Consider the following 72089-nt stretch of genomic DNA (forward strand, 5'->3'; position numbering starts at 1 on the left):
GAGAAAGAGCGAACCACGTCAGCCAGACCTTTGCAGTAGTCTAACACCATATCATCTGTAATATTCAAAAGCGCGTTTGCGGGAACTGCAGGAAGTCTCATGGCCCTGCCCATGAGAATTTTGTGCGGGGACAATCCAGTCTTTCTGTCAGGGGTGTTTCTCATTGACATTAACACCAAAGGCAATGCGTCAGGCCATTTCAAATTTGTCGATGCACATATTTTCGCCATTCTTGATTTCAGTGTACCATTCATCTGTTCCACCAGTCCTGAGGCTTCAGGGCGATAGCTACAATGCAGTTTTTGCTCAATGTTCAGCGCTGCGCAAAGTAACTTTATCACCTCGTTATTGAAATGACTTCCTCTATCTGATTCTAAAGAGATCGGGAATCCAAAACGTGGTATCAACTCCCTCAACAATAGTTTTGCAACTGTAAGGCTGTAATTTCTACGTGTGGGGTATGCTTCAATCCAGTGACTAAAAATGCACACAATCACCAACACATACTTCAGACCTCCATGCACAGGCATCTCAATAAAGTCCATCTGCATTCTGCTGAACGGGCCACCCGCCCTGCCAATGTGGCTCACGTTCACAACCGTTCCCTTTCCTGGGTTCATCTGCTGACAAATGACACAACAATGGCAAATTGCTTCTGCAACTTGACGGAATCTGGGGTTAAACCAATCAGTTTTGAACAATCTTATCATGGCATCTCTCCCTAGGTGAGCCTGCCCATGATAGAACCGCGCTAGCTGCGATAAGAGACTATTTGGTAAAACAAATTTTCCCTCATTTGAAACCCATAACTCATCTGATCTCCTTGTACATTGTGACTTAATCCAGGAAACTCTTTCATCCTCCCTGACGCTATTCTGTAATGCTTTTAGTTCATCCATTGTATCCACGACCTTCAAGGGAAATGCTTCAGCTGGTTCGAGTTCTGGTTCACTTATCAAATTCCATTCATCCCTGAGCAATATACAGTTCAAGGCACAAAATCTTGCGACTTGATCCGCATATGCATTTCCCAGGGAAACATAGTCCTGTCCTTTTGTATGAGCACTACACTTTACCACTGCAATTTCGGCTGGCATCTGAATGGCGTGTAACAATTCCCTTATTCTCTCCCCGTTTTTCACTGGGGACCCTGAAGAGGTCAGGAAACCTCTCTGTGACCATAGTTGCCCAAAGTCGTGCACAATTCCAAACCCGTACTGACTGTCAGTGTAAATGGTAACCTTCATCAATGTAGACAGTTGGCATGCTCTTGTAAGCTACAAGCTCTGCTACTTGTGCGGAATAGACTCCTTGAAGCCAGGATGCTTCCAATACACCTGTTACAGTACATACAGCATATCCTGCTTTCAAAATTCCCAACCCATCTCTTAGACATGAACCATCAACAAAAATAATATGGTCATTTTCATCAAGCTTAGTATCCCTAATATCAGGTCGGGGTTTTGTGCAAAATTCAGTCACCTGAAGGCAGTCGTGCTCGACGTCTTCAGCGTTCTCAATTTCAGCATTTTCACCGGGAAGCAAGGTTGCTGGATTCAACGTAGTGCACCTTTTCAGCTGCACATTCGGTGAGCCCAGAATTATTGTTTCATACGTTGTGAGTCTTGCTCCAGTCATGTGTTGCGTTCGGGAGCGGGTCAAAAGTATCTCAACTGAGTGAGGGACCATGACTGTTAATGGGTGTCCCATCACTATTCCTTCACTCTGAGTGAGGCTGATACCAACTGCTGCTACGGCGCGCAAACACCCTGGCAGTGCTGCTGCGACCGGATCCAAAGTAGCTGAAAAATACGCTACTGGTCTGTTTATGCCACCATGGGCTTGGGTCAAGACAGACAAAGAACATGCATCACGTTCATGACAAAACAATGTGAAAGGCTTTGTGTAATCAGGCATACCTAAAGCTGGAGCCCTGCACATGCATTCTTTCAATTCAATAAAAGCATCCATCTCATCTCCTTTCAGCTCAATTTCATCCAAGGCATCCTTCTGGGTCAGTTTCAGTAAAGGCTTTGCTAGAGTTGAAAAGTTGGGAATCCACTGGCGACAGTAGCTCACCATCCCCAAAAATTTCCTCACCTCCCTCCTCGTCTTTGGTGGACTCATTTGAAGTACACTTGTTATTCTTTCCTTCATTATTCTCCGTGACCCTTTCTCTATTTGATGACCCAAGTATTTTACTTTCTTCTGACAGAACTGCAACTTTGAAGGAGACACCTTGTGTCCATTCCTTCCCAAATGGTTCAGTAGAGCAATGGTGTCGGCTGTGCAGCCACTTTCTGTCTTAGATGCAATCAGTAAGTCATCGATGTACTGTACTAGGGTTGACTCGGATGGCAATTCTAACGCTTCCAAGTCTTTCTTTAGAATCTGATTGAAAATTGACGGTGACTCCGAAAACCCTTGAGGAATTCGACACCAACTGTAAACTCTGTCTAAGAATTTGAAACAAAAGAGAAATTGGCTGTCCTCATGAAGAGGCACCGAAAAGAATGCTTGTGACAAGTCAATGACTGAGAACCACTCGGCATCGCAAGGGACTTGAAACATTATCACAGCTGGATTCGGTACTACAGGGCAGCATTTAATTATGATGTCATTTATTTTCCTCAAGTCCTGCACTATTCGGACCTTTCCACTCGGCTTTATTAGTCCCATGATTGGTGAATTACATGGACTGCTTAACACTTCTTTCAGTACTCCCTGTTTTACAAACTCGTCAATGAGTTGGGCGACTTTCATGAGGGTGTCTTGTGCCATGTGGTATTGTGGGGTCTGGGGAAAGGTTACATTGGGTTTTACGGTCACTTTCACTGGTTCCACTCCTTTCACCAATCCCACCTCTTTTCCTGTCATATCCCACACTTCCTTTCCGACTGTTTCCCGTAATTCAGCTGGAATATCTTCTTCAGTTATCATCGGAAAAAGGTTAATCAGAGGATATTCTTCATCGACAGTTTCCATCTCATCCCCTTCTACACTGTCCTCTTCTTCCCCATCACTGCTCGTCTGAATTCTAATTCCATCGTTCGAACACATAATCGAATATCCCAATTTGCACAATAGGTCTCTCCCTAACAGTGCTATCGGGCTTGAGTCACATACCACAAATTTATGTGACCCTTGATAGTTACCAATTCTGACTTGTACTGGATCTGTGATTGGGTTCGTCAGGTGCCTGTTTGCTACTCCCACTACTTGAACTGTTCTCCCTGAGAGTGGCAAATTTGGTACTTCAATGCTCCTAACAGTTGAACATGTGGCTCCTGTGTCAACCAAGAATGAAACACAATGACCCATAACTCTTCCCTCCACATATGGACCCTTTTGATCAACTTCCAAGGATGCTGCAAGCACACAATTTCCCTCCTCATCTGAACTTTCACTCTCCCATACATTGTTTATTCCATTCTCACTGTGTAATGGGAACTGTTGTACGGTGCCATTTGTATTCATCACCTGACCCGAGACCTGTGGAGGAACCATCACTTGCTGCTGACTCACTGGTGCCAAAGGTATTTGCATTTGCTGATTAGGTACCATGGGAAACTGCTGTTGCATTGGCTGCATTTGCGTCATCTGCATACGGGGCATCTGCATCTGCTGCGGCTGCATGGGCTGTAATCCCTGCAGCTGATTTATGGTCTGAAAATTTGGGTTTGGACCTCTCATTTTCGGTCCCCTCATTGTCTGGAATGCATTGACATCATTGTTTTGCTGACCAACACCTGCACCTTCCTGCATCACCATCGGGCACTCGCGTTTCCAATGCCCGACGATTCCGCACACGTGACACGGCATCACCCTTTTCATTGCCTGCACACCATTCGGAATTGCAACAGTGTTCAAATCCGGACCATTACTCCCAAAGCCTCCTCTGCCTCTGCCTCTCGCCTGTGGCTGAAACACCATATTTCCCTGCGGCTGCGGCTGCGGTATCTGCTGTTGGAACCCTTGCAACCCTTGCAGACCTGTCTGAGCTGCTTTAAGTTGCATCATCATCACTTTCTCTTTCAACCTTTTCTGTTTCACTTCAATTTCGTCGCTACAGTATTTCGCATAATTCAACACCTCATCAATAGGTTTCGACTGCCAACAAATCAAATGCGTCTTTATCATCTGACTTATCTCTGGTCTCAGCCCTTCCACAAATCTAAACACAAAATGAAGCATGTCCTTCGCCTCTATTGTTTCCGTGCCACTGTAGTTCTTGAACGCCTTCAACAACCTCTCATAGTAACCATGAATCGACTCTTTAGCCTCTTGGGCAGTTCGATCAATCTTCTGCCAATCCACATTTTTCGCGGCAACCTTCGTCTTCAAATGCTCAATCACCTTATAGTACAAGCTCATTACCATAGGTGATGGTGCACCCGTATCCCTGTCTCTCTCTGGTTCACTTGTCGGCCAACCTACAGCCCTTTTGCAGTCTTCCCACAAATCTGCCGGAACCACAATCTCAAAGAGGGTGTTCAGGTCTTCCCAAAGACATTTTGCAAGCTTCACAAACCTATCAGTCTGTTGATACCATTCAATCGGTTTCTCTCTCAGTTTGGGAAAATCATCCGTAAAAGACTGAATGTCGCTTCTGTGCCACGGTACATGTATTAATTTTCCCCCTGCTGTCTCCCTCATTGGTAACATGGTTATTGCATCACTACTCTGTGGTCTTTTCTCCTTATGCTCTGGGACACTATTTTTCTTCTTTTCCTTTTTCTTTGCCCATCTACTTTCCCATTTGTCTAAGCACCTCCACACTTGTGCACTCTGCAGCAATTCTCTAAGGTGCGTTTTCATGCCTGCTGACCTCATGTGTTCAAAGTCTGTGGTCCCGAAATCCAATCTATAGCTCCTGCTCAAATGTTTTGTCTTGTCTATCTCAACCCCGTTTTTGTCAGCTATTTCTTGCAACCTTCTATGTACCTTGTTCACTTCCCTCGTAATCCTAGGACATAGATACCTCAGCTCTTCTTCCGAGTAGGACTCTAACCTATTCAAACCCATAGTCCCTTCCACCAATTCTTCTGCTTCCATGTTCAACCTGACCTTATTCAGATAGTCTTCTCCCTTCCCACTGGCTGAGCTTTGTGTGGAATTCAGACTGTTGAACCACTGTGTCAGCTGTTGCGCATTCAACCCCATCAGTGTAGCATTCACATCGACTGCCATTGATGGTTGCGGCAACTTTTCAGTGTTCGATGATAGCGGTATCATCAGTGGGGAACTCGACCTCACCACTGTTGGCTGAGCACATATGGGACTAAACTCCATCAAGGACCCAGATCCAGTTGGCAGAGCCGCTATCGGAGTTGTCTCTGGAGTGTTTTCTATGCACCTCCTTTCCGTCCCACTCTGCACCATTGATCCTTGACCGCTCATACCTGAGTTAGGCTGAATGTACAAAGGTACCGGTGGACCTACAGTAATGGGTAGGGATATCGCATCTGGGTTCTGTCCATTCCCCAGGTTCTGAGGCCTGTTCATTCCCACACTATGGGTCATCATTGCCGGCATGCCCGTCTGACTCCCCGTCATCTGAGCATGTGCGGTTCCCCCCTGCATCTGCTTTTGAGGCATCAAAAACTGGGTTGATTCAGCTTGTGCCAATGTTGGGTTGCGACCATTCTGTACTCCCATTACGGTTGGATCTAGAATCATTCCCGTACTGTTGTCACTGCTGTAGTACCTTGGGACCTGCGGCTGATAATTTTCTGCTGTTTTCAATATAGGCACATCTGGATATATTCTCCTAACCTGCGGTATCTGCGGGGTGAACAGTAAACTCGGGTCCTTAGATCCCGATGGCGTTTCTGAACTCGGAGTTTCATTATTCTGTACCGGTGCCGGAGGGGCAGAACTGGTACTTGGACCTTGTCCACTCTCTGCATAAGGTGGTGGACGGTCGTTCAGCAATTGCATGATGAACTCCTCATCCTCTAACTCCTCTTCTCTCCTTAACTTTTCCTCGTCCTCTCTATCTTTGGAACACCTCCTGTTTGTCTTACAGGTAGCTTTCTTGCCTGTCACCTCTTCTTCCTTAGCAATTGCGGGAAACAATTTTATCCCCTGCAATATATCTGACCTCCACACCTTCTGTGCATTATCCCACCTAGCGTCCGATAGTGTCTTTTGCTGTTGCTGTCTAGCCATTAGTTCCCAAATCGCTAGAGCCTCAAACTGTGCTGGCCTTGGAGGTACCTTCATGTCGTACATCGCGAATCTCAAATTCTCTAGGATCCTTATATTGAATGTCCCATGAATCGGGAACGCTACGCTCCCATGTCTCTCTGTCAGCTTGTGCCATTGCTTTAGCCAAAACCACGGAGCTACCCCCCTTTCCTCCATTACAATGTAAGCTGGTGTACCTTCGGGTGGCGTCTCCTCTCCTACGCTCGCTTTAATGTAAGACTCCCCCTTCATCGCACTCTTTAATGCTTGAAAAAATTTCATTTTCTCGTCTTTTATTTCACAAAGTTTGTAATCAATAAGTGACTTTAATTCCCGAAATACTCTTCGCTTGCCTTTCCCCTTCCAATCGAGCCCCACGGACTGCGTCCAATCCGTGCGCGGCCCTTCTTTGCAACCAACCTATCCCAGCGCGGCTCCTAGTGACGTCACACTCACACACACTGCGGCTGACAAAGCCTTGCGGCTTGTCCTCCTTCACTCCGCTCCTCTCGTAACAACTTCTGGCATGTATCGCGAGCAACCAAATAATAATAAAACAGATCTGTCGGTTTACTACAGGAAGGGTAACACAATCGCTTCAGGACCTTAGGGATTTTTCACTAGCCTCGGCAGTTATTCCATCTTTCTCGGTCCCCACTTTCGCAAGCAAATCCTGACCCGCAGACTCTGCTCTCAACTTGTCAATGATCTATTCTAGTGCACTTAGAATTTGTCAAAGCCCGAAGTCGAAGTTTCTTTCACTCCCTTAACACACGTACCGACTCGTTGACCACGCCCGGTCAACCTATTAAACCGACCAGACCACAACATAAAACAAGTGTCTCATACACTTTTCAACATACTCCGGAGTCTCTTGACCTCGCAGGGCCCGTCTCAACAACAACAACCACGTGGACCTTTTTCTGCACAAAGCGCCACATGCACATGAAGTTCGACGACTTCCCTACTCTCACACTCGGAGTCGCACCTCCGCTATTCTCTAAAATCCTCGCAACCTTTTCAAACAATCTGCGGCAATAAGCTGTGCAAGCGCAAAACCCTGACTTCACTCATACCGTCACTAGTACCGCCAACGCCGATTTCACACCTCCATTCTCTCCATTCGCAAGCTCCGAGATCCCGGGAAAGTCGCGGGGGACTTAGGGCATCATCATTCTCTCAATCTGTTTTACCCAAGAAAAATCTAATTCAACACCATATACCTCTCGAGTGGGGTCTCAAACAGCGCAACCGTTACCTCTCGAGCGGGGTCCCAAAGGGCGAAACCGTTACCTCTCGAGTGGGGTCCCAAAGGGCGAAACCATTACCTCTCGAGTGGGGTCCCAAAGGGCGAAACCGTTCTCCCGAGTGGGGTCCCAAAGGGCGAAACCATTACCTCTCGAGTGGGGTCCCAAAAGTCGAAACCATCCTCTGCTACCATCTACTGATAGAGCGTTCCGTACTAATAAATTACCTGTATTTGGACGCTCTTGGGTCGATGAATCTTTTGACCAAGTGGGGCTCTCTTCACCCGAGATTAGTCAATTTAATCAAATCAATAATCAATAACGAACATAAGCAATGCCCTGATCAACATAACACTTCACAATTAATCCAGAAAACATTTCGGCGAACCATGACCTTTTGGCCATGAATAACCACACCAGTTCATTCAAAGTTAATGAATTTATTTCCCTATATTAACAAAGCTAGCACGATATAAATGTGTCTCAACACCAAATGATATATGTAAATGAACATTAATAGCTGTCCATAACGGCGAAAAAGATGCAATCTATGCAGCATTTGAATAACAATGCATTCGATAATAGCAACGCAAACCACTAAAACTATAATCTGTAATGGGCTAATTGCATACATTAGTCAGCATAACAAGGTCTCAAATTGCATCGTGCAACAAATGAATCCTCATCTAACCTCAAATTAGCATCTGCATGTGGGACTTCATGCAAAAACAATTTAGCAACATTGATTTGGAAAACTCCTAACTAGGGCTCTTATCAAAAATCAGCAGTTGGTTACCTAAAAAGAAACACAATGCAATTGTACATTTTCCTTTCATATTTACCAAATTCAATCAGCATTCAAGGAAGTCTTCGTCTCACAGGTACCGGTTTCGATCAGCTTGGGACGGGGCAAAGGGGGCAGGGTGGACGGGGCAATTGCCTCACAGCGGCAAGATAAAAGGACAAAACTACTACTTTATGCAAAGGGGCAGATCAAAGTTAAAGTCTCTAGGGCGAGAATTACTTAAAGTCTCTTTCTCTCGATTAGAGAAAGCATCAAAGTCTCATTCAAAATGGCGTTGAACATCAATTGGCATCGTAGAAGATGGCAAAATGACGAGGTCGGCAAGATGGGCCATAATGGCTGCAATGTCCTGCAAATGGCGGGTAATGGCCAATGGCTAATGGCTAATGGCTAATCGCTGCTTTCTTCTTGTGCACCAGGTTTAAATAAACAACAGTTCAAATCCAGTAGGGTCTTCCATTGGAGGGTTCATAGGTTGGCTTCAAATTGTCCAATCAAAAACAACAATTTACAAGCTTCTACCTAGGCATACATTATCCTTGGAGTCGGGAACGTAAGTTGCAACATATTTTACCAATTAACTCACTTTCAGAGCTTCCATTGTCTGCACCTGCAGATTGACCTTGGAGCAAAGAAGAAGATGCCAGGCTGGCACAAAACCTTAAAGATAAGCATGTGAACCGATCTCACTGGAAAAGTACAGCTTCAAGCAGGAATACACGTTTTATTAGCACATTAGAAAAACACGAGCATCTAAACCGTGAGACAAGGCAACTAGGCCGAAGCCTCCACTAAAGTTATGCTAAGTTAAAACATTTCAAACAAGCAAATCATGGCACACGTTTACGGTTATGTCAGATTAGTACAATTCTAATACATCACGTTATATAAAGCACGCTTATAAATGTTGGCGAACTACTCTAAGGGCACATTTGTCCCCGTACAATCTTTATTAGTTCGGTTAAAGTCACACTTGATTATTGCGGCACTACGTTTATGCGCTAATAAATGTAAAACCTTTGTTTCTGCGTCATCACCTCCACTCAGCCCATACTCACCAGCCACTTTTACAATGCGTCCATGTTTTCATTTCGTAATTGGTGATCCGGAGCTCGGGGTCTCGCATTAGCTCGAGTTAGAGCTATTAACGTTGTAAAGAAAAAAAACACAGCGCGATCGCGCTATGTAAAATGCAGCGCAATCGCCCTGCGTGGAAAATAAACAGATAAAATAGTCCGGACCCCAGGCTGAAAACATCGAGCCTCGTGGGTGACGTATGCATGCCTTTCACAAATGAAAGCAAGCAGATTTTAAAAGGCAAGCCCATGAACCAATGTAAGTGACTGACGTGACATGGGTGTGGTTTGAAGCCCAAAGAGAGATTACAGGATGGAGGGGCGCTTTGCGCTCGCCCATAACTAATAGAAACAAGGCACTGAGAGCCAAAGTCAAGGCATACATATCAGGATTCTCATTTCCATAGCCTAGTTTTTGCCAGTGGTTGCAGGTGGTGGCTCACTTTTGGGACTGGGGCAGAACGAGAGCAAAATGCATAAAATGAGTAAAAGAGGAGGAAGAGAAATACTGGGAAACAAGGTCAAAGGGAGAAAGGTGGGATGAGAAAGAATCTGCAAAAGTAAGATTCAGGGGCAGGGGGTGACTGATGGTAACAGAATCAAAGGCCACCCCCGCATTCGGCAGAATGGGTAGCAAGCTTCTGAGAACAAATGTGAGCCCTGGCACTTGTGTTTTTTTACGAATTAAGCACGGCCTGGCAGGTATGGTTGCTGTTTAAAGAAATGTCTCAGTCTATTCTAACCCATTAAACATTGGTAGGTTAATGGCATCCCATAGCTCAGACATGGAGCAATCATTGAAGTCTATGTCACTTTTGCAAGGCATATCAATTAAATTAAGCTTAACAGCTTTTGGGGAAGGGTGAGACTTTAAAACATGAAACAAAACTGCTTACTTCTCAATCTGCTGCTGAGACTTGACAGAGTGGGTTTAAAAGCCTGTAGTCAAAAGTCATTGAAAGCTGCCATCTCCTCTCACATCTCTCTGTGGAATTCCGGCTCGTTTCATCCCCTGCTGACATTTTATTAAACTCCAACCCTGGGTTGGCAGGGCTCGGGGTCATTACGCAAATGTCTCATTTCCACACTGCCCAGGCCGGGTAGAGTAACAGTCCTAATGAAATAACACCGACCTGAGAATCCTGTAGGCATATTTCATTGGTGATGATTTACATCAGGAATATACGCCCCGATGCATCACAACAGGTGTTAGCTCTGAAAATGTATTCCCTCCTTATTTCTTTTCAAGAAGCTTAAGATAATTAATTTGCTGTTGAACGTTTGTAGATAATCACAATCTTATGTATTTTAAAGGCAAACTCAGTAGTCGCAACTCTTTGTCTTCAGCACTGAGGCAGCAACTCAATTGACCAGCGAGAGTATTTGCAAATAGACATTCATCTGTTTGTTTACCCGTCTGCAGTAAAACTGTGATCGGGGTAGGACAGAAAAATAGGTCTAGGCAACAAAATAAACACGTCCCTCATTGGAGAATCAACTAGCGGAGAAAGTGGCCGAGATTTGCACATCTAAGCAGTTTGGGACTTGTATATATGTTTCACAAGGTATGGGATACTGTATGCATTTGTGTTTGCTGTAGGTAAGGTTTGTAGTAATATAAGGGAAATCAACAGTAAAAACCGGTCCATCAGACCATAAAACAGTCCCACAGACAACCAAAAAACTGCCATACGCACGGACCTATCCGACCAGCCCCTCTGACAATGTCAGCTGGCCCTACAGGCCAGGATCCTGTTTAATACTACAGGCTGTACTGCCATCAGGTTTCACCACCTTCATCCCAACATTAATCCAAAATCAGTTCCCCGGCAGACGAAATTGACGAGAGCCTCGGTAGTCTCAAACCTAGCAAATGGTAAAATAGTCTAGACACCCCAGGGACTGCAAATTAAGCGGGCAGGTGATGGTTTAATTCAATAACTCTTCTGACTTCACAGTGGCTGTTAGTTTAGAATGACTAAAGATTTTCTGCATCCTCTTTAATGATGGGGGAGGGAAATCGTCCCAAAATATCTCCACGTCCTGTTTATGACCTATATCCTGAAGAGAAACTTGCAATCTAGCAACGCAAACCTGCTTGTTCAGGCCAAATTCACCTTGAAGACACATGGAGAAAGTCACTCATTATGGGAGATCAACTCTGGAATGTTCTGAGACAAACCTGAAAAACAACAGAACTTATAACTTTCAAAAAGAAACTGAAAGCAAAACTTTTCAAAGAAGACTTCCCAACCATCTGTGAAAACTTTGAGTCTACCTTCTCCTCCTTCTAGAAGAGACATGACTCCTCCGAAGACAACGATCTGATCCACTGGCCTCCTCAATCGTGTGCACTACAACCCCTTTTGATTGCTTTCAGCAGTATGAAGACAGAGTTCAGAGTGGGGACTTGCGGGGAATGACATGCCCTTACTGTTTTAATTTTACAAAACTGTTACCCTACTTTTTGGTAAAAGGCAATCACATCAGAACAGTTCATTATGACAGTTGAGCTTCCTCAGCTGAAAGGGAATACGAGGGGGTCTCCTGTGCTGTGGAGCCAAAGTAGCAGCAGAGAGCTAAAGAAGAAGAAGCCTTTTCACTAGGATGCCTGCTCCCTAACAGAAATGTAAATGTGTGCAATTGATTAATTTGCAAATATAAGGGCTGATTGGAAGCCAGAATTAGCTTTAACTAATGGAAACACATGAAGCTTCATCATGACAAAGATTTAGGCCCGTATTTATACTTTTTGACGCTAAACTGCGCTAACGCAGTTTAGCGTCAAAAAATTTTGCGCCGGCTAACGCCATTCTGAAGCACCATGCGGGCGCCGTATTTATTGAATGGCGTTAGCCGGCGCAAGCAGACCGGCGCTGCCTGGTGTGCGTGGAAAAAAAACACGTACACCAGGCAGCGCCGGCGTTGGGAAAAATGGCGTTAGGGCGTCTTAAAATGGCGCAAGTCAGGTTGACGCTAAAAAATCGTCTTAACCCGATTTGTGCCATTTTAAACGACGCCCAGACGCCATTTACATGACTCCTGTCTTAGTAAAGACAGGAGTCATGCCCCCTTGCCCAATGGCCATGCCCAGGGGACTTCTGTCCCCTGGGCATGGTCATTGGGCATTGTGGCATGTAGGGGGGCACAAATCAGGCCCCCCTATGCCAAAAAAAAAAAAAAAAAATTTTTTTTTTATACTTACCTGAACTTACCTGAATGTCCCTGGGGTGGGTCCCTCCATCCTTGGGTGTCCTCCTGGGGTGGGCAAGGGTGGCAGGGAGGGTCCCTGGGGGCATGGCAGGGCACCTGTGGGCTCATTTTGAGCCCACAGGCCCCTTAACGCATACCCTGACCCAGGCGTTAAAAAGTGGCGCAAATGCGGGGTTTTTTGACCCGACCACTCCCGGGCGTGATTTTTGCCCGGGAGTATAAATACGACGCATTTGCGTCGCCGTCATTTTTTTAGACGGGAACGCCTTCCTTGCATCTCATTAACGCAAGGAAGGCGTTCACGCAAAAAAATGACGCTATTTGCCCATACTTTGGCGCTAGACGCGTCTAACGCCAAAGTATAAATATGGCGTTAGTTTTGCGCCGAATTTGCGTCGAAAAAACCGACGCTAATTCGGCGCAAACGGAGTATAAATATGCCCCTTATTCTTTTTCAGAAATAATGTAGTGATGTGACCAACCACGTTCTAGGGTACCTGCTTTTCATGGGCACATAGAAAATGTATGCACTAGATACAGTCTGATTGTGTTGAAGCAGATATACTAATTAAGAAAATTATTAATGATGTTTATGTGCTTGAATAACCAAAAGTGTGTAGAGAAATTAATCGTAGAGAAAATAATGTGCATGTTTGAAAATGTGCCCTCGAGCATGTCAGCCATGTGTACGAGATTGTACTAATATAATTGAAACTGTATGAAATAATGAAAATTTATGTGAAAAAAGTAGTAATATGTCATATTGAAATGTATAACCTATGTTTTACTTTAATTTGTAGTGATAACTTAGCTGAGTTTAAGGCCTAGTCTTCCTAGCCCTCGCACATTGAGAGCAGAAATAATAACTGCGTTTGCAGAAGCTACGACCCGTCCTTGACACACCTAATGTTAAAGTTGTTTAGCTGGAATTTTCTGCAATGTACCGGCGGACGGGAGATGATGAAGGCAATTTGCTACAATTATGTGTAGAGTAGGCTAAATGTACTTTCCCAGGATTTGAACAATGAAGGCACTGACTGATTGAAGAACATGCAACAATTTTGATACCTGAAGAGCCGGATGATGAGGACATCATATAGCAGACCAATCCGCATCTTGTGAACGGACTGATATTGAAATTGGTAGATCTGGTAAACAAATACTATAGGTTAAAGTCATGTCTGCTGATTAACTGACCAATTAGGAATTAGGGGGATGGACTTGGAGACCCTAATAAAAAGTCATGACAAGGGGCTAAAACGTCCGATGCGAGGGGTGAATTGATGATGTCAGGAGACGATGTCCGAGGTACTATCGTTGGGCTCATACTCTGTGAGCCTGATGCATGGCTGACTAATTGATGACCTGAAGACGAAGACTGACTTGTTGCTGATCCATCTCGGATAGGTAGCTATGAAAATGTGACTGACAAAATGTGCCTTTTCTTCTAGTTACCAACTGCGCTGATTATAAAATTCTCACTTAGATAGATTTTTTTTCTCCCAAATTAATGGTTTTCTCTAAATTGTTTTTGCATGAAGGCCAACATGCTGATGCTAATCTTGATTGGGTAGGCTGTTCAGGGTGACTTTGACAGTGACAAATGACTGACGAGCTATCTGCTGAACTCTGATATTAATGCTGGTATTCTTTTGACGTATGAAGCTGCATTTATGCATGTTTTCTCCAAGTTATAAGATGATGTTTTCATTTACGAATTAATAATTGAATTAATTGAATAAAGATTGGTCTAACAGATGACTTAGAATTGTAATCGATAGGGAAATAAATTTTGTTTAACTTTTTACCGAGTTGTGGTTATTCATAAGAAAGATGCTTTGTTAATGGTAGTTTATGCTGATTATTGTTGTCATCAGTGGTCACTGCATGACTAGGATACTCAATGCGATTCAAAAGGTTCATCGACCTATACGCGTCCCCTTGTAAGTTTACCTACTATGGACCAGGCACGCTTGCAATTGCGTACTACTAAAATCTATATTTTGAAAGCACTTTCTTAATTTTAAACCTAAATATTTTTTCTTATTTTGCGACAGGCTGTCTTATACTGTGTAATAGTGAATTTCTCAATTATTAGTTCACCATGTATTTATTTTTCATTTAAGGTGCGTGTGTTATTCTATTTGCAATTACTGGAAAGTGAAAGACCAACAATAAAGTTCCAGAATAATTTGTTCCTGTTAGATATGCCTTTGACCCCACCGCCACACTCACTGACCCCACCCCATGCACTTAAGCGCACAGCCAGATTTATCATTATTTGACACAACACAACACAGCAAGACAGCTTTCTGCATCATATGGAGATAGCTGGAATCAGTGGCATAAAGAAACTTGAGGGGGCCCCCTGCACCGTACATAGAGCTCCCCCCACCCCCTAGATGCACGCAGGAGCTTTGAGGTCAGAGTACTGTGCTGAAGAGACGCCCTGGAGCTCGAGGCCCCCCAGCACTGCAGGGGCTGCGGGGGTCACTGGCATGAATGCCACATATTTACTGAGATATGGCCTATTCCTGCTCTCTCTCTGCACTGGCACACCAGGTCAATCCAGGCACCCTTGAGATATGGTGTCAGGGTGCCTTGTTTTTGTGCGGGAAGAGACAACTTCCTACACAAAAACAATCCTCAGAGGTGTTTTCCAAAATATTTCTCCTTGTGCCTCTATCGGGAAGGTGTACAATTTGGACTCATTCCCACTGGTCTAAGCAATTCTGGGAATGTACCAAAAAGCATGGGTGAATGTGTGGGACCACCTATGCTGCACCCAGGTAACACCTTCCCGGCGGAGAGTAACCCAAGTCAGCTTGGCTTTGTAAATCTGATTTAAGGATTGCGTTACCTTAACACAAGGGCAACACATTCCCCACTCTTCCCATTTATTTTTCATTTACTTAAACCACGAGACAATCCAACACGTCAGTTACACAAAAAAGGGGCATATTTATACTCTGTGCCGTATTTGCGTCATTTTTTTACACAAATTCGGTGCAAACTTAACTCCATATTTATATTGTGACGCTAGACTCGTCTAGTGTCAAAATATTGGCGTTTGCACCATTTTTAGGATGGTTGAACCTACCTTGCGTCAATGAGATGCAAGGTAGGCATTCCCATCCAAAAAATGGTGCTATCCCCATAGCGCCATATTCATCAGCCCGTGCTAACATGAGGCACTTGTGGGAGGCGGACCCAAATAATGGCGCTAAGCTTACTTAGTACCATTATTTAACACCTGTGTCAGACCAGGCATTAGGGGACCAGTGGACCAATTTCCATGGCTAGACGCCATGTAATGGGCCTACAAGTGCCCACCACAAGCCCCAGGAACACCCTCAACCACACCAGAGGGACACTGGAGCATGGGGGACCCCATCCCTGGTAAGTATAGATAAGGATTTGTAATAAATGTTTTAAGTGCCATTGGGTGCCCTGTCATGGGGCCCCCTGCATGGCACTGGGTGCAATGCCCATGCCCAGGGGACACTGGTCCCCTGTGCTAGCCACTGGGGTGGAGGGCATGACTCCTGTCTTTTATAAGACTAGATAGCAGCCTTTTTTTGCCTCTAACCAGCCTAGTGTCATTTGTTTACACAAACCCTCCTCCACCGCTACCGCCACCCTCACCCCCACCCGACTAACAACTTTTTTTCTGATGGTAGACCAAGCTTAGCGCCGGCTTGCAGCATTCCCTAAATTTGCCACCTGGTGCTTTGGAATGACACAAGCTGGTGGTAAACTTTTTGACACAAAATTGAGATAGCGCAGTTTTGCACTAAAAAGTTTAAATTTGGGCCAAAATGCATAAATTATTCACTGAGAGCAAGCATAGTCCTGTAGTTACAGTCATTTGTGTTTTGGAAAAGGGGGGTCATCTGAGCTGTTCTTTGTTGGACATCCATTACAATTGGAGTGCATGACAGCATTAGATAACATGTGGGTCGGTCCTCTCTGTGTAAGTTTAGGGATCCTGGTGGCAGCAAGGATTATTTAAATAATTAGAGGATCCTGAGAACCTGTGTGTAGTATTTTTGATTGTATGATGGAACAATGCAGGGAAATACATTGCATGCCTTTACATTGTATTTTTTTACCCTGCATTTTAAGGCTTTTATATATATATATATATATATATATATATATATATATATATATATATATATATATATATATACATATATATATATACATATACATATATATTTTTTTGGGGGGGACCTCTCAAACCCCACATTTTAACTACGCTTAAAACCCAATACCCCTACCTACCCCTAAACCCTAAAAATGCCCCTACCACCCAATACCCTTACCCACCCCTGGACCCTAAAAAATCATTTTCCAACCAATACCCTTACCAACGCCTAAATCCTAAAAGGACCCTTACCACCCTATACCCCAACCCACCCCTAAACCCTAAAGTACCTTTACCACCCTATACCCCTGCCCATTCCTAAAACTAAAAACTTAAATATATGTGTGTGTGTATATCTATATATATAGATATAAACACACACGTTTATATACATACATATATATATATATATATATATACATATATATATATATACACAAATACACAAAGAATTATACTTACCTTAAATGCGTGGTAAATTCATGTGTGTCAAAGACATATATGTGCTAAAATCTTGTGTTGGATTCACTGATAACATCGATATTATTTATGAAACACACAACTCATATGCAATATCTAAAAACAACAGGACAGTCTCTTAAGGCCTACCACTTTACCAGGAAGGCTAGGCCTATGGAAACTACAAAGAAAAGATGAAAAGCCTAAAGCATTGGTTGGACATGGCAAACATAAGGGCAAAATATTTTTGCTTAGTGTTTCCAATAGTTCTGTACCAGGAAAGTAATAGTGTATTAATATTTTCTACTGGTTTGTCTGACAGCTAATCATGCACTTGAGCCAGTACCCCTGCTGTCATATCTTTCAGGCATTTGTTTGGACCAAAGCAGTCTGTGAACCCAACTCTGGATCAACACTTCAAGTCTTCAATAGGTTTTTAGCATGCTGTAAAACAAAGTCATCGGTCTTAGCTTTTTATTTGAAGTGACATATGTGATGGAGGTTGAACAGGGCTTGATAAATTTAGTTTTAAGGACCAATCAACTTTGTCTAATAGTCTTATACAAATACATTCAGAAAAAAGATGAAGAGGTGGTGAGCGGAAACAACATGGATTTTACTGATATAGGCGCAGCCAAAGTGAACAGGCACTGTGATGTTCTCATCAAGCCAAAATGGGCAGTTGAATGATTGACATGGTGACATGGTGACATGGTGACAGCAAAAGGCAAAATTTTGAGCAGCAGTCAGCTTCAGGAGGACTTCTCTTCTCAAATAGTGACAAAGTCCATTTCTGCAATGGGACTTTGAAACTTTTTCAAACTTTTTGACTCCCAGACTTTGAGAGGGACCAATCCATTTGTGGATCAGATCACGGCACATATCATGCTTAGGTCCCAGTCTAAACCTTACATAGACTACCATTTGCGCTTTAAACATTTTTGAGTTATTTTCAGTTAAATCTTTAAAAAAATTAAATCCCTAGTTCCCTTTAATAGATTTCTGTTGTTTTGGTGTGATTTTGTTTGTTCACGTTTTGTTAGAAATTGGGTTTTTGGTTCTAAGAGTATGTACCCTGTACAAGCAGGAACCACAATCCTAGTCAGTGTAAGTCAGATACACACTAAAAGATAACCTGTGCTCACCCTCTGGTACCGTGTCACAGAACAGGCATGCTCGTTTAAAGAGGCAATGTGTAAAGTATTTGTGCAACATAACATGCAGTAACACAATGACAACATCACAGAAAGACTCCACACTATGATAGAAAATTAGACAATAATTTTATAAATAATTCAAGACCAAAACAACAAAAATTCAATAAGTAGAAGTTGAGTAATGAATTTTTAAAGGCTAAAACTAGTTCTAGTGCTTAGAAGCAATAAGCGGTAATGTGGGTTATCTGATTATGATGGTCCGGGGCAAAGTCAACAGTTCTGACTGATCACGATGGAGCGCAGGCCGGGGACAAGATCCACGCAGGCCTAGTGAAAAGAGTACCTTGATCCTGGTTGCAACAGCGACATACAGGGTGCAGATGAGTGATGTGTTGAGCGAAGCATCGATGTCAGGCCCTCATTCAAGGTGATGCATCGATTTTCTTCATGCAGTGGTGGCAATATGTCAGTTCTGAAGACGGAGCGCAGAGCTGAGATGCATTGGTTCTGGTTAGCAATGCGCCATATTTCTCTGCTCAGTCAAGGCGATGCGCCGATATCTACGAGCTGCTGTGGTGGCGATGCATGGTTCAGAGCATCTGACTCTCAAGGTGATGCATTGGTTCTGACAGTGATGCGCCGGTTCTACTCCTGCAACAGGGTTGATGCACCGGTTCTGCTCCAAGCAGATCGCGGAAGCGTTTGATTTTTCTGGTACAGGTATATGGGTCCACTTCCAGTGAAACAGGCACATGAGCAGGGCTAGAGAATTTGATATCCCTGAGCCTCAAGCAACAGGAGGCAAGACAGCAAGCCCTATGAGATCACCTGTGGTGCAAGGCAGAGTCAAGCTCTCCCTCAGCAGGGTCAGACAGCAGCAGGACTGCACAGCAGAAAAGCAGTCCTTCCAGGTCAGTAGTCCAGCAGAGTACCAGTCCTTGATGCAGGACAGTAGACAGAGTACAGTTGTAGGTCCAGAAGAGTCTGATTTAGTGGGGTCAGAGACCCAGTATGTATACCCAAAAGTGCCTTTGAAGTGGGGGTGACTTCAAAGATGGGTCTTTGAAGTGCCCCAGTATCCTTTTTTCCTCAACCCAGACTATATGTGGGGGTAAGCAACCCTATGTGTGGGGTTAGGCAACTACCTATTCAGATGTGAGTGTCAGCCTCTCTCTCCTTTTCTGCCTAGAAAGAGCCACCAGAATGCAGATGAATGCAGATGAGCACTCATACACACCTAACCTTCCTCTGTTTGTGGCTTTCTGGAGGGACTGCACAAAGTGTAGCTATCACTTCCCCAGATGTGTATTGGAGACAGGCTGCAGGTACTCAGAGCTGTAAGAGCAGAGAAATGTCCACTTTCTAAAAGTGCCATTTCTAAAATAGTAATATTAACTCCTACTTTATCAGTAAAGAGAATTTATCATTACCATTCCAATGATATGAAGCATGACATAGCTACTCCTTCTCAAACATGAATTACAGCTTAAAAATGTACTAAGGGATTCCCATGTTAAGCTATGGGAGGATTAGGCCTCACAGTAGTAAAAAAATGAATTTGGGAGTTTTTCACTACCTGCGCATGTAAAACTTAAATCTACATGTCTTATCTTGTAGTTACATAGCACCCTGCCCTAAAGACTACCTAGGGCCTACCTCAGGGGTGAATTATATATGAAAAAAGGGGAATTTAACACTTGGCAAGAGGTGTTAAATGCCAAGTAGAACTGACAGTAAAACCTCCACACAGGCTCTGCAGTAGCAGTCCTGAGAAATGTTTAAAGGGGTACTCGTACACGTGGCACAAGCAGTGCTGCAGGCCCACTTTTAATATTTAATTTTCAGGCCCTGGGTATATGGGATACCAATTTACAAGGGACTTATAAGTAAGTTAGATATGCCAATTGTGTATACACCAATATTGCCATGTTTATGAAGCACATCCACTTTAGCAATGGTCAGCAGTGGTAAAGTGCGTAAACTCCTAAGGCCAATAAAAAGAATCAGCATAAACAGGAGTCAAGTAGGGAAATATTTGGTGAAGGCCACCCTAAGGATGACAAGCCTAACACATTTTAGTCTGTTTTTCTAAGTCAGTTTGGGATTTTTATTGGTTGGTGTTGACATTATTGCTTATTTGGTGCTGCACAAATACTTTACCCATTGCCCTAAATTAAACGTGTCTGCTCTGTGCCATGGCTACCAGGGGGTTAAGCTCACAGTCATTTAGTGACTTTAAGAATTTATCCTGAGGAGAGTTGTGACTATTCCTTGAGTTGGGCAGTTGCCCACCCCAAATGGTAATCCAATTTCTTAGAGCAACCTAGCCAAATACAAAGTAAGAGAACTGTCAAACAAGGAGAGATCCTCGGTTATCTAAAAATAAGCTTTAGCAAAGCCAATAATTTATTATGTTAATCCAAGCAAACACAGACATGTACCAATGAGTATTCGTGCATGCCTATGTTTGGATGCATTAGACAAACAAACAGCGCAGCGGTCACCGCCAACAGACAGGCGGGAGACAATGTACCGCCCACTCTATCACAACCTACCAATCCGGCACCTTTTCCGGGGCGGTAGCCCCGCCGATCAAAACACGGCGGAAACAGCCATTTCGAAGGGAAAGCGCTCACCTCCATACAGCCCACGAGGAATCAGGACAGCATGGAACCCGAACTCCACATACTCCCAGCGATAGTGTTCCTACTCCTCTACCAGGAGCACGAACGCCGGCGCAGAAGACAACGGTGAGTACTGCACCTATGACACAGGGGAGGGGGGAGGGGAAATTATTACGGGTACACACATACGCGACACACCCACCCTCACCCTCACCCACTAGAACACACACATCAATGCATAGCAACACATCAGAGTGACACCCCCCAAACCCCCGGGAAGAATGCAAATACAAAAGGAAATGATTCTAAACATTGGAATATATTGTAATACTGCCAAAAAAATATATATACGTATCAAAAACTCTTATATACATAAATGTACAAGTCTGAGCAATGTAGCAGGCATTGTTCATGGACCACTGGGCCCATATCACATGGGCAAAGCCCACACAGGATACCTGACTCCAACGGAGAGAACACTGCAGGGGCATCAGATAGCAAAACTACAGGCACCTCAGGGGGAAGGGAAGGGGGGGCACCTCAGCCAGATGAGTGCACGACGCCAGATCCACGACGGGCCTCCATGCCCACTGTTCAATCCTGGGGAGTGCAAAGCCACAGTCTCACAAGTCCAGACAGTGGGTGGGCTTCCCACTGTTACATCCTGGGGAGTGCAAAGCCACAGTCTCACAAGTCCAGACAGTGGGTGGGCTTCCCACTGTTACATCCTGGGGAGTGCAAAGCCACAGTCTCACAAGTGGATAACAGTCTCCACTGGTTCTGGAGGGGGCCTGGTGCCCAGAGTGCTTCGTGCAGCCCTGTCCGACACAGATGCGGGCCAGCCCCTGGCGCTTATGGGCCAGCGGTACTTGAGATGAAGGGCCCAGTTCAGCGGTTCCTGAGATGAAGGGCCCAGCGCAGCGGTGCTTGAGATGAAGGGTTCAGTTCAGCGGTGCTTGAGATGAAGGGCCCAGTTCAGCGGTGCTTGAGACGGCGGTGCCCAGCGCAGCGGTGCTTGAGATGAAGGGCCAAGTTCAGCGGTGCTTGAGATGAAGGGCCCAGTTCAGCGGTGCTTGAGATGAAGGGCCCAGCGCAGCGGTGCTTGAGATGAAGGGCCCAGTTCAGCGGTGCTTGAGACGGCAGTGCCCAGCGCAGCGGTGCTTGAGATGAAGGGCCCAGTTCAGCGGTGCTTGAGATGAAGGGCCCAGTTCAGCGGTGCTTGAGATGAAGGGCCCAGTTCAGCGGTGCTTGAGACGGCGGTGCCCAGCGCAGCGGTGCTTGAGAATAAGGGCCCAGTTCAGCGGTGCTTGAGATGAAGGGCCCAGTTCAGCGGTGCTTGAGATGAAGGGTCCAGTTCAGCTGTGCTTGAGACGGCGGTGCCCAGCGCAGCGGTGCTTGAGATGAAGGGCCCAATTCAGCGGTGCTTGAGACGGCGGTGCCCAGCGCAGCGGTGCTTGAGATGAAGGGCCCAGTTCAGCGGTGCTTGCGACGGCGGTGCCCAGCGCAGCGGTGCTTGAGATGAAGGGCCCAGTTCAGCGGTGCTTGAGATGAAGGGCCCAGCGCAGCGGTGCTTGAGATGAAGGGCCCAGTTCAGCGGTGCTTGAGACGGCGTGCCCAGCGCAGCGGTGCTTGAGATGAAGGGCCCAGTTCAGCGGTGCTTGAGACGGCGGTGCCCAGTGCAGCGGTGCTTGAGATGAAGGGCCCAGTTCAGCGGTGCTTGAGATGAAGGGCCCAGTTCAGCGGTGCTTGAGATGAAGGACCCAGTTCAGCGGTGCTTGAGACGGTGGTGCCCAGTGCAGCGGTGCTTGAGATGAAGGGCCCAGTTCGGCGGATCCGGCCATGGCGGGGAGGTCATTTGCCACCTGTCCTGTGGCTGGCGGGGCCCTCCTGGGCTGCAGTGCCGGGCCTGTTGGTGGCCTCCTGCCCACCTGGGATGGGGCTGGCGGGGCCCTCCTGGCCAGCTGGGCTGATGGCGGTGTTGTCGGGCGTGCTGCCCTTCCCAGCCTTCCCTGATCGCCTGTGGCCCTTCCCCACCTTGGGCGGTGTGCCAGCTGTCTCCACACTTCCTGCCGCAGCCATGGTAGGGGTTTTAGTCCCTGGTGTTTTCACCCTCTCGCGCCGGCCACTGCCTATCTTGGGATTTTTCTCTGGGGGTGGGCTGCCCGTGCCTTGGCTTCGTACCGAACTGGCTGCCCTGGAGGGTGGGGCACTCCACAGTCCATGGCAGACTGTGATGACAGGGGCCGGTTTTGTCGTGGCTGAGGTGCTGACTGTAGTCCTATGACATGGACGGGGTGGGGGACTTGGAGGAAAGAGGTTGAGTTTGGACAGGAAAAGCTTTTTAGGAGCAGTGGGACGGGTAGGTGTAGTGGGTATGGGAGTGGAGAAAGAGGTTGTGGTTGTAGGAGTTTTAAGTCTGGTGTCTTTGGGTGCAGGTGCTTGGGCTGGAGGCTGTCGTGAGGTGGATGGCTGTTGGGTGGGTGGCTGCCTGCGTTTGGGTATTTTGGAAGAGGGGTTCACAGACACACTGGGAGAGGACACAGGGGACGTGTAAATGGTAGTGGGGGTGGTGAGTGCACGTGTGCGGGGGGTGCTGGTGTGTGTGCTGGTGATGGACGTAGTGGCTGAATATGTTGTGCATGCAGGTGTGAGTGGAGACGTGACAGGGAGGGAGGAGGGAGACGAGGAGGAGGGGGACACAGTGGAGGCAGTGGGTGTTGGTATGTCTGTATGTGGATGTTGCTTGTGTGAATGCCTGTGTGATGTGTGGTGCTTATGTCTGGCTGAGCTTCCCTAGGGTGTTGAGGTGTGTGCAGGCTGGTCTGATGGTGTGTCTGGGATAGGCAGAGGTACAGGTGATAGGGTATGGGTGGAGGAAGTTGGAGGGGGGACGCTAGAGACAGGGACAATGGCTGCCATCAGTGCTGAGGCCAGAGTCTGGAACGATCGCTGAAGGGCAGCCTGACCAGAATGAATGCCCTCCAGGTATGCATTACTCTGGTGCACCTCTCTTTCGACACCCTGGATGGCATTCAAAATGGTAGACTGCCCAACAGTGAGCGTCCTCAGGAGGTCAATGATCTCCTCACTGAGGGCAGCAGGGGTGACTGGGGCAGGGCCTGAGGTGCCTGGGGCGAAGGAGATGCCCACCTGCCTGGGTGAGCGGGCACGGGGCAAACGCTGAGGGGCTGCTGGGAGGGCGGTGCTGGTGCGGTGGGTGGCGGCTGTATCTGTTGTTGCGGGGGGCACACATGTTGCCGCCACCACAAGGGAGCTCCCTTCAGAGGATGAGTCGGTGTCACTGATGTCTGCCCGAGTCCCCGCTGTGGAGCTCCCCTCGCCCTCAGTCCCACTGGTGAATTCGGAGTCTGTTGCATGGCCCTCCATGGCCATGTGGGATGCAGCTCCCTTGTGCTCCGATGCCACTGCTCCTCCGCCTGATGATGCTAATGCACACATGAACAGGAAGACCACAAAAAAGGGGGGGGGGAGAAAATAAAGACATGTGGAGTGCATACATTGGCGACACCGTTGGCGGACAGGACAGACACAGAAGCCCCCTGCACTACGCCGCGCACTTTGGGTCGACTACTCAATCCGTGGGACATGGCCTACAAGCCTATGGATGACATCTGCACACATAGATGACACAGGGCCATGAATAGCTGTACTTGGCACCCTACAGAGGTGGGGGGCGGGGCACAGGGCCATGCCTTACGGAGGGGCCTAGCCTACAGAAATCGCCCTGGCCTAGGGATACCCACAGCCCTCCTCCCCCACCCAGACACCTCCACTGCGCGCAAAGTCACCAGGATGAGAGTGTACTCACCCCCTTGTGTCTGCTGTGATGTCCTCACGTGCCCATCCAAATCGGGGTAGGCCACCGCCAGGATCCATGACATCAGGGGGGTCAAAGTCCGACTGGCACCCCTCCCACGTTGGGAGGCCATCCCCAGCTGAGCCTCCGCCGTCTTCCTGCTCCAGCGGCGGATGTCCTCCCATCTCTTCCGGCAGTGGGTGCCCCGTCTGTGGTGGACTCCCAGGGTCCGGACGTCCTTGGCAATGGCATGCCAAATATCGATCTTCTGGTGGGCGCTGACCTATGTGAAATGTACAGGGGGAGAAAAATAGTAATCACCTTCTGCACGCTCAATGTGAGTGGACCCCCATCCCTACCCTTGCCATGTGGCACATGCTCTCACCGTCGTTTGATGCATGCCTCAATCGCTCCCCTCCCCACCATCTTTTATCCACCCCACTCAACACAGGCATTGCCCACAAAGCATGGTCCCAGTGTACTTACCTGTTGGTCTGGAGGACCGTAGAGTAGCGCGTACTGGGGGAGGACCCCATCCACAAGTTTCTCCAATTCCTGAGCAGTGAAGGCAGGGGCCCTTTCCCCAGTCGCATGAGCCATCGTCTCTTCCAGACCGAGGTCACAGCAGCACTTGCAGTGTAGGTCCTCTCCTGTCGAAGATCAGGTATCGAGTGATTAAGCAGATATAAAATGGCGGCCACGCCCGCGGCGGTGCGTACCGCGGCGGTGCATACCGCGACCGCCGGCGCACATCGTCATTGGCTCCTGAGACCCATAGGGTCCAATGTTAACCAATGCTGCTTAGCGCCGCGGTCTTCGACCGCCTACGGCCACGGTGTGCCACGCCAGCGCAGTTACCTCACATCCCATTGTCGCACTTCACAGGTCAGGCAGCCGCCATTTCAGGGGCCCACATGGCTTACTTTCTACTGCGTCACACATACCTAGGCCTTGCATCAACACTCATACAAACCATTCAATGGATTGAGAATCGTGTTATGTGCAAGCTGTGGTTACGTACCTGTGGGTTGATTGACTCTGTGCTCGCTGTTGTCCTTCATAGGCACCGTCCGCTGGGACATGCAAGGAGATGGCGGAATCTTCCCGTGTACAGACCGCTGGTGGACCTGTCGACAATGGAGGAAAGACATGTCATACTGACATACAGGCTTGACCGAGCCACTATTCATGAACTGTGTGCCCAGCTGGAGCCAGACCTGATGTCACCAATCCGCCAACCCACAGGGATCCCCCCTCAAGTGCAGGTGCTGTCAGTGCTCCATTTCTTTGCAAGTGGGTCATTTCAAACAACAGTGGCCATATCATCAGGGATGTCCCAGCCTATGTTTTCCAAGGTGTTGTCCAGAGTGTTGTCTGCCCTGCTGAAACACATGCGCAGCTACATCGTTTTCCCTGAGGTGGGGGATTTGCCTACAGTGAAGGGTGATTTCTATGCCCTTGGACATATCCCCAACATCATAGGTGCCATTGATGGGACCCATGTGGCTTTGGTTCCCCCACAGAGGAGTGAACAGGTGTACAGAAACAGGAAGAGTTATCATTCGATGAATGTACAGATGGTGTGTTTGGCAGACCAGTACATCTCCCATGTTAATGCCAAGTTCCCTGGCTCAGTGCATGACGCGTACATCATGCGGAATAGGGGCATCCCTAAAGTGATGGGTCAACTCCAGAGGCACCGTGTGTGGCTAATTGGTGACTCTGGTTACCCCAACCTGTCATGGCTACTGACCCCAGTGAGGAATCACAGGACAAGGGCAGAGGAACGGTACAATGAGGCCCATGGGCGAACTAGGAGGGTGATCGAGCGGACCTTTGGCCTCCTGAAGGCCAGGTTCCGGTGCCTCCATATGACAGGTGGATCCCTATTCTACTCACCAAAGAAGGTGTGCCAGATCATCGTGGCCTGCTGTATGCTTCACAACCTGGCTTTGCGACGACAGGTGCCTTTTCTGCAGGAGGATGGTCCAGATGGTGGTGTTGTAGCAGCTGTGGAGCCTGTGGAGAGTGAAGACGAGGAAGCTGAAGAAGACGACATAGACAACAGGAACACAGTAATACAGCAGTATTTTCAATGACACACAGGTAAGAATACACACCGGCATATTACATATACTTAAACACTACTACCTCTCTACTGTCTGTCCTTTTCCCCCCGTGTATGGTAACTGAGTTGTGACTTTCCCTTCCGATTTCAGAGATGTGGGCCCCACTGCGTGACATCTGCTTTGTTTCCCCATGGACTACAGCTGTGTGACAGTGGTATGTTGGCATCACAATGTAAATAAGCATTTTGGCACGGTAATGTCTAATACATTTGTACAAAATCACAGCCAGACTCCTGATTGTTTTGTGCAATAACTGTGTTTATTACAGTGCTCTATATTGGTGGGTGGTTGCAAATCGGTGAGGGGTGATGGTGGAGAATTGTCCATGGCAGAGTCCAGAATATTTGTATCACAGTTGCATTGTCCAAATGGCTGTGGGAAGTGGAGCAGGGGCAGTTTAAGGATGGACAGGGTGACAATGTGGGACAGTGGGATGACAATCAGGGAGGTCTCCTTTCCTGGCGGGGGTCTTGGCATCTTACTCTGTCTTCTTCCTGGATCTCAGGGCCCGCTTGCGGGGTGGTTCTCCTTCTGCAGGGGGTGGGGTGCTGGTGGACTGTTGGTCTTGTGGCGGGGCCTCCTGTCCAGTAGCGCCGGCAGAGGTGGTAGGCAGTTCTTGGTCCATGCTAGTGTCAGGGGCCCTTTGTGGTGCCACAGTGTCCCGCAGTGTGGTGACTACCTGATTCAGAGCCCCTACAATGGTGCCCAGGGCGGAACTGATGGTTCGTAGTTCCTCCCTGAACCCCAAATACTGTTCCTCCTGCAGGAGCTGGATCTCCTGAAACCTGGCCAGGACCGTCGCCATCGTCTCCTGGGAATGATGGTAGGCTCCCATGATGGAGGAGAGGGCCTCGTGGAGAGTGGGTTCCCTGGGCCTGTCCCCCCCATGTCGCACTGCAGCCCTCCCAGTTCCCCTGTTTCCCTGGGCCTCTGTCCCCCGGACCGTGTGCCCACTACCACTGCCCCCAGGTCCCTGTTGTTGTTGGGGTGGTGGGTTAACCTGGGTGCCCTGTAGTGGTGGACACACCGCTGATTGACGTGTCCTGGGGACAGAGGGATGGGCCCGCTGGGTGGGTGCTGTGCTGGTGTTCCCAGAGGGGGGAAGGTCTGCTGTGGCCTGTGGCTGTCTGAGGGGAACCGACTGTCCCGAGGTCCCCGATGGGCCGGGCTGGTCATCTGGATCCAGGTCGACAGAGGTGCTGTCATCACTGTGGGCCTCTTCTGGGGGTGGAGTGGACATTTGTGGACCCTCCTGCGCGGTGACGTGGCGTTCGGGTCCTGCAGGGGTATAAATGGATGATTATTGCATCTGTGTGTGCCATAGCGTGCAATGGGTGGGTGCCTGTGTACCCCAGTGCTGGCATTCCTGTGTGGGGGCTTTTGTGACGGTGGTTTGGGGGCGGGATGGGGATGTGCAGTGGGCATGCTTTGGTGATGGTTGTCCATGCTTTCTGGTCACATGCAGGGCTTGGGGTTGGGATGGGTGGGTTGTGATGGTGAGACATTTACAAGGAGTAAGTGTGATGGGGGTGAGGGTGAGGGTGGGGGTATGAGTTGGCATGCTGGTGGGGTGGGGGGGATGAAGTAGTGAAGATGAAACTTACCAGAGTCCATTCCTCCAGATACTCCTGCGAGGCCCTCAGGATGCAGGATCGCCAAGACCTGCTCCTCCCATGTTGTAAATTCTGGGGGAGAAGGTGGGGGTCCGCCGCCAGTCCGCTGCACCGCGATGTTGTGCCTGGATACCATTGAACGCACCTTCCCCCGTAGGTCGTTCCACCGCTTCCTGATGTCGTCCCTATTTCTTGGGTGCTGTCCCACTGCGTTGACCCTGTCGACTATTCTGCTCCATAGCTCCATCTTCCTGGCAATGGTGGTGTGCTGCACCTGTGTCCCGAAGAGCTGTGGCTCTACCCGTACAATTTCCTCCACCATGACCCTGAGTTCATCCTCAGAAAACCTGGGGTGTCTTTGCGGTGCCATGGGGTGGTGTGGGTGATGTGTGGGGTGGATTGTGTGGTGCTAAGTGTGGTGATGTGTATTGGTGTGTTGTGTGAAGTGCGTGGTAATATTGCTGGGTATATGTAATATGCGCGTCTGGGTGCTCGGTTCTCTATTTCTCTGTGAGTGGTCCCGATTCTCTAGGAGTGGAGGTTTGTGGGTGATGTGGGTGTGTGTTTTATATTTAATTGGGTGTGTGGGAGTGGTGTGTGTATGTGTATCAGGTGTGTGTGTTTCGAATTGTCCAATGTGGCTGTGTTTTGTGAGTGTGCGTGTATTTTGAGCGCGGCGGTGTGTACCGCCAATAGAATACCGCGGTTGAAAGACCGCCGCGTGGATTCGTGTGTCGTGATAGTGTGGGCGTATTTCTGTTGGCGTGACAGTGGAGGTTTGGTCATCGCCAGTTTCTCGCTGGACTTTGGTGTGGCGGAGTTTTGTGGATGTCTGTATTTTGGCGAATTGCCTGTTGTGGGTCAGAATGACTGTGGCGGTTTACCGCGCCCGTGGCGGTATGTTGGCGGTCTTCTGACAGAGGTAAGCGGCTTTTACCGCCAGGGTTGGAATGACCCCCTTAGTGCTGCATGGTATAGGGAAGGGTCACATGACCAAAAGGAAAGTAAGATGATTTTATTGAGACTCCTATGAGAAGTGCTGGGGACAAAGTGGTGAATGAATACAGCAAAGCAAATGTCCTTACTTGGTACCAAGATTGCAGCCTAGATGTAGTTGTCAAAATGAGCCTTGTAGAAAAGAATACAGAGTATTGTGGTAGGGAAGCTTGCATTCGCTAAGTAAGTTCTGATCCACTTCCTTTAGGAGAAGGGCAGCTGGTCCAGCAGTCAGAGAGGAAAATATTTGACCCAGCCAAAGAGAAACTACTGCTGCTCCTTGATTTCACTAGCGCTTCCATGGATTTACAGCATATACCTTACTTCTCCTAGGAGAGCAGCAGAGAATGTGGCGGCTGAATGGGGGCACAGAGGAAGATCTGGTGGTGCTTGTTGGAAAAGAGCATAGGTGTGGAGAGAGGGTGCTGCAGACTTTGTGGCTAGCATGGGGGCAAAAGATGCTGCTGAATGTGCTTTTTACGTGTACCACGATGCACCATTTCTCTTTAACCAAGCCCCTCAACAAGCACACTTACTTTTCAGGGTCTGAGGGCATGCAAGTATTGGTACTAGCCCTGGCAGCAGAGAACCACTTTCTGCTTTGGGAACCCCTTCATCGAAGATCACAGTGTCATCACAATCACATTGCTCTCTGTTGAAGCCACAATGACAAGCACTGAATGCTTGAGCAGTCTGTTGAACCCCCTTCTCGATTGCTGCCACAGTGCCGTCCTGCACAGAATAGTATATCTGAAAACACACAAATTGGAGAAAAAAACTCTTAGCAGTGTTATGAATGTTTCTTGAAGATGAAGCTTAGAAATTATAAGGCTGGCAATGACCAAACTTCTCCTGAAGAAGCTGGGAAGAGAAAAGAGCCAGACCAATATCCAGCAGAATAAACCAGTAGACATTCCAGCTGTAAAGTAGAAATCTGGGACAAAAATGGAAGTAAAGGTATGAAAAAGGTGACAAAAATAATTGAACTAAAGTGTTGCAACTGCCACCTTATGTATGGTCTAGTGAGATGAAAGGAAAAAGACCTTGCTTTATCTAGGATTAGGATCCCTAGGCATTTTATAGACTGACTGCCATTTTGGAAAGAGCTGGTCATAAGGCTTGACCACACCTTAATTTAGAAAATCATTGTGTTCGCTCAGGAAGCAAAGAAGAAGCTCAAGGTTGACCTCTTTGTCCCGGTTTTGCATTCTGTGATCCATCTGCATCCATATGTGTCCTGAAGTTCAAAATTATCTCAAAATGCCTTCTGGGCTGAAGCTTTCATGGAAACCGTAGGACACCTCTGTCAACATGGGTGCTCAACTATGCGCTGAGCACAGAATCTCAGAGTGCGCCAACAAAGTCAACGCTTATTTCTCTTTGGTTTGCGTACGACCTCTGTTAAACTCCTAGCTCCATTCTGTCACAGCTCTACCACAGATTCACCATAAAGATGGCTTTTATCATGCTCAGCTGCACATGTGGTGAGATTTAGTGAAATATTGTTGATAAATACATAAATTAGATGAAAACATTTCCCTTTTAATCCAATGAGTTTGGCTCATAAGCTGTGGTGCTGGAACAATTGTCAGAGCGGGGGTGCTGCCATCAACGTCACATCATCAAAGTCATCTGAACTGTCAAAAACCCAAGCATCATCAAAAAATACAAGCGCAGTAAATATGCATGCTCACACAGCAGGAGACTGGTAAGGGTGTGGTATTTAACAGGTGTGCATTTTGAAGCACGGGTGAGGTAGCACACTGTCATTTAAAGACAGTACATTCCCATTGAAATTTCCACTACATTACCAAAGAAATGCAGTTTTACTGGTAAAACGATATAGTGCAAAAATTATACTGTGTGGAATCGAGTTTCGCTGAACATTTACCATGCACGCATCACCAAGTTAAGTAAAGTGATTTGTTTTGATCCTACTAAAATCTTTGTTTCCATCACACATCAGAATTAGAAATAAGTGCTTTCCTAATTGCTGACATAATTTGAAATATGTGTATAGTTTATTTACTGAGATCTAAATGTGTGTTAGAAAACAAATTTGGCATCCTGCAATCTTTTCTTGTGTTTCTTGTACACTAGCAGGATTGTCACCTAAATCACTTTAACAAAATCCTCTCACTTTACAGTCAGAGAAATACAAGTAGGTTCCAGTTTCTAAATAAGCAGGACTTTGTCATAGACATAGCCTGGCATTTGACCTTTGTCTCTGAACATGCAGCAAATTACATAAACCCAAAATCTAAAAGCATCTTTATTGCTCATTCACCTTCAGAACTCCAGCATGATTATTTCTAGGGGTGCTTTAGCATCCATAGTACCCCTGCTTCTAGCTCCCATGCTCATAAGCCAACTACAGTAATGAGCAATATAGTTTTTTTTATTCCTGTCCCTTATCCATGCAGAGCATGGTACTATGTTGTGTACCATCCACCAATGCAAAAAATAAATTTTGAAAAGCACCCCTTTTGGAAATGCCAAGGGCTGTTCCTAAATGTGATGGACATTTCATGCAAGCAATGCCTGAAGGGGGTTCACCCACACAATCTAATAGCTGAAGGGGGCTCACACAAAGCCCTCCTCTTTATACTGTTTTTCTATTATGGTGGGGCAGGCAATCTGATTAAAATGATTTGTTATAGCTAAAAGGATGAGGCTGAAAATAACTTCGGGACGTGGACCTCCCTCACTGTTGGTCTTGATCCTTTCTGCAGGGTCATCCCCAAACTGTTTGCCTTTACCCTTCTGATTTCGGAACCCTTTTTGTTTGCTTTTAGGACTTTTCACACTTTACCACTGCTAATCAGTGCTAACGTGCTTGTGCACTCTCCTTTAAACATGGTAGAATTGGCTTACACCCAACCGGCATATTTAATTTACTTGTAAGTCCCTAGTTAAGCTGTACTACATGTGTGCATGCCCTGTACATTGAAGGCTACTAGTGGGCCTGCAACACTGGTTGTGCCACCCACCTAAGTAACACTTTAAACATGACTCAGGCCTGCCATTGCAGTTTGTGTGTGCAGTTTTAAACTGCCATTTCGATCCGGCAAAAAAAAAATTCTGTCAGGCCCAAACCTTCCTTTTAATACATATAAGTCATCCTTAAGGTAGGCCCGGAACAGCCCAGAGGGTAGGGTGTAGTGTACCTAAAAGGTAGGTGTAAGGAAATGCCTCCTTGGCATGGTTACCCCCTAACTTTTTGCCTTTGCTGATGCTAAGTTATGACTAGAAAGTGTGCTGGGACCCTGCTACCAGGCCCCAGCACCAGTGTTTTTTCCCTAAACTGTACCTTTGTCTCCACAATTGGCACAACCCTGGCACTCAGGTAAGTTCCTTGTAACTGGTACCCCTGGTACCAAGGGCCCTGATGCCAGGGAAGGTCTCTAAGGGCTGCAGCATGTATTATGCCACCCTAGGGACCCCTCACTCAGCACATGCACACTGCCTCACAGCAAGTGTGTGCTGGTGGGGAGAAAATGACTAAGTCGACATGGCAGTCCCCTCAGAGTGCCATGCCAACCCCACACTGCCTGTGGCATAAGCAAGTCACCCCTCTCAGGCAGGGTGCACTATACCACAGGTGAGGGCATATGTGCATGAGCACTATGCCCCTACAGTGTCTAAGCAAAACCTTAAACATTGTAAGTGCAGGGTAGCCATAAGAGTATATGGTCTGGGAGTTTGACAAACACGAACTCCACAGTTCCATAATGGCTACACGGAAGACTGGGAAGTTTGGTATCAAACTTCTCAGCACAATAAATGCACACTGATGCCAGTGTGCAACGTATTGTAACATACACCCAGAGGGCATCTTAGAGATGCCCCCTGAACACCTACCCGACTTCTAGTGTAGGCTGACCAGTTGCTGCCAGCCTGCCACACACCAGACATGTTGCTGGCCACATGGGGAGAGTGCCTTTGTCACTCTGTGGCCAGGAACAAAGCCTGTACTGGGTGGAGGTGCTTCTCACCTCCCCCTGCAGGAACTGTAACACCTGGCGGTGAGCCTCAAATGCTCACCCCTTTTGTTACAGCGCCCCAGGGCATCCCAGCTAGTGGAGATGCCCGCCCCTCCGGCCACTGCCCCACTTTTGGTGGCAAGGCTGCAGGAGATAATGAGAAAAACAAGGAGGAGTCACCCACCAGTCAGGACAGCCCCTAAGGTGTCCTGAGGTGAGGTGACCCCTGCCTTGAGAAATCCTCCATCTTGAGTTTGGAGGATTCCCCCAATAGGATTAGGGATGTGCCCCCCTCCCCACAGGGAGGAGGCACAAAGAGGGTGTAGCCACCCTCAAGGACAGTAGCCATTGGCTACTGCCCTCGCAGACCTAAACACCCCCCTAAATTCAGTATTTAGGGGCGCCCCAGATCCCAGAAATCAGATTCCTGCAACCCGAAGAAAGAAGAAGGACTGCTGACCTACAAGCCTGCAGAGAAGGAGGACGACGACAACTGCTTTGGCCCCAGCCCTACCGGCCTGTCTCCAACTGCGAAAACCTGCTCCAGTGACGCATCCGACAGGGACCAATGACCTCTGAAGCCTCAGAGGACTGCCCTGGGCTTCAGAACCAAGAAACTCCAGTGAACAGAGGCACTGTTCAAAACCAGCTACTTCTTTGCAACATAGAAGCAACTTTCAAAGACTGCACGTTTCCCGCCGGAAGCGTGAGACCTCAAACTCTGTACCCGATGCCCCCGCGCTCAACCTGCTGAAAACCAACACCTCAGGGAGGACTCCCCGGCGACTGCGAGCCCGTGAGTAACCAGAGACGACCCCCCTGAGCCCCCACACCAACGCCTGCAGAGAGAATCCAGAGGCTCCCCCTGACCGCGACTGCCTGTAACAAGGGACCCGCCGCCTGGAACCAACACTGCACCAGCAGCCCCCAGAACCTGAAGGAAGCGAACTTCGATGCAGGAGTGACCCCCAGGTGACCCTCTGCCTATCCCAGGTGGTGGCTGTCCCGAGACAGCCCCGTGCCTGCCTGCACCACTAGAGTGACCCCCGGGTCCCTCCATTGTTTCCTACCTGAAACCCGACGCCTGCTTTGCCTACTGCACCCGGCTGCCCCTGTGCCGCCCCTGTGCCGCTGAGGGTGTGTTTTGTGTGCCTACTTGTGTCCCCCCCCAGTGCTCTACAAAACCCCCCTGGTCTGCCCTGAGGACGCAGGTACTTACCTGTTGGTAGACTGGAACCGGAGCATCCCCGTTCTCCATAGGCGCCTATGTGTTTTGGGCACCTCTTTGACCTCTTCACCTGACCGGCTCTGAGCTGCTGGTGTGGTAACTTTGGGGTTGCCTTGAACCCCCAACGGTGGGCTGTCTATGCCTCAGAACTGAGACTTGTAAGTGTTTTACTTACCTCCTAATCTAACCTTTACTTACCTACCCCAGGAACTGTTGATTTGTGCACTGTGTCCACTTTGAAAATAGCTTATTGCCATTTTTACAAAGACTGTACATGATATTGTTTTCATTCAAAGTTCCTAAAGTATCTAAGTGAAGTTCCTTACATTTAAAGTGTTTGATGTAAATCTTGAACCTGTGGTTCTTAAAATAAACTAAGAAAATATATTTTTCAATATAAAAACCTATTGGCCTGGAGTAAGTCTTTGAGTGTGTGTTCCTCATTTATTGCCTGTGTGTGTACAACAAATGCTTAACACTACCCTCTGATAAGCCTACTGCTCGACCACACTACCACAAAATGGAGCATTAGAATTATCTACTTATGCCACTATCTTACCTCTAAGGGGAACCCTTGGACACTGTGCACACTATTTCTTACTTTGAAATAGTATATACAGAGCCAACTTCCTACATTGGTGGATCAGCGGTGGGATCTAAGACTTTGCATTTGCTGGACTACTCAGCCAATACCTGATCACACGACTAAATTCCAAAAATTGTCATTAGAAACTGATTTTTGCAATTTGAGCTACTTTTCTAAACTTTTTAAAGTCCTGCTAGGGCCTTGTGTAAGTCCCTGTTAGCATTTCTTTTAGAGTTTAAAAGTTTGGTAAAAGTTTGGATTAAGTTCTAGAAATAGTTTTAGATTCCTAAAAAGTATCACAACTTTTAGAAAAATAATGTCTAGGACAGAAGAGATGGTGGTGGAACTCAACCTCACCCCTTACCTGCATCTAAGGATGTCAGAGTTAAGGACTCTCTGTAAGATAAAAAATATAAAAACTGGATCAAACCCTAACAAAGTACAGCTCCAGGAGCTTTTGGCAGAGTTTGCAAGAGACCACCCCTCTGAAGATAACCTTACAGAGGGGGAAACTAGTGACCTGGAGGATAACTCCCTCCCTCCTGTCCTAGTTAGGGAGGCCAGGGTCCCTCAAACCCTGACTCCACAAGTGATAGTCAGAGATGCTGGTTCTATCACAGGGGAGTCCAGTAACTCTGGAAGCATTGAGGGCAGCCTCAATGAAGATGACCTCCTGCTAGCCAGCATGGCCAAAAGATTGGCTTTAGAGAGACAGCTCCTAGCCATAGAGAGGGAAAGACAAGAGATAGGTTTAGCTCCCATCAATGGTGGCAGCAACTTAAACAGCGTCAGAGAGAATACTGACATGCTACAAATCCCCAAAGGGATTGTGACAAAATATGAAAATGGTGATGACATCACCAAATGGTTCACAGCTTTTGAGAGGGCTTGTGCAACCAGAAAAGTAAACAGATCTCACTGGGGTGCTATCCTTTGGGAAATGTTCACTGGAAAGTGTAGGGATAGACTCCTCACACTCTCTGGAAAAGATGGAGAATCCTATGAACTCATGAAGGCTACCCTGATTGAGGGCTTTGGATTCTCAACTGAGGAGTACAGGATTAGGTTCAGGGGGGCTCAAAAATCCTTGAGCCAGACCTGGGTTGATTTTGTTGACTTCTCAGTCAAAACACTAGATGGTTGGATTAATGGCAGTGGTGTAAATGATTATGAAGGGCTGTATAACTTGTTTATGAAGGAACATCTTTTAAGTAATTATTTCAGTGATAAACTGCATTAGCATCTGGTAGACCTAGGTCCAATTTCTCCCAAAGAATTGGGAGAGAAGGCAGACCACTGGGTCAAGACAAGGGTGACCAAGACTTCCACAGGGGGTGACCAAAAGAAAGGGGTCACAAAGCCTCCCCAGGGGAAGAGTGTTGAGACATCCAAGGGTAAAAGTAAAGAGTCTTCTATAGGGCCCCAAAAACCTGCACAGGAGGGTGGGTCCAAAGCCACTTCACAATCCTCATTTGGATACAAGGGTAAAAACTTTGATCCCAAAAAGGCCTGGTGTCGCAGTTGTAGTCTGCATGGACACCAAACTGGAGACAAGGCCTGTCCCAAGAAAGATTCCACTTCAACTACTACTCCAGTTAGCACTGGAATAGCCAGTCTCCAGGTGGGATCAACAGTGTGCCCAGAGCAAATCAGGGTCCACACTGAAGCTACATTAGTCTCTGAGGGTGGGGTGGACTTAGCCACACTAGCTGCCTGGCCGCCGAACATGCAAAAATACACTGTATTAATGGGACTAGAGTAGAGGCCCTGAGGGATACAGGTGCCAGTGTCACTATGGTGACAGACAAACTGGTTTCCCCAGGACAATACCTGACTGGACAAACTTATCCAGTCACCAATGCTGACAATCAGACTAAAGTACATCCCATGGCTATGGTAACTTTGGAATGGGGAGGTGTCACTGGCCTGAAACAGGCGGTAGTCTCTTCTGCTATACCAGTAGAATGTCTGCTTGGAAATTATCTGGAGTCCTCAGCATGGGCTGAGGTAGAACTCAAAACCCATGCAGCCATGATGGGTATCCCTGAACTGGTGTGTGTCAAGACTAGGGCACAGTGCAGAGCTCAGGGTGAAAAAGAAGTGTTGGAGCCTGGAATAACGGCCCAACCTTCCAAGAGAAAAGGAAAGAAGACTGAGGAACCAGCTTCAGCACAGAAAAAGAAACAGAACCTCTCTTCTCAGGAAGAAGTTCTATCCCGTGAGGGAACTGAGCTTATGGAGTTAGAACCTTACCAGGTTGAGCTCTTGGGCCCAGGGCGACCCTCAAGGGAACAGCTGTGCAAGGGGCAAGAAACTTGTCCCTTTCTTGAAGGCCTAAGGCAGCAAGCTGCTGAACAAGAAAAAGGAATTGTCAGTGGAACACACTGGGTCTATTGGGAAGATGGACTCCTTTACACTGAGGCAAGAGATCCCAAACCTGGTGCCACTAGGAGAGTGCTAGTGCCTCAGGAGTTTAGGGAGTTCATTCTTACCTTAGCCCATGACATTCCCCTTGCTGGGCATTTGGGACAAACCAAGACATGGGAGAGGTTAGTCAACCATTTCTATTGGCCCAATATGTCCCAGAAAGTAAAGGGGTTTTGTGCCTCCTGTGCCACCGGTCAAGCCAGTGGTAAGGCAGGTGGCCATCCAAAGGCCCCCCTCATTCCACTTCCAGTGGTGGGGGTCCCCTTTGAAAGAGTGGGAGTGGATATAGTGGGTCCACTTGAACCTTCCACAGCATCAGGGAATCAGTATATCCTAGTAGTAGTGGATCATGCTACTAGGTACCCAGAAGAAATTCCCCTTCGGTCCACTAATGCCCCTGCAGTAGCCAAAGCACTCATTGGTATTTTTACCAGAGTGGGTTTTCTTAAGGAGGTGGTTTCTGACAGAGGTACCAACTTCATGTCAGCTTACCTAAAACACATGTGGAATGAGTGTGGGGTGACGTACAAATTCACCACACCATACCATCCACAAACCAATGGTCTTATTGAGAGATTCAACAAGACATTGAAGGGCATGATCATAGGGCTCCCCGGCGACTGCGAGCCCGTGAGTAACCAGAGACGACCCCCCTGAGCCCCAACAGCGACGCCTGCAGAGAGAATCCAGAGGCTCCCCCTGACTGTGACTGCCTGTAACAAGGGACCCGATGCCTGGAACCAGCACTGCACCCACAGCCCCCAGGACCTGAAGGAACCGAACTTCGACGCAGGAGTGACCCCCAGGCGACCCTCTGCCTAGCCCAGGTGGTGGCTGTCCCAAGAAGCTCCCCCCGTGCCTGCTTGCACCGCTAGAGTGACCCCCAGGTCCCTCTATTGTTTCCTATCTGAAACCCGAAGCATGATTTGCCCACTGCACCCGGCCGCCCCTGTGCCGCTGAGGGTGTGTTTTGTATGCCTACTTGTGTCCCCCCCAGTGCTCTACAAAACCCTCCTGGTCTGCCCCCTGAGGACGCAAGTACTTACCTGCTGGCAGACTGGAACCGGAGCACCCCCTGTTCTCTATAGGCACCTATGTGTTTTGGGCACCTCTTTGACCTCTGCACCTGACTGGCCCTAAGCTGCTGGTGTGCTAACTTTGGGGTTGCCTTGAACCCCTAACGGTGTGCTGCCTATGCCCCACAATTGAGACTTGTAAGTGTTTTACTTACCTCCTAATCTAACCTTTACTTACCTTCCCCAGGAACTGCTGATTTTTGCACTGTGTCCACTTTGAAAATAGCTTATTGCCATTTATACAAAGACTGTACATGATATTGTTTTCATTCAAAGTTCCTAAAGTATCTAAGTGAAGTACCTTACATTTAAAGTGTTTGATGTAAATCTTGAACCTGTGGTTCTTAAAATAAACTAAGAAAATATATTTTTCAATATAAAAACCTATTGGCCTGGAGTAAGTCTTTGAGTGTGTGTTCCTCATTTATTGCCTGTGTGTGTACAACAAATGCTTAACACTACCCTCTGATAAGCCTGCTGCTCTACCACACTACCACAAAATAGAGCATTAGAATTATCTACTTTTGCCACTATCTTACCTCTAAGGGGAACCCTTGGACTCTGTGCACACTATTTCTTACTTTGAAATAGTATATACAGAGCCAACCTCCTACAGTAGGACATGTACTTTTAAGTCTTATATGTCCTAGTAGTAAAACACCCCTAATTTATTTCACTACTGCAGGACCTACCTATCCTATACGATAACAGTGGAGTTATTTTATTACATATAATAAGCTGTAACTTGCATTTGGGAGCAGGTCGACAGGGTGAGTTTGGTGTCTAAGGAATTGTAATTAAAAGCCCTTGTTAATGGTAAAGTCTGATTTTTAGTCACAATTCTGAAAATGACACTTTTAGAAAGTTAGCATTTTCTTGTCCTAACCATTTGGTGCCTGCTGCCTGATCCTGGGTTACATGACTGGATGTAGCTGGCAGTTGGTCTTTGTGTTTTGCTCCCAGACAGTGAGACAAAGGGAAGGTGTTGGCAGGATGGGCCATTCTGAGTTAAGAAGGGGGAGAAGCTGTCATTTACCATACTTGCACATCACCAAGGCTCTGCCTGAGCACTCTCACAAAGGGGTTGTCACTGGTCTTTTGAGACCCCAGACAAGCTGGGGCCAAGACAGGGAGGAAAGAGATGCCCAACACCTCAAGAGGTTGGAAACCTCCAGAAGCTTCCTCCTCTTCAAAGTGGGGACCAGGTATAAATACTAGACCCTTAGACCCAACTCTTCAGTACACTCCTGGACCTGTGGTCTCTGCCAGGAAGAAGGTCTACTTTGCTGCGGAAATGACTGCCACTTTGCTGCACTGCTGCTCTGAAGGACTTCTGCTCTGCTGCCCCCCTGCCCACTTGCCTGGGTGAGAAGGACTGGACCTGTATCTCTAAACCTAAAACCCCAGAGTGACTCCAAGGGCTTCTTGGCTGGCCTCCTGATCAGAAGACTTAGAGACATAATAGGCTTCCAACAGCCTTGAACCCAACACCTGGACTCTGCCATTGGTGAGTCCTGCCCTCCCAAATGATGCCACCACAGTCCAGGACTCTTGGAAGTGGGCCTGAAGGCACTCTGCCAGCCCACCTGTGGATCCAGCCGAAACCGATGCATCTCCTCCACAGTGCATCTCCAGTAGAACTGGTGCATAACCTTTGCTGCTTGACACCTTGCCCTTAGAACTGACTCATCATCTGCTGAGCGGACTTCTTTGATGAAGAATTCCACATTGCCCACAATAGCTTATCGAAGCTATCGAAGCCGGTGCATATCCATGCAAGGACATTGCCTTGTCCAACGCAGCCCATCGTAACTGCTGGTGCATGAAACATCTCCACGCAGGGACTTCATCTTGCACTTTGCAGCTCACTGGAATACAGCTGCATGATGCATCTACTCGCCCAGACCATCTGCTACACAGGACTCTGCATCACTTTGCAACTCTTTTGGCAAGCCCGTCTTCAGAGATGCCATTTTCCCACTCTAGTTTTTGTCTGGCATGCCTTAAATGAAGGACTTGGCACAGATGCACAGCCTTACAGACACTGCCTCGATTGCGATGGGGAGTGCATTTTAACATTTATTGCTCCTGCTGTCATTTTTATTTCTTTTAATATTTTCACAATATATTTAAAACATTGACCCTTTTTTATCTTGGTCTGTTCTAAAACTGTTTTAATGTTTTAAATTGTGTCGGAGGAAATTGTGTCGGATTGCATTAGAGACGGGACGGAGGAAGTGAGTGATTTTTGGCACTCCCATCTTTAGAGTCGCCATTTTCTTGCATTCTAGTTGTTGTCCAGCATGCGTTAAATGAAGGACATGGTGCAGATGGACATCTTTACACACACTGCCTCGATTGCAGTGGGCAGGGAATTTTAACATTTATTTCTCCTGCTGTAACTTTTAATGCTTTTAATGTTTTCACAATATAGTTAAAACTCTGGCCCTTTTTAATCTTGGTCTGTTAGAAAACTGTTCTATCTGTGTGAATTGTGTGGGACTGTATTAAAGATGGGAGGGAGGAACTGAGTGATTTTTTAAACGCCCTTCTTTTAGAGCTACCATTTTCTTGTGCTCTAGTTGTTGTCCGGCAAGCCTTAAATGAAGGACGTGGTTGCTGACATGCAGCTGATATGTGCAGCAGGCCCGCTGCTGGCAGGCAAAAGGTACACCTAAGACAAGCCTGCCTGCGCCCGTCCATGCCCACCCGGGACAAGGGGCCACAGACGCTGCTCCTTTTCGCCCAAATAAGGTTGCTTACTCCCACAGCCAACTGCTTGCTCTCTGTACAACTTCCTCAGACCTTTGCATGCATGCCATCAACCCCAACCTCCCACTACTGCCATGTCACCTATGTGGCTGGTCAGTGCAGCCAGGCCAGAATCAGCCTGAATCTGCCCCCCACCTTTGGTAGAGTCCCATTTCCACCTAGTCAATTGCCGCTCCCTGGCCGCCCATAAGTTAGACCTATTTACCCTTCTACTGGACTCTAGTCCTGATGTAATGTTCCTAACGGAAGTTGGCTGACCACCTCATTGGATTCTGTTCTTGCGTCGAGGTGGCAGAAAAATGCTCAGCAAGCCCATAAATCTCTTGTTTCACTCTTTTACCTTTAAAGAAAGAATGTAACCGCTTAGTAAAGAGAAGGAGGAAGGCCTATAACGCAACCCAGTAGAGCAGAATATAGGAACTCCATCTAGTGCCATCATGCGGAGATCAAAGCGTCCCAAGCTGCCTTCTATTCTACTAAAATTGCCAACTCATCCAGCTCCCCTAAAGAAATGTTCAAGATCCATAAAAACATCATCAAGCCCACGCAGCTGGCTCCTCCTCAATGGCATCAGCTGAACACTGCAACAAACTGTCCTATTTCTTTCAGAAAAACATAATGGACATTTATTCCTCCAATTTGGCTGACTCTTGCCCTAGCGAACCTCCCTGTGACCCTCAAGAGTTTTCTGTTTCAGTCTTTTCACCTCTCACTATGTCTAGGGTCAAGGATCTGCTAAATACTGTAAAATCAGGCTCACCCCTGCACTCTGCTCCCTTACATATTCTTCATCAAGGGTCTGGTGTTATTGCCCCAGTATTGACAGAGCTACTCGACCGTGCTCTATCCGAATCAACCTTATTATCCGCCAGCATTTACATGGCGGTTTCACCACTATGAAAATACTGGCAGAGAACAAGTGCAGTGGGCCATAGGGGGGCCACTGTCCATGCCCGTGGCATGGGCAGTGCAGGGCCCCCACTTCCCAGCACCATTGGAATGCGCACTGTCTGCTTTGCAGACAGTGTGCATTCTGTGGGTGCTGGATGGCCCCCTCTGTGCTACGAGATAGCACTTGGCTCCTTTAAGGGAGCCGAGTGCTGTCTTGTAGCACTGTTCCTGCCGGTCAGACCAGTGGGAACACTAACCCCAGATTTCCGACAGTCAGCCACGGAAATCTTGTAATAGGGCAGAGGGGGGATGCCATGGCGGTTTTGTCCTCCCTGTGAGTTTGGCGGTCCTATGTTGGGCCTGCCATACTCGTAATAAGCCCCTAGGCTGACGTTTAAAATATAAGTACAGGTACCAGACGTTTTTCATAAAAGAATACTGCTGACCATGCCAAATGCCTGGTAATGCCAAATATCCAGGGTTGTCAAAAACTGAGACTGGCTAGTCGTGATTACGCTTCATTCCTCTACACTTCTTGTCTCTGACATGATCTCACTCTTGGAGGTACCGTTTTATTATTGCTTTCTCACTTTGTGACTGTTTTCCCAACTTTCTCTTCCTTCTATTTCCCCATATTCTCACCTCTCTCCAGGTTCGAACTGGATGGAATGCAGTGTAATATGGCCTGTTCTGACAGGTCACTGTGTGAACCATTTATTGGTTGTTTGTGTCTCTGTTTTATGGTCTGGTGGACTGCCTACTTCTGTTGATTGTCCTGATGTTACCACAAACACTGACTACAGCCAGCAAAATGCATGTAGTTTCCCATACCCACTCCTATACTTTAATCTGGCTCAACGTCTGATGATGGAAAATCAGTCTAGGTCCCTAAAAATGAGTGCCTGTGCTCACCACCCGCCACTACCCACAAACGTTAGCACTGAGGATAGCAGTGTGTAAAGTGCTGGGCTCTGCACATCATTGCCGGATGAGCCAAGTGCTCAGATCCAAATCATTCCACTCAGATGACCCACAGACTCAGGGCCACCCTCAGGTAAGAGAATACCTACTGTCATTCAGCCTGTTAATAAAATTAGGGCATTTGTGTGCTTTGGGAACCTTTCACTACCAGGGGATAGTCCATATAGTAAATAACGGTGACCTAACAGCAAGTCAGGCTTCTGCCACTATCGGAATACCACGTAAATGCTCCCTATGGGCACTGCAGGAGACCCAGCCCAGCATTTGCCACCTGTCAGAGCAGACAGGAAGATCATAAAAGGCAGACTATGGTGAGGATTCTGCTCTTAAAGCATAATTTGAGCCCTAAACGGAGGTAATAGAGTAGAACGAGGGTAGGAGAAGTCGGATATTGCCTCTTTTTGTCTTTGAGATTATGTATCTAAGCTTGTTCTATTTGGCAATTAACTCTATCAGTTAGCAAGACTCTAAATGTACCCACTTCTTACACATCCATGAAGTGAGCCAATGTGCTGCTCCTCCACACCTAGCGCACCACTCTGAACCAGTTACTCTTTGATGACAAATCATTCCCCGCCAATCGGCTAGTAATGTGCCGCTTTCTCCAGTGGCGTGCAAAAGGCCCTCGCAGCTGCAGCGGTTCGTGAGGTGTGGGGGGTGGCGAGCTCCAGTGGGCTCCCTCAGCATAGAACGCTGCATGGGCAGCAGGTCCCTGACTTGGTCCAGGGTGGAGAGGGCCCCCTCCAGGTACTTTGCAGAGGGCCCCTCAAGTTTTGTTACACTTCTGGCTCTCTGTCCTTTGACCTGTTAAGCATCAGTTGTTGAAACTTTCACCAGGGCTTCCTAAACTTTCATTATACTAGGTAGGGACTCTAAAGTGGCCACAAATTGCAATACATTGCTCTGAAAAAAAGTAAAAGAATTAGGCCCATATTTATACTTTTTGCGTCAAAAAGTATAGCGCTGCCTTGCGTCAGTCCACAAGCGCCAGCCCAGCAACAGTTATGGAATCCTGCAAGCTGACGCAAAGGGTGGGCTAAGGTCTGGGAAAATGAAGTTAGCCGGGTCGGGGTTGTGGTATGGGGGAAGCGGGTTTGGCACCAAAAAATGACGCTAGGCAAACAAAAATGCCTTTAACCAGCCTAACGTCTTTTCCTGGCACAAAACCATCCATATCACATGACTCCTGTCTTATATAAGACAGGAGTCATGCCCAAAACCCCAATGGCCAGCACAGGGGACCAGTGTCCCCTGGGCATGCCATTGCACCCAGTGGCATGCAGGCGGTCCCATGTCAGGGCCCCCAGTGCACTTAAAACATTTATTACAATTACCTATACTTACTCTACTTGCCTGGGATGGGGTCCCCCATCCTCTGCTGTCCCTCTGTTGTGGGTGGAGGTGTTCCTGGGGCTTGAGGTGGGCGCCTGTGGGCTCTTTCCATGATGTTTGACCGTGGAAATGGGTCCACAGGTCCCCTAACGCCTGCCCTGACCCAGGCGTTAAACAAGGGCGCTAAGCAGACTTAGCACCATTATTTAGGCCGCCTCCCTCCCATGCACCATTTTTGCACAGGAGGATAAATAAGGTGCTAGGGGCTTTGAGACATTTTTTGGATGGGAACACCTACCTTGCATCTCATTGACACAAGGTGGTTTCACGCATCCCAAAAATCACTTTAACTCCAATATTTTGACGCTAGAAGGGTCTAGCGTCAAAATATAAATATGGAGTTAAGTTTGCTCTTAATTAGCGTAAAAAAATGACACTAATTCAGTGCAAATAAAGTATAAATATGGGCCTTAGCGTCCAAAAAAGCTTGCATGCCCGTGGGTTTCTGCTCTGCGTTGACCACTCTACTCTGCCGTGGCCCCTGCATACCGCCATGAATGCTCAGGTCCCTCAGCACACTCACCTTGTTGAAACCACTTCTACACGCGCTTCTTTATCCCCAAATGTGTCCCATTTTTATTGATTATTTATTTAAAAGTTTTGTAAAGCACCTGTTACTTAAGGAATGTGAGCACTACACAATTGAACAAACTGTTAAAAGTGAAATTAGAGTAATTATCAACCTTCAGCGCAGAAAACGAGTAGAACCGGAAACAAGAAGGTGCAGGTTTTGTTGTTAGCATATTAGTTAGATTTAACCCATGCCGACAGACTCTGTTTGTTGATGTTCTCCGTGAGTTCTGACACCACGGGCACTAATTGCTTTCTTGTGTCTCAATACCGCTGCAGCGCAACAAGAGGCAGAAGCAGTCACAGCCTCAAAGTGGAGCACACATCAAAGACGTGCCGGGACTCTGTCCAGTGCTCACTCTGACCTCCTCCACTTTGACCTGTCATCAGCGCGATGGTTCAGCAGTTGTTGCTGAGAGGAAGGGAAGCAGTTTCATGCTTTGCTGGCATCTGTGCTAACTTCCGCTTGCGGTGCTGCCAGGCTTCCTGTGCTCACCTACGCACTTCCTAACTGTAACGATATTAACTGTATTCTGCAGTACGGAACGGTCTTTGCAACTGATATATTCCAATTTGTATGTTCTTTTATGCATTCCTTCTACTCTGTGCATTTCATTGTTTTCATTGTGTTGTATTGTAGCGTTTCTATAGTACTTTCCTACCTCTAGGTGAGCCTTCAAAATACTTTCATACTGGTTGATTTAATAGTTATTCATTGTATTTGTGGATGAAATAGAGTGTAGGTGGAGGTGTCACCTATGCGTAGTGTATTTAGGTGTGGTGTGTATGAGGTCCTGATGGCATGTGCATGAGGCCCGGAAAGCGTGCCCCAGGCTAGGCGTGGCGGCATGTGGTAACATCTGCCACAAGAATCATTCAGCATAGACATACCAATGAGATTTGTTTTCACTTAACAAAGTCCCAATCAAGAGAGCAGCCAGATATTCACTAGAGGCCAAAGACCTCAGGGGATTGTTAAACCATCATTAGTGAACTCATCAGTCACAATGTCTTTGGATTTAACACAAACATTATGTGTTTGTCCCTGAGATTTTACCTTTTCAATACAGGTGAAAGCTTTGCGAGAAAATACAGAATCGCTTGGACAATCAGACCACGGTAATTCAATTTTTTTCCAAAAATGAACCTGTAATTCCCCTGGTAATCCAAGTTAGAATGGGGATTACCAGGCCAGTTGTAACAAGGGCCAACATGGAGTCTAACCAGGAGTAATAGCAGCCCACCACCTGGTGGCACTGAAAAGCCACCATTAAAGACTGCTTGGAGTCCACCCAGGAGCAACAAGAGTCCAATCAATGGATATTAATTATTAACATAGACACTGTTGTGAGCTTGGGTGTCATTTGTGTTAGTTAGGCTCCGAGGTCAGGCAGACAAAGGAAACGTACTAAAGTAAGATGGATATGTTAAACCAAGAAAGAGAAAAGAGCAGAGTTAATAAACAAAGAGGTTCTAGCCCAAGGGCCTTCCAGGGCTTAAGAGGCCCAAACCAGGAAGTTGCTTCAGGAAGTCACCGTTAACCTTTCTACCTTTTACTACAATGCCTTGGGAGATAAAATCAGTGCTTAATTTGTGCTTGTTGTTTCCGGTGCTGAGCACTGGCACTTATTTGTGAGGGCAGGGGCTTATTCTTATGCCTCAAGCATTTGCTGCGAGCAAAAGACCCATATGGGAAAGACGGAAGAAGGAAAAACTAAAAAGCGTCATAAAGGGAGAAAGTAGAAAGTTGCAGGATGAGCTGAAGGGGTAGGGGTGGCCGTAAATGGATTGAAGAGGCCCGAGAAGGCTTCAGGATTACGCTGCCTCAGTATTCAGTGCTGGCAGATATAATTACAGCAGCCTCGTGTTTAAGAGAAGGGCTTTGAGCACCGGCACCTCTTTATTTACAAATTAAGCACTGGATACAATTAAGTAACCTCATATGACAGGAAGGGGCAGAGCAGCCTTTTAAGATGGACACCGAAAGGTAGAGGCCAAAAGCTAGGTGGAAGGAGAGCAGCAGAAAATGCCCAGCTCACAATAGAGCATGGAAACTCGGGGATTGGCACTTAGAACAAAACAATGAGCCTATAGGACCCCCATTTAATGGAAAGTACATTAAAACTATGCAGACCAATAGGTCATTTCAGTAATGCACTAGCCCTAATAGAAGAAGGCACTTACAAAGCGTATAGTCTTAAACATGTGCTAATTTTAATGCACTTTAGTACAAAACCTGGCTTTCTAATCACAGCTTTAGTGGTCAAACCCATTTTCCAAAGGCTGACAAACACATGCCTGTGCTCTGATAAATGCAGTCAGGTTAAAAGCCTGGATTTTGTCCTGAGGAGATGCATGTAAGTCACTTGTTGGTGTCGCTCTTACTCTCTCTGCTTGCAGCCCTTCAAAATTGTGTGCTGGAGAGAAAGAGAGGCCAAAATGTAAGTGGGAGAAGAAAAGCATGGGAATACATAACTCAAGCTAAGAAAGGGATGTATGGAACAAAACCAAATGTGAATTAAAAGCACACAATAAATATGCTGGGTAAGCTGATAAGTATGGTTTTAATGTTCTAATGCGAGCAGAAATAGTCATGCATACATGTGCACTAAATGTGCCATGTCTAGGTACCACCTGTTTCTTTCAGTTTGTCATTTGGCTTTGGCCTATTTTTAGGTCGAGCGAGAAGAGCGCCCTGACGTGTTGTAATCTATCCTTGGGCTTTTAACCACAGAAACTGCACGCACATCACTATCATTCGTTTAAAAAATCCTTTGTTATCATTGATAAATGCTTTATGTTTGTCCCTCCTTGGGTCAGTTTTGTTACCACCCTGTCATCGACCTTCTTACATGGATGATTGCACTTTTGCCGATATGTTTGAATTTACAACACTAATAGCTCTAACTCGAGCAAACGTGAGACCCATTGCATTGAAAATGCTTGTTTTTATTTGCAACGCTTGTAGTGCTGCATGGACGCCTTGTGATGCTCCTCTCTTAACGCTGCTTCCGGCAGAGAAGTTTCTGTCACCCCTGTTACTTGAGCAATGGTGTCTGGCATCCATCAATGAGGGACGAGTTACTGAGCACTGAACGGGTAGTGAAGGATGGTGCTTTTAAGCAATGATGGCCAGAATTGAGGGCCTCAAGACCAACAAGTCGCAGGGTTGAGAGTTGCGGTTTCAGCCACAGGGGAATTGAATTTTCAGGGATTTATTTTCTTTGGTACAGTGCTCAGATGCCTACGAGGCAGTTGTACTGAGAAAGCAGTCCAGAAGGGCTTCATATTGGTAGATAGAGATTGATGAGTTCAGTGTGCTCCCTGCTTGCAAAGAATTGGGGGAGTGGGCTTCCCATTGTCACTTGATCCCTATGGAATCGGACTCAGAGTGCAGTTTGCCAAAGTATGGTGCTGTAATATCAATGATGAATGTGTTGTTTTTCAACTTTGAAGCAACCTTAAAGACTGATTTCCAGATTTTTAAGCAGGTCTGCTTCAATGAGTATAAGATTTTTTTTTGAGACGGGCAAACTCCTTGTTGCACAAGTTTAAGGGCCTCATTATGAGGCTGGCGGTCTTGAGACCGCCAGCCTAGCAGTGGCGTTCAGACCACCGCAAACCTGGTAGTCCAACCGCAACATTACGATTCTGGTGTTCGGACCGTCAGGAGACTGCTGTCTCTGCCAGGGTCATGGTTTCAGACAGGCTGACATCGGTCGGACTCGTGGTCAGCTACAATGGACATGAGGTCAAGACCGCTGTGATCATGACTCCCCTTTCTGCCAGCCTTTTCATGGTGATTTAACCGCCGTAAAAAGGCTGGTGAAAAGGAAGTGCTGGGGGCCACAGGCAGGTTATTGCATTGCCCACAACCATGTTTGGGCAATGCAGGAGCCACCCTGCCCAGCACCCTTGGAATGCGCACTGTCTGCTTTGTAGACAGTGCGCATTCTGAGGGTGCTGTTGTGCTACAGTATTTGCCTGCCGTAGCACTCTCAATGTCGTAATACAATGTTCCCACTGGTCAGCCTGGTGGGAACATCGTAATATGACTGGGGGTGAGGCCGCCGGGTTCACAACAGTTTTATGCCCTCAAGTTTGGCTGTCGGCTTATCTGACAACCAAACTCGTAGTTAGGCCCTAACTTATACAAGTATGATTGCCAAGCTGGATGAAACAAGACCAAGAAAGACCGTCATTAGTATGAATCCAATGTGTGTTGCAAATGAAGACGTACAGTTTGTGAAAAGTAAAGATTCCAGTTGCCTCAGTAATGAGCCTCCTCTGCAATGAAGGCTCTCGGAAGCAAAAGCACTGAAAGGGGTAATGCTAATGAAACTGCTGTGGAATATACCTGTTGGATGGTGAACTCTATTACCCTTATTGTCTAATACCAGTCGTCAGCCACACCCTAAGCCCTCTAAACACATAGAAACACACTTAAACTTAGACCACACCTTTTCAAACTCAGTATGTACTATAGAGTTTGTAGTTGAAGGGCATCAACCTCAAATGGGCCAATCAAGCATAGACACAAGTCTAGCAATTTCTACAAAAGCTATTCAATTTGAGCAATCCATGCCAATCCAGCTACTTTAAATCATTTTATCAGAGAGATTAAGACATAACATTCCCAGACTGCACAGCAACTCCAAGCCCATTTAAATAAGATCGACCAAAAACTAACCCATTTTGCAGAAAGACAGAGTAACTAGAACAAAAGTTTTCAAATTTAGAATATCTACAGAACAGCTACAGAATCATTCTTCTGAATATGAGAAATAAATGTATACTTCGAATATCAGACAGGAAGAATTGAAAAATCATTCTCGATGATCTAACTTTCGTTTTTTGGGAATTGTTGAAAGTGGTAACAATGTCATTCGTCTGATTCTTCTTGCAGGAAACTAAGTTAAGCAATACTGTTTACAAATTGCTACTCTGATTTGGGTTCCATGACAGAATATCATGGAAAACAACATCAACTCACTAAAATGTTGCCAAAATAAGAAAACATGGCAGCTTTCTGTGGATGTTTAATCTAACATGGTGCTGTCGTTTAATATAAATATGTGCAGTTATGCATACACACATATATTAGGCTGTGATAGTTTAGAATAAGGAGATAACAATGTCTCAATCTCTGATTTCTTTTAAATACATTAGATCAAATTAGTGGCCAAATCCCTAGCCTGGGTTTTTGACCATTGATTAGGAGAGGTCTTCACCTGAGAGATTATCGCCAAAGGTCATGACGGTTTTTTCCTGATCCAGACTCGCTCTCAATCAGAGAGATATAATGGAAGAGTTTGCTGCAGAAGCCAGGAGCAGTTGTGCTCGGACTCCTGTCCTTGGCTAAAGCACGTGTCTGTTCTTCCATGGCAGAACTATGACAACAAACAGTCTTGCTGTTTCAAAAGGTAAACTGTGAGATTTATACCAAATGCTTGACAGTCAGGGGTTATATCTAATGTTTTAGCCTACTAAATTACTGTAGGGTTTAGAAATTTCATTATGGCCTGAGGTACTATCTAATTTTCAAATATGCTTGAAACCTTTCTATTCTTCTCATTAATATCAACAATTTTAATGGCAATTTTATTCTTATTCTGTGTCGTTGCCATTCATTTCTTTTTCAAAAATGTAAAGACCCCATTACGAGTTTGGTGGCCCATGGACTGCCATGTCGGTGTTGGCAGTACGACCGACGTCGAGCTGGTGGTCGGACCGTTGTATTACAAGTCATGCTGGCCTATGGAGGAAAGACCGCTGCGGTGCTACAGGCACCCCCAGGCAGCACAGACCACTGCGGTCACGAGGCTGCACAAACAGGCTCACGGAGCTTGTGTTTCCGCCGGACACATTATGGGGTTGCACACTGCCAAGGTGACTGTGGTGGTCCAACCACCACATCTCAGCAGGTGGAAATGGACAGCATAAAGGGAGACACTCACTTGCAGGCATCCTCACACATCCAGTGCCACCATGGAGCCCATCACACACGTCCTGCCGCTGCTGATGATTATCAGGGGAGCACAAAATCCAAGCCGCTGTGGGCACAACCAAATGTAAGTACACACACCTACCTATGTCATTAACCATAACAACAGATTGTCGTGTTGTCAGCACCATCATATAGGGGTCATGCTACAGGCATGAAGTACACTTGTCTTTGTGTCCTACGTTGTACACAGACACAAAGAAGGACACAATCACAGTCACAAAATGCCCCCTTTGAGCAGGTCACTCACACTACACGGCAGCACTACACAAAAACACACGTCTGTTCATCTCAGGCTCAGGGGCAGTGAAGTGTACACAACGTTGTCTCAAACAATTAAAAAAAAAACCACACATGCCATGGACTGTCGTCACATTCAACACACATATGTATGGATGTGGCATGGAACACAAACACCACTACCATCAAACACACTACAATGGACACACACATCACCCACAATATAACACAATAGAAGGACAATGAGATGCACAATAGACAGAGACACAAATGTACAAAGACCACTAAGCAAACAAAACCTGCACAATAGGATGGAGGCATCTGAAACACTCAGGGAAGAGAGCTGCACTGGGACACATATAACTTTGCACATGCCCCAAAACAACATTTGCAGAGGAACTGGCCCTGCATGTATCTCAGGGACAAACAATACAAGACCCAAATGATATGCCTATCTGCACAATGTGGAAGTGCAGGTCAACCAAGCACATGCAACTCCAACTACATGGGACATACTTCTACGTGAAGTAGCTGCAATGTGCACACAACTAAATGAACACATGCACAGTCAAATGCAACTGAACACACTCCATGTCTGCACAAACAAACCTCAAGCTGCCACATATTAGATGAATCCATAATCCATATCAGGGGACAAGTCTAACACTATGCATGCTGACATTGGACAACACAAGACAAAATACCATAACAAAGAGTATAAAATGCCATGACACCACCATTACATTTACACCCACATATCCACACAGTCAACATATACCCTTGTCGTATGGGACACCATCACTGCCCACAAAGTCAGATCCTGCAAGCAACAGCAAATTGATCAGCAAGCAGGTTGAAACACACACAACTGTAGGCAGACAACACAAGTCACTCAGGAACAGCATAAAGGTCGGAAAGGGATAGCAAGACAAATCTATACTCCAAAAAAACAACTGCTTGTGTTTACTAAATTGCAACTCTCTCTAGTCCAAGGCAAATGGCTAGTTCATGTGTCCCTGCACAGGCACATCATGGTGCAGTCACTTGACTCCTAACCTCCAGGGAACCTCCACAGGAAGGGGGATCAAGTGGGCATGCAGGCATCTCAGGGATCATCCTTGGGGGGTGGATTTGGGATGGGTGGGTTTGATCTTGGGATTGGGAGGGGTGGACTGCTTCTTGGGCTTCTTCTTGGTGGGGGAGAGGTATGGGTGCATTGAGGGGGGCAGGTGTAACAGGGGAGGACTTGGACATGGAAGAGAGGAGTTGGGTGGGATGTCGGGACCTCTTGGGTTTGGAACAGGGTGGAGGGAACAGGTCAAGATCAAACAAAAAAACGTTCTTAGGGACACGGGACGGTCAGCAGACAGGGTTGGGGATTTGGTGGTCGAGGGAGTGGTTGTCTGCTGTGTTGGTGTGGATGTCGTGGTTGCGTGCATGTGGGAGGTATGCTTGTGCTTGGGTGGTGTCTGTTGCATGGGTGAGTGTGGGCGTTTGCGTGTCTCGGGGGCTGGGAGGTGGAGATGCTGGGGATGGAGTGGTAGATGTGTGTGTGTCTGTTGGGGTGGTATCTGCAGGTATGCTGGATGAACTGGATGTCTGTGTGTCTGTGAGGGTGGTGTCTGTAGGTATGGTGAGTGTGGTGGATATCTGTGTGTCTGTTGGGGTGGTGTCTGTGGATATGCTGCATGTGGTGGGTGTGTCACTGACTGGTGTGGTAGTGCCTGTGGGTATGCTTGATGTTGTGTGGGATGGTGTCGGGTGGTGGGGGTATCTGGGGAAGTGGTGATTGATGTTGTGTCTGTGGGAATTTGTTGTTTGCCTGTGTGCTGGTGTGTTTTGTGGTTCTTGTGTCTGTGTGAGCTTCTCTTGTGTGTTGAGGTGTATATGTGAGGATCAGTCTGTGTGCTTTGGGTAGGTAGGGGAATGGGGGATTTGGATTGGGAAGAGAGAAGTGGATGGGGGACGGAAGATGGGGGGTGACTGGCTGTCATCATTGTGGGGCCCAGAGCCTGAAAAGATCTCTGTAGGCGAGGCATTGCATCATGAATGCCTTCCAGAAATGGAGGTCAGCCAATGGCAGTCCGAACCACGGTGATTTACTGTCAGCAAAGTAATAGACAACTGCACATTGGATGAATTTGAAAGCAACACATTTGACACCCATTGCCACACTTCGCAGACCACAATCCTTTGCATTTCCAATGCAAAACACAGTAGCCAGAACGCTTTTTGTCCACTGAGTCCATATATTAGGAACCTTTTTTCACCATCCCTGCACACACTTCCGTCCATTCATACTATTTTGAACTTCCCTTGTTTAGCAAGTCACTGTCATCCATTTTTTTTTTGTACCACCATGCTACATTCCAAAAATCCTAATTTTTGTGAAGATGAGTTAGGATCCATGGTGGATGAAATCCTAAGAGTAGACCCACAATTGTTTGGAGCATAAGTCCAGCATACTCCTCTCAGTAGGAAAATTGAAATATGGGACAAGATCATTGATAGAGTGAATGCTGTAGACACCACCCTGCGCACAAGGGAGAACATCAGGAAGAGGTGGAATGACCTCAGAGGCAAGGTCTGTTCCCTAGTCTCGGGGCACCAGCTGCAGGCCAAGAAGACTATCAATGTCCCTCCCAGTGCCCAATTACATCTCTTTCCCTGGGAGGAGAAGGTCTTGGCCATCCTGCACCCCGAGGGCCTGACAGGAATACTTGGGGGAGTGGAGTTTGGTAAGTCACAACACAAGAACAATTCACAAAAATGCAATGTTCTGCATGCTCATAGCTCGCCTTCTTCCTCATTTCCTGTTTTTCCACTCACCAGCCTTGTGCTCACCTGTCCAAAGGCCACTATTTGGCACCTCGCAATTGAAGTGTGCTCACCTGGGGAGATGGCATTTATACAGTGTGTGAGGAACTGGCATGACTATAACTCCCAGCAGGCACTGTTTCTATTACTCTTGTCTAATGGCCCCTGTTTGGCAACTCTCAATGTAGGTTTACTCATCTGTGAGATTACCATTTGGCAAATGTGGGAAGAAGAGGGAGTGGCATGACTACTAAGGCCAGGAAGGCCCTGTGTCTGCAAAATCAACTACCAGCCCAGTGTTTTCTTGTCCAAATCCCATTGTTTGGTAACTCTCATTTGAAGTGTACTCACCTAGGAGGGTACTGCTTGTATATTGTGTGTACTAGAGAGAGTGACCTGACTGCAACTCCCAGCAGACCCTGTATCTGTCACTCCAACCACTAGTCCAATGTTCATTTCTCCAAATACCCTTGCCTGGTAAGTCACTAATGAAGTATACTCACCTGGTGGTAAAACGTTTATCAAGTTTGTGAAGTAAATCGAGGGACATGACTGCTAAGCCCAGGAGGCTCTTTTTCTGTAACCCCAAGCACAAGCCCAGTGTTCACTTGCCCAAATAACCATGTTTGTTAACTCTCAATTGAAGTTAACTCACCTTGGAGGATACTATTTGTATAGTGGTGGGAAATAGAGGGAGTGACCTGAATGCAAAGCCAAACAGGCCCTGTTTCTCTAGCTCCTACCACAAGCCAAGTGTTCACTTATCCAAACCTATCAATTATTGAACTCTCAAATGAAGTTTACCCACCTGCGAGGATAACATTTGTCAAGTGTGTGTAGTATAGAGAGTGACATGACTGCAACTCCCAGGAGGCACTGTTTCTCTAACTCCAAACCCCAGACCAGTGTTCACTTGTCCAAAGAATCTTGCTTGCTAACCCTCAATTGAGGTTTACTCACCTGGGAATGATCAATATACAGATAATGCCCAACTCAGAGATGTGTCTGTCTACCTAGCTCCATCTTAACCTTCTTACCCAAGATGAAACTATTGAGAAAATACATGACACCTTACCCAGTGTGTATCACAAGTTGTCCTAATGCCTCAAGATGCATCACCAGATTGGTATTGGCAGCAGACACATTTGCACTGCTCTATGCATATGATGATTTCAGTCACATATACACAGAGTCCTGAGTCTGCCTGCATCACACTCAACCAGACCTCCAAGTGGTAAAAGCCTTATGTTGCCTAGCCATGGCTTTTCCTGCACTGGTTGCAAGATGTAATTTACAACCCATCATTCTAAGTGACAATGAGCTACACATTTCAGCTGCTGCTTCAGTCAAAAAGATCTGGCATCTTCCACAAATGTCATGCCAATGCAACCAATACCATGGGTACTTTCCACAATTGGATTAACTGCCACTAAACTTTGTACAAGTTCTATGCTTACCGTAACACTTAAATGTTGGAGGTAGATGTCACAGTATAACCAGTAACATTGTTTGTTCCACATCAATCGGTCGAGGTGCTCCTGGGCACAGAGGCCCCAGAACAGACTGCCATTAACCCACTTGATGAGGTCTCAGTGAAAAAGACACTCCTGTACATCTGGACGTGGAAGATGGTTCTGGCCTGGTCAGACACCAACAGTGAGTCTCACTGTGGCTACATCAACACCTCCCAGCCCTGTTGCCTCAACATCAAAGGTAGCCATTTGCCCCCCAACATGTGTACCAAGCACAGTATCTACCATCTCATGGCCCGCCGTCTTGGATCCTGAGTTGAAGAGGTTCCAGGACCCAGTTGGAGATGGCACCCTGTGGCAAAGGCACAGGCCCGTTGGGGTAGGGTGCATGGGAACGATGCTGTGGGCCAGGAGGGTGAGGCCTCCTGGGCTGCTCCTGGCCAGGATACCATCAGGAACCTTTTGGGGGTCTATCAGGTGTACCAAGGCGTGACGGGCAAGTTCTCTACCAAACTCCGGGAAATCAAGCAGCCACAGAGGGACATGCAGAGGTGCTGAGGGACATTCACGAAATCCTGAGCAGGGCTTTTCAAAACCCATCTTCCCCTTCCTTTGGCTCATCAATACTAGACACATCAACATGGATGCCAGCTACTGGAAGGGAGGCCCTGACAGAGGAAGAATCAACCCCAGGCACCCCTGCCCCTATAGCAGCACCCCCCCTCCATGCAAGTGGAGTTGTCCAGCAAAGAATCAAGGAGGTGTGGATGGCAAGACACCCACCACTGCCAGCAAGTGACCTCTTCTTAAAGGACTTTCTGTGATATAGAGATTGATGGTAAAATTGTTCCTGTCCTTGCAGATTCGGGCTCTCCTTTTACCTTAATAGGTGATAAAAACTGGGAGACTATTTTTGGTAATGATCACATTGAACTTTTCCCTCCTGATATTAACCCCATAGGCTATGGTGGACAACGAATTGATTTATTTGGCTATTCATTCATGACAATTAAATTCAAGGGGCGTGAAACTGTAGGGAAAAGTTATGTGGCCAAACGAGGAGATAACTTGTTGGGGTGGAGACATCAAAAAGATCTGGGCATTATTCTCAACCCAAATTCCCCCGAACAAGTTCTTTCCATATCTCATATAGGAAGTGATGTTTCAATTGTGAATTAATTTCCTGAAGTGTTCAGTGACAGATTAGGGCTATTGGCAGATTTCAAGCATAAGATAATTTTGAAATCTTCTGCTAAACCAGTAGTACATAAAGTAAGGAAAGTGCCTCATTTGATGTTATCTCCATTGCAGGATGATCTTAATAGATTACAGAGTTTGGGAGTTATAGAAGAGATGGTTGGCTCCCATTGTTCTAGTTCCCAAGGACAACGGTTCTAAAATTAGAATGTGTGTGGACTTGAGAAGTCTAAACCAGTGCATACGGGTAGATCGCCAACCTTTGCCAAATATCAATGAAACCTTAACCATGCTCTCACAAGCCAAGGTATTTAGGGGGTCATTCCAACCCTGGCGGTCGGTGTTAAAGCGGCGGCCAACCCGCCAACAGGCAGGCGGTAATAAAAATGGGATTCTGACCCTGGCGGGAACCGCCAACACAGGCCGCCACTTTAACACTCCGACCGCCACGGCGGGACAAACAAACAGCGCGGCAGTCACCGCCAACAGACAGGCGGCAGATAATGTTCCGCCCACACTATCCCGACCCACCAATCCGCCACCTTTTCCGGGGCGGGCGCCCCGCCGATAAAAACACGGCGGAAACAGACTACGAACGGGAAAACGCTCACCTATACACACTCCACGAGGAATCTGGACAGCATGGAACCCGAATTAAACATCCTACCAGCCATTGTCTTCCTGCTCCTCTACCAGGAGCACGAACGCCGGCGCAGAAGACAACGGTGAGTACTGCACCTACGACACAGGGGAGGGGGGAGGAGAAAAGGTTACGGGCACAAACACACACGACACACCCACCCCCACCCTCACCCCCCAATCCCTACACACCAATGCAGAGCAACAAGTCAGAGTGACACCCCCCAAACCCCCCGGAATAATGCAAAGACAAAATAAAATGTTCATTAAAATTGAAGTATATTTAAGCATATTTGAACTTAAGTGAAATATGAAATTTATCAAATAAATATATTACAACATGAACAATATATACATAGTCCAAAAGTCCGGCACATATTGGCTACATTCCATTGTTCGTGGGCCAATGTGCATAAACACATGGGCAAAGCCCACACACGAGACCCGATTCCATTGGAGAGAACACTGCTGGGGCATCAGATAATAAAAACACAGGCACCTCAGGGGGAATGGAAGGGGGGGCACCTCAGCCACATGAGTCCACGACGCCAGATCCACGAGGGGCCTCCATGCCCACTGTACCATCCTGGGGAGTGCAAAGCCACAGTCTCTCAAGTCTCTACAGTGGGTGGATTGCCCATTGTACCATCCTGGGGAGTGCAAAGCCACAGTTTTCCAAGTCTCTACAGTGGGTGGATTGCCCACTGTACCATCCGGGGGAGTGCAAAGCCACAGTCCATCAGGTGGATTACAGACTCCACTGGTTATGGAGGAGGCATGTTGGCCAGAGTGCTTCGTGAAGCCCTGCCCGACACAGATCCGGCCCTGCCAATGGGCCAGCGGTGCTTGAGATGAAGGGCCCAGCAGAGCAGTTCAGAGACGGCGGTGCCCAGCGGAGCGGTGCTTGACAGGAAGGGCCCAGCAGAGCAGTTCAGAGATGGCGGTCCCAGTGGAGCGGTGCTTGACAGGAAGGGCCCAGCGGAGCGGTGCTTGAGATGAAGGGCCAAGCGGATCGGTGCAGAGACGGCGGTGCCCAGCGGAGCGGTGCTTGAGATGAAGGGCCCAGCAGAGCGGTGCTTGAGATGAAGGGCCAAGCGGAGCGGTGCAGAGATGGCGGTGCCCAGCGGAGCGGTGCTTGAGATGAAGGGCCCAGCGGAGCGGTGCTTGAAATGAAGGGCCAAGCGGAGCGGTGCAGAGACGGCGGTGCCCAGCGGAGCGGTGCTTGAGATGAAGGGCCCAGCGGAGCGGTGCAGAGACGGCGGTGCCCAGCGGAGCGGTGCTTGAGATGAAGGGCCCAGCGGAGCGGTGCTTGAGATGAAGGGCCCAGCGGAGCGGTGCTTGAGATGAAGGGCCAAGCGGAGCGGTGCAGAGACGGCGGTGCACAGCGGAGCGGTGCTTGAGATGAAGGCCCAGCGGAGCGGTGCTTGAGATGAAGGGCCCAGCGGAGCAGTTCAGAGACGGCGGTGCCCAGCAGAGCGGTGCTTGAGATGAAGGGCCCAGCGGAGCGGTGCTTGAGATGAAGGGCCAAGCGGAGCGGTGCAGAGACGGCGGTGCCCAGCGGAGCGGTGCTTGAGATGAAGGGCCCAGCGGAGCGGTGCTTGAGATGAAGGGCCCAGCGGAGCGGTGCTTGAGATGAAGGGCCAAGCGGAGCGGTGCAGAGACGGCGGTGCCCAGCGGAGCGGTGCTTGAGATGAAGGGCCCAGCGGAGCGGTGCTTGTCACGGCGGGGCCCTGTTCAGCGGTGCCTCTCACGGCAGGGCCCAGTTCAGCGGTGCTTCTCACGGCGGGGCCCAGTTCAGCGGTGCTTGTCTCGGCGGGGCCCAGTTCAGCAGTGCTTGTCACGGCGGGGCCCTGTTCAGCGGTGCTTGTCACGGCGGGGCCCTGTTCAGCGGTGCTTGTCACGGCGGGGCCCTGTTCAGCGGTGCTTGTCACAGCGGGGCCCTGTTCAGCGGTGCTTGTCACGGCGGGGCCCTGTTCAGCGGTGCCTCTCACGGCGGGGCCCTGTTCAGCGGTGCTTGTCTTGTGTTCCTAGGGAACCAGATCTGGCCAATAATTCCCGCTCAGTCGCCATCCGACCTTTCGCTTGCGGGGCCCTCCTGTGCTGGAGTCCTGGGCCCGTGGGTGTCCTCTGTCACACCCCAAATGGGGCTGGTGGGGCCCTCCTGGGCAGCTCGCCTGCTGCCGGACTTGTCCGCCCTGCTGCCCTTGCCCTCCTTGGCAGAGACTCTGGGGCCCTTGCCTCCCTTTGTGGATGGGCCAGGTGACGGTGCAAGGGTGGTGTCCTTGGGGGCAGCCGTCTCAGGCCTGTTGCACCGGCCCTTCCCTTTTTTGGTTCTTTTCCCAGGGGGTGGGCTGGCTGTCCCCTTGCTGCTGGCCGATGTTCCTGCCCTAGGAGCTGGTGGACTCCAATAGCCCTGAACGATGGTCCTAGTAGGTGCAGGGCTTGTGGTGGCTGAGGTGCTGATTGGAGTCTTATGAGATGGAGGGGGTGGGTCAGTTGTTGGAAAGAGGTCAAGGTTGGAAAGGAAAACCAATTTAGAAAGACAGGGACGGGTAGTTGTAGTGGGTATGGGAGTGGAGGAAGAGGATGTGGTTGTAGGAGAGTGAAGTCTGGTGTCTTTGGGTGCAGGGGCTTGTGCTGAAGGCTGTCGTGAGGTGGATGGCTGTTGGGTGGGTGGCTGCCTGCGTTTGTGTGGTTTGGAAGAGGGGGTGACAGACACACTGGGAGAGGACACAGGGGACGTGCAAATGGCAGTGTGGTGGTGTGGTGGTGACTGCACGTGTGCGGACTGTTCTGGTGGGTGTGGTGGTGATGGACGTACTGGCTGATGGTGGTGTGCATGCAGGTGTGAGTGGAGACGTCACAGGGAGGGAGGAGGGAGACGAGGAGGAGGGGGACACAGAGGAGGCAGTGGCTGTTGGCATGTCTGCATGTGGATGTTGCTTGGGTGAATGCTTGTGTGATCTGTGGGGCTTATGTCTGGATGAGCTGCCCTTGGGTGTTGAAGTGTGTGCAGGCTGGTCTGTAGGTGTGTCTGGGATAGGCAGAGGAACAGGGGAGTGGGACTGGGTTGAGGAAGTTGGAGGGGGGAGGCTAGACATAGGGACAATTGCTGCCGTCAGTGCTAAGGCCAGAGCGTTGAACGATCGCTGATGGGCAGCCTGACCCGAATGAATGCCCTCCAGGTATGCATTGCTCCGATGTACCTCCCTTTCTACCCCCTGGATGGCATTCAAAAGGGTAGACTGCCCAACAATGAGCGTCTGGAGGAGGTCAATGATCTCCGCACTGAGGGCAGCAGGGGTAACTGGGGCAGGACCTGAGGTGCCAGGGGCGAAGGAGATGCCCGGCTTCCTGGCCGAGCAGGCAGGGGGCGAAAGCTGAGGGGCTGCTGGGAGGGCGGAGCTGGTGCGCTGGGTGGCGGCTGTACCTGTTGTTGCGGTGGGCACGGATGTTGCCGCCACCAAAAGGGAGCTCCCTTCCGAGGACGTGTCGCTGACATCTCCACGGGTCCCCGTTGTGGAGCTCCACTCGCCCTCCGTCTCACCGGTGTACTCGGAGTCAGTGGCATGGCCCTCCGGGGCCATGTGAGATGCAGATCCCTCGTGCGCCAATGCCACTTCTCCTCCGCCTGATGATGCTAATGCACACATGAACAGGAAAACCAAAAAAAAGGGGGGGGGAGAAGAAAGAAAGACATGTTGAGTGCATGCATTGGCGGCACTGTTGGCAGAGAGGAGAGACACAGAAGCCCCCTGCACTACGCCGCGCACTCGGGGTACACTACTCAATTATTGTGACTTGGCCTACAAGTCTATGGACGACAAATGCACACATAGGTGAGCCCGGACCATGGATAGCTGTACTTAGCACCCTACAGAGGTGGGGGGCGGGGGCACAGGGCCATGCCAAACAGAGGGGCCTAGCCTACAGAAACCGCCCTGGCCTAGAGATAGCCACAGCCCTCCTCCCCCACCCAGACACTTCCACTGTGCGCTAATATAGCAGAATGTGCTGATACTCACCCCCTTGTGTCTGCTGTGATGTCCTCACGCGCCCATCCAAATCGGGGTAGGCCACCGCCAGGATCCGGGACATCAGGGGGGTCAATGCCGTGTGGCACCCCTCCTTGGTTGGGAGGCCATCCCAAGCAGAGCCTCGGCGGTCTTTCTGCTCCCGCGGCAGATGTCCTCCCACCTCTTGCGGCAGTGGGTGCCCCGTCTGTTGTGGACCCCCAGGGCCCGGACGTCCTTGGCGATGGCACGCCAAATGTCGATCTTCTGATGGGCGCTGACCTATGTGACATGTACAGGGTGGAAAAAGAAATATCATCACTTTTCTGCATGGTCGATGTGAGTGGCCCCCCAACCTTGCCATGTGGCACATGCTCTCATCTGTCGTGCGTTGCACTCCTCATTCGCTCCCCTCCCCACCATCTTACATCCACCCCACTCAACACAGGCATAGCCCATACTACGTGCTCCCTGTGTACTCACCTGTTGGTCTGGAGGACCGTAGAGTAGCGCATACTGGGGGAGGACCCCATCAACAAGTTTCTCCAATTCCTCAGATGTGAAGGCAGGGCCCCTTTCCCCAGTCGCAGCAGCCATTGTATCTTCCAGACCGAGGTCACAGCAGCACTTGCAGCATAGGTCCTCTCCTGTGGATGATCAGGTCTCGAGTGATTAAGCAGTTAGAAAATGGCGGTCACGCCCGCGGCGGTGCGTACCGCGGCGGTGCGTACCGCGACCGCCGGCGCACATCGTCATTGGCTCCTGAGACCCATAGGGTTCAATGTTAACCAATGCTGCTTTGCGCCGCGATCTTCGACCGCCTACCGCCACGGTGTGCCACGCCAGCGCATTGACCTCACATCCCATTGTCACACTTTACAGGTCAGGCAGCCGCCATTTCAAGGGCCCACATGGCTTAATTTCTACTGCGTCACACAGGCCTAGGCCTTGCATTGCCACTCATACAAGCCATTCAATGCATAGCGAACCGTGTACTGTGCAAGCTGTGGTTACGTACCTGTGGGTTGCTTGACTCTGTGCTCCATGTTGTCCTTCCTAGGCACCGTCCGCTGGGACTTGCGAGGAGATGGAGGAATCCTCCTGTGTACAGACCGCTGGTGGACCTGTCGACAATGGAAGAAAGACATGTCATACTGACATACAGACTTGACCGAGCCACTATTCATGAACTGTGTGCCCAGCTGGAGCCAGACCTGATGTCACCAATCCGCCAACCCACAGGGATCCCCCCTCAAGTGCAGGTGCTGTCAGTGCTCCATTTCTTTGCAAGTGGGTCATTTCAAACAACAGTGGCCATATCATCAGGGATGTCCCAGCCTATGTTTTCCAAGGTGTTGTCCAGAGTGTTGTCTGCCCTGCTGAAACACATGCGCAGCTACATCGTTTTCCCTGAGGTGGGGGATTTGCCTACAGTGAAGGGTGATTTCTATGCCCTTGGACATATCCCCAACATCATAGGTGCCATTGATGGGACCCATGTGGCTTTGGTTCCCCCACAGAGGAGTGAACAGGTGTACAGAAACAGGAAGATTTATCATTCGATGAATGTCCAGGTGGTCTGTTTGGCTGACCAGTACATCTCCCATGTAAATGCCAAGTTCCCTGGGTCAGTGCATGACGCGTACATCATGCAAAATAGCAGCATCCCTTATGTGATGGAACAGCTACAGAGACACCGTGTGTGGCTAATTGGTGACTCTGGTTACCCCAACCTGTCGTGGCTACTTACCCCAGTGAGGAATCCCAGGACAAGGGCAGAGGAACGCTACAATGAGGCCCATGGGCGAACTAGGAGGATTATAGAAAGAACCTTCGGCCTCCTGAAGGCCAGGTTTAGGTGCCTGCATATGACAGGTGGATCCCTAATGTACTCACCAAAGAAGGTGTGCCAGATCATCGTGGCCTGCTGTATGCTTCACAACCTGGCTTTGCGACGCCAGGTGCCTTTCCTGCAGGAGGATGGTCCAGATGGTGGTGTTGTAGCAGCTGTGGAGCCTGTGGAGAGTGAAGAGGAGGAAGACGACGGGGACGACACAGACAACAGGGACACAGGGATACAACACGGCGGGGCCCAGTTCAGCGGTGCTTGTCACGGCGGGGCCCTGTTCAGCGGTGCTTGTCACGACGGGGCCCTGTTCAGCGGTGCTTGTCACGGCGGCGCCCTGTTCAGCGGTGCTTGTCACGGCGGCGCCCTGTTCAGCGGTGCTTCTCACGGCGGGGCCCTGTTCAGCGGTGCCTCTCACGGCGGGGCCCTGTTCAGCGGTGCCTCTCACGGCGGGGCCCTGTTCAGCGGTGCTTGTCTTGTGTTCCTAGGGAACCAGATCTGGCCAATAATTCCCGCTCAGTCGCCATCCGACCTTTCGCTTGCGGGGCCCTCCTGTGCTGGAGTCCTGGGCCCGTGGGTGTCCTCTGTCACACCCCAAATGGGGCTGGTGGGGCCCTCCTGGGCAGCTCGCCTGCTGCCGGACTTGTCCGCCCTGCTGCCCTTGCCCTCCTTGGCAGAGACTCTGGGGCCCTTGCCTCCCTTTGTGGATGGGCCAGGTGACGGTGCAAGGGTGGTGTCCTTGGGGGCAGCCGTCTCAGGCCTGTTGCACCGGCCCTTCCCTTTTTTGGTTCTTTTCCCAGGGGGTGGGCTGGCTGTCCCCTTGCTGCTGGCCGATGTTCCTGCCCTAGGAGCTGGTGGACTCCAATAGCCCTGAACGATGGTCCTAGTAGGTGCAGGGCTTGTGGTGGCTGAGGTGCTGATTGGAGTCTTATGAGATGGAGGGGGTGGGTCAGTTGTTGGAAAGAGGTCAAGGTTGGAAAGGAAAACCAATTTAGAAAGACAGGGACGGGTAGTTGTAGTGGGTATGGGAGTGGAGGAAGAGGATGTGGTTGTAGGAGAGTGAAGTCTGGTGTCTTTGGGTGCAGGGGCTTGTGCTGAAGGCTGTCGTGAGGTGGATGGCTGTTGGGTGGGTGGCTGCCTGCGTTTGTGTGGTTTGGAAGAGGGGGTGACAGACACACTGGGAGAGGACACAGGGGACGTGCAAATGGCAGTGTGGTGGTGTGGTGGTGACTGCACGTGTGCGGACTGTTCTGGTGGGTGTGGTGGTGATGGACGTACTGTCTGATGGTGGTGTGCATGCAGGTGTGAGTGGAGACGTCACAGGGAGGGAGGAGGGAGACGAGGAGGAGGGGGACACAGAGGAGGCAGTGGCTGTTGGCATGTCTGCATGTGGATGTTGCTTGGGTGAATGCTTGTGTGATCTGTGGGGCTTATGTCTGGATGAGCTGCCCTTGGGTGTTGAAGTGTGTGCAGGCTGGTCTGTAGGTGTGTCTGGGATAGGCAGAGGAACAGGGGAGTGGGACTGGGTTGAGGAAGTTGGAGGGGGGAGGCTAGACATAGGGACAATTGCTGCCGTCAGTGCTAAGGCCAGAGCGTTGAACGATCGCTGATGGGCAGCCTGACCCGAATGAATGCCCTCCAGGTATGCATTGCTCCGATGCACCTCCCTTTCTACCCCCTGGATGGCATTCAAAAGGGTAGACTGCCCAACAATGAGCGTCTGGAGGAGGTCAATGATCTCCGCACTGAGGGCAGCAGGGGTAACTGGGGCAGGACCTGAGGTGCCAGGGGCGAAGGAGATGCCCGGCTTCCTGGCCGAGCAGGCAGGGGGCGAAAGCTGAGGGGCTGCTGGGAGGGCGGAGCTGGTGCGCTGGGTGGCGGCTGTACCTGTTGTTGCGGTGGGCACGGATGTTGCCGCCACCAAAAGGGAGCTCCCTTCCGAGGACGTGTCGCTGACATCTCCACGGGTCCCCGTTGTGGAGCTCCACTCGCCCTCCGTCTCACTGGTGTACTCGGAGTCAGTGGCATGGCCCTCCGGGGCCATGTGAGATGCAGCTCCCTCGTGCGCCAATGCCACTTCTCCTCCGCCTGATGATGCTAATGCACACATGAACAGGAAAACCAAAAAAAAGGGGGGGGGAGAAGAAAGAAAGACATGTTGAGTGCATGCATTGGCGGCACTGTTGGCGGAGAGGAGAGACACAGAAGCCCCCTGCACTACGCCGCGCACTCGGGGTACACTACTCAATTATTGTGACTTGGCCTACAAGTCTATGGACGACAAATGCACACATAGGTGAGCCCGGACCATGGATAGCTGTACTTAGCACCCTACAGAGGTGGGGGGCGGGGGCACAGGGCCATGCCAAACAGAGGGGCCTAGCCTACAGAAACCGCCCTGGCCTAGAGATAGCCACAGCCCTCCTCCCCCACCCAGACACTTCCACTGTGCGCTAATATAGCAGAATGTGCTGATACTCACCCCCTTGTGTCTGCTGTGATGTCCTCACGCGCCCATCCAAATCGGGGTAGGCCACCGCCAGGATCCGGGACATCAGGGGGGTCAATGCCGTGTGGCACCCCTCCTTGGTTGGGAGGCCATCCCAAGCAGAGCCTCGGCGGTCTTTCTGCTCCCGCGGCAGATGTCCTCCCACCTCTTGCGGCAGTGGGTGCCCCGTCTGTTGTGGACCCCCAGGGCCCGGACGTCCTTGGCGATGGCACGCCAAATGTCGATCTTCTGATGGGCGCTGACCTATGTGACATGTACAGGGTGGAAAAAGAAATATCATCACTTTTCTGCATGGTCGATGTGAGTGGCCCCCCAACCTTGCCATGTGGCACATGCTCTCATCTGTCGTGCGTTGCACTCCTCATTCGCTCCCCTCCCCACCATCTTACATCCACCCCACTCAACACAGGCATAGCCCATACTACGTGCTCCCTGTGTACTCACCTGTTGGTCTGGAGGACCGTAGAGTAGCGCATACTGGGGGAGGACCCCATCAACAAGTTTCTCCAATTCCTCAGATGTGAAGGCAGGGCCCCTTTCCCCAGTCGCAGCAGCCATTGTATCTTCCAGACCGAGGTCACAGCAGCACTTGCAGCATAGGTCCTCTCCTGTGGATGATCAGGTCTCGAGTGATTAAGCAGTTAGAAAATGGCGGTCACGCCCGCGGCGGTGCGTACCGCGGCGGTGCGTACCGCGACCGCCGGCGCACATCGTCATTGGCTCCTGAGACCCATAGGGTTCAATGTTAACCAATGCTGCTTTGCGCCGCGGTCTTCGACCGCCTACCGCCACGGTGTGCCACGCCAGCGCATTGACCTCACATCCCATTGTCACACTTTACAGGTCAGGCAGCCGCCATTTCAAGGGCCCACATGGCTTAATTTCTACTGCGTCACACAGGCCTAGGCCTTGCATTGCCACTCATACAAGCCATTCAATGCATAGCGAACCGTGTACTGTGCAAGCTGTGGTTACGTACCTGTGGGTTGCTTGACTCTGTGCTCCATGTTGTCCTTCCTAGGCACCGTCCGCTGGGACTTGCGAGGAGATGGAGGAATCCTCCTGTGTACAGACCGCTGGTGGACCTGTCGACAATGGAAGAAAGACATGTCATACTGACATACAGACTTGACCGAGCCACTATTCATGAACTGTGTGCCCAGCTGGAGCCAGACCTGATGTCACCAATCCGCCAACCCACAGGGATCCCCCCTCAAGTGCAGGTGCTGTCAGTGCTCCATTTCTTTGCAAGTGGGTCATTTCAAACAACAGTGGCCATATCATCAGGGATGTCCCAGCCTATGTTTTCCAAGGTGTTGTCCAGAGTGTTGTCTGCCCTGCTGAAACACATGCGCAGCTACATCGTTTTCCCTGAGGTGGGGGATTTGCCTACAGTGAAGGGTGATTTCTATGCCCTTGGACATATCCCCAACATCATAGGTGCCATTGATGGGACCCATGTGGCTTTGGTTCCCCCACAGAGGAGTGAACAGGTGTACAGAAACAGGAAGATTTATCATTCGATGAATGTCCAGGTGGTCTGTTTGGCTGACCAGTACATCTCCCATGTAAATGCCAAGTTCCTTGGGTCAGTGCATGACGCGTACATCATGCAAAATAGCAGCATCCCTTATGTGATGGAACAGCTACAGAGACACCGTGTGTGGCTAATTGGTGACTCTGGTTACCCCAACCTGTCGTGGCTACTTACCCCAGTGAGGAATCCCAGGACAAGGGCAGAGGAACGCTACAATGAGGCCCATGGGCGAACTAGGAGGATTATAGAAAGAACCTTCGGCCTCCTGAAGGCCAGGTTTATATATGACAGGTGGATCCCTAATGTACTCACCAAAGAAGGTGTGCCAGATCATCGTGGCCTGCTGTATGCTTCACAACCTGGCTTTGCGACGCCAGGTGCCTTTCCTGCAGGAGGATGGTCCAGATGGTGGTGTTGTAGCAGCTGTGGAGCCTGTGGAGAGTGAAGAGGAGGAAGACGACGGGGACGACACAGACAACAGGGACACAGGGATACAACAGTATTTTCAGTAGCACACAGGTACGAATCAACCACGCCATTTTACATTTACTTAAAGTCTCCTGCCTCTCTACTGTCTGAGTTCCCCCCCCAGTTCCTGTTAACTGAGTTGTGACTTTCCGTTCCGTTTTCAGAGCTGTGGGCCCCACTGCGTGACCTCTGCTTTGTTTGCCCATGGACTACAGCTGTGTGACAGTGGTATGTTGTCATCACAATGTAACTGAACATTTTTGCACCGTTATGTCTAATACATTTGTTCAAAATACAAGCAGACTCCAGATTTTTTAAGTGCAATAAGTGATTTAATTAAAGTGCTACATTTAGGAACATGATTGTAAAACAGTGATGGGTGATGGTGGAGTAATGTCCATGGCAGAGTCCAGTTCTCAGTCTCACAGGTGCATTGTCCATATGCCTGTGGAAGGATGGAGCAGGGGCAGTTCAAGGTTGGACAGGGTGACAATGTGGGACAGTGGGATGACATCAGGGGGTATCGTTTGCTGGCGGGGGTCTTGGCATCCTACTCTGTCTTCTTGTGAGATCTCAGGTTCCGCTTGCGGGGTGGTTCTTCTTCTGCAGGAGGTGGGGTTCTGGTGGCCTGTCATTGTGTGGGGGCCTCCTGTCCACTAGCGCCGGCGGAGGTGGTAGGCTGTTCCTGGTCCAGGCTAGTGACAGGGGCCCTTTGTGGTGCCACATGGTCTCGCAATGTGGTGACTATCTGGTTAAGGGCCACAACAATGGTCCCCATTGCGGAACTAATGTTCCTCAGTTCCTCTCTGAACCCCATGTACTGTTCCTCCTGCAGTACCTGGATCTCCTGGAACCTGGCCAGTACCGTAGCCATCGTCACCTGGGACTGGTGGTATGCTCCCATGATGGAGGAGAGGGCCTCTTGGAGAGTCGGTTCCCTGGGCCTGTCCCCCCCCTGTCGCACAGCAGCCCTTCCAGTTCCCCTGTTTCCCTGGGCCTCTGTCCCCTGGACGCTGTGCCCACTACCACTGCCCCCAGGTCCCTGTTGTTGTTGGGGTGGTGGGTCAACCTGGGTGCCCTGTAGTGGTGGACACACCGCTGATTGACGTGTCCTGGAGACAGAGGCATGGGCCCGCTGGGTGGGAGCTGTGCTGGTGTTCCCAGAGGGGGTTAGGTCAGGTGTAGCCTGTGGCTGTCTGTGGGGAACTGACTGTCCCGAGGTCCCCGATGGGCCGGCCTGGTCATCTGGGTCCAGGGAGACAGAGCTGCTGTCGTCACTGGGGGCCTCTTCTGGGGGTGGGATGGACATCTCTGGACCCTCCGTGGCGGTGTGGTGGCGTTCGGGTCCTGCAGGGGTATAAGAGTATGGTTATTGCTTCTGTGTGTGGCATTTCGTGTAATGGGTGGGTGCCCGTGTACCCCAGTGCTGGCATTCCCTTGTGGGGGCTTTTGTGACGGTGGCTTGTGGGGGTGATGAGTGTGTGCAGTGGGCATGCTTTGGGGATGGGTGTCCATGCTTTGGGGACGCATGCAGGGCTAGGTATTGGGATGGGTGGGATGTGATGGTGAGCCATTTGCAAGGAGTTGGTGTGATGGGGGTGGGGGTATGATTTGGCATGCAGGTGGGGTGGGGGGAATGAAGTAGTGGAGATTTGCCTTACCAGAGTCCATTCCTCCGCCTACTCCTGCGAGGCCCTCAGGATGCAGGATGTGCAAGACTTCCTCCTCCCATGCTGTGAATTCTGGGGGAGTAGGTGGAGGTCCACCGCCAGTCCGCTGTACCGCGATGTTGTGCCTTGATACCATGGAACGCACCTTCCCCCGTAGGTCGTTCCACCGCTTCCTGATGTCGTCCCGATTGCGTGGATGCTGTCCCACAGCGTTGACCCTGTCCACTATTCTTTGCCATAGCTCCATCTTCCTTGCAATGGTGGTGTGCTGCACCTGTGCCCCGAAGAGCTGGGGCTCTACACGAACTATTTCCTCCACCATGACCCTGAGTTCTGCGTCAGAGAACCTGGGGTGTCTTTGGGGTGCCATGGGGTGGTGTGGATGAGGTGAGGGGTGGTGTATGTGTTGTAGAGTGTGGTGAGTGTGGTGGTGTATGGTGTTTTGTGCGTGGAAATTGTGTGGGTGATGTTGTGATTTGCCTCTGTGTGATGGTCTACTCTATGCTGTGCTGTCTCTCTCTGTCCTTCTGTCGCAATTGTGGTCGTAAGGGTTTGTGGGTGATGTGGGTGTATGTTTTATATTTAATTGGGTGTGTGGGAGTGGTGTGTGTATGTGTCTCAGGTGTGTATATTTTGATTTGTCCAATGTGGTAGTGTTTTGTAAAGGAGTGTGTATTTTGAGCGCGGCGGTGTGTACCGCCAATGGAATACCGCAGTTGAAAGACCGCTGCGGGGATTTGTGGGTCGGAATGGTATGGGCGTATTTCTGTTGGCGTGACGGTGGAGGTTTGGTCATCGCCAGTTTCCCGCTGACCTTTGGTGTGGCGGACTTTTGTTGGTGTCGGGTTTTTGGCGGTTTGCCAGTTGGGGGTCAGAATGACTGTGGCGGTTTACCGCGACCGCGGCGGTGTTATGGCGGTCTTCTGACCGGCGGTAAGCGCCTTTTACCACCGAGGTCAGAATGACCCCCTTAGTGTGTTAGATTTATCTGCGGCCTATCATAACATTTTACTTCATGAGGACTCAAGTAACTTAACTTCTTTTGTTACGCCTTTGGGAGCGTTTAGGTGTATTAGAATGCCATTTGGTTTAGCGTCAGCAGCTGCGTGTTTTCAAAGAATAATGAAGGAAGTGCTTAAGGGTTTGAGTTCTGTCCTATTCTTTCAAGATGATATGTTAATTTATAGTGAAAATGAAGAGGAGCATAATATTGCTCTCAGAGCAGTTCTGAGGAGATTAAAAGAAAAAGGATTGACCTTAAAGAAAGAAAAGTGCAAGTTCAAGGTTGGAACAGTTTCTTATTTAGGACACACCATTTCTGGCGATGGTATCAAACCTAAAGTGTCATTGGCCAAATCTATCATATCAATGCCCACTCCTTCTGACAGAGATCAAGTGCGCTCATTTCTTGGTCTAGCAGAATATTACTCAAAGTTTATTAGAAATTTTGCAAGTGTAGTGCAACCTTTAAGAGCCATGCTAAAGAAAGGTGTGGATTTTGTGTGGTCCTCAGAGTGTGAAGAGGCTTTTAACATTGTTAAATCCAGAATTTGTGAAATGCCTACACTGGGCCATTTTGATACTAGGAGGAAAACTTTGTTGTCCACGGATGCTAGCCTGAAGGGCTTGGGTGCGGTTATCTCACAATTAGTTGATGGTGAAGAGAAAGTAGTGGCCTTTGCCTCTCGTTCTCTTAGAGACGCAGAAGTCCGCTACTCAGTAATAGAGCGTGAAGCTTTGGCATGCAATTGGGCCGTTAACCATTTCAAGTACTACCTTTGGGGGTTGCCGTTTGTAATTAGAAGTGATCACAGACCTTTAGTGCAGATGTTTTCGTGCCGTAATATTGAAAACACAACTCCACGCATCAAGCGTTGGATTGAAGGTCTAATGAAATATAATTTCCATGTGGAGTACCTACCAGGGAAAGATAACATTCCGGCAGATTTCCTTTCTAGATTACCTTTGGCGGACCACAGTACGGATGATCAAATTACAGTTTTGTGGGTTAAAGAACCAGCTATTGATAAGGAAAGTTGGGAGTCGGAATGTGAACGAGACACAGTTCTCATGCTGGTTTCAGAATATGTTGTGAGGGGTTGGCCTGATTTATGCAACTGTCCAGATGGTGTTAAAGCATTTTGGAATGTCAAAGATGAATTGAGTATTGTTGGAAATGATCTGTACAGATGTGATAGGTTGGTTCCTCCAGTTGGGTTGTACGAGAGGCTGGTCAATTTAGCTCATGAGGGACATTTAGGCAGGAATTTAACCAAGGTTAGTGTTAGAGAATGCT

The sequence above is a fragment of the Pleurodeles waltl genome, chromosome 5 (genome assembly GCF_031143425.1).
Source record: "Pleurodeles waltl isolate 20211129_DDA chromosome 5, aPleWal1.hap1.20221129, whole genome shotgun sequence".
Classification (NCBI taxonomy): domain Eukaryota; kingdom Metazoa; phylum Chordata; class Amphibia; order Caudata; family Salamandridae; genus Pleurodeles; species Pleurodeles waltl.